The 72,089-nt window shown below is 33.1% G+C and overlaps 4 protein-coding genes, 2 non-coding genes and 1 pseudogene across 13 annotated transcripts; 3 read left to right on the top strand and 4 right to left on the bottom strand.

Annotated features, from left to right (window-relative positions):
• The first annotated feature begins 11,393 nt into the window (after positions 1-11,393).
• LOC132036047 (putative F-box protein At1g49610) lies at positions 11,394-17,286 on the top strand. Of its 5 annotated transcripts, none has more exons than XM_059426273.1 (5): positions 11,394-11,522; positions 12,178-12,451; positions 14,404-15,398; positions 16,008-16,187; positions 16,750-17,286. In XM_059426273.1, exons 3-5 carry the CDS (start codon positions 14,406-14,408, stop codon positions 17,065-17,067), a joined length of 1,491 nt encoding a protein of 496 aa, XP_059282256.1. In that variant the 5' UTR covers positions 11,394-11,522; positions 12,178-12,451; positions 14,404-14,405; the 3' UTR covers positions 17,068-17,286. The 5 variants fall into 5 exon arrangements, with proteins under 5 accessions (XP_059282256.1, XP_059282253.1, XP_059282255.1 ...); XM_059426272.1 differs by lacking the exon at positions 11,394-11,522 and adding an exon at positions 12,752-12,946 and having other exon boundaries at positions 11,541-12,451; XM_059426270.1 differs by lacking the exon at positions 12,178-12,451 and having other exon boundaries at positions 11,395-11,522.
• A 932-nt stretch (positions 17,287-18,218) lies between these two features.
• On the bottom strand, positions 18,219-19,333 carry LOC132038373 (homeobox-leucine zipper protein HAT14-like). The gene is made up of 3 exons (XM_059429048.1): positions 19,019-19,333; positions 18,576-18,655; positions 18,219-18,465 (listed from the first exon to the last, which is right to left on the bottom strand). The coding sequence occupies exons 1-3, from the start codon at positions 19,331-19,333 to the stop codon at positions 18,219-18,221; spliced, it is 642 nt and encodes a 213-aa protein (XP_059285031.1).
• A 1,119-nt stretch (positions 19,334-20,452) lies between these two features.
• On the top strand, positions 20,453-20,524 carry TRNAD-GUC (transfer RNA aspartic acid (anticodon GUC)). The gene has a single exon. It is a non-coding gene; the product is annotated as a tRNA-Asp (tRNA).
• A 2,247-nt stretch (positions 20,525-22,771) lies between these two features.
• On the top strand, positions 22,772-25,641 carry LOC132037360 (QWRF motif-containing protein 3). Its single transcript, XM_059427860.1, has 6 exons — positions 22,772-23,977; positions 24,376-24,495; positions 24,589-24,705; positions 24,962-25,051; positions 25,152-25,259; positions 25,365-25,641. The coding sequence occupies exons 1-6, from the start codon at positions 22,814-22,816 to the stop codon at positions 25,455-25,457; spliced, it is 1,692 nt and encodes a 563-aa protein (XP_059283843.1). The 5' UTR covers positions 22,772-22,813; the 3' UTR covers positions 25,458-25,641.
• A 387-nt stretch (positions 25,642-26,028) lies between these two features.
• Positions 26,029-29,707, bottom strand: LOC132037162 (uncharacterized; annotated as a pseudogene).
• Positions 29,708-32,327: 2,620 nt separating this feature from the next.
• Positions 32,328-32,420, bottom strand: TRNAY-GUA (transfer RNA tyrosine (anticodon GUA)). The gene is made up of 2 exons: positions 32,384-32,420; positions 32,328-32,363 (listed from the first exon to the last, which is right to left on the bottom strand). It is a non-coding gene; the product is annotated as a tRNA-Tyr (tRNA).
• A 5,409-nt stretch (positions 32,421-37,829) lies between these two features.
• LOC132038649 (probable LRR receptor-like serine/threonine-protein kinase At1g56140) lies at positions 37,830-55,820 on the bottom strand. Of its 4 annotated transcripts, none has more exons than XM_059429331.1 (24): positions 55,581-55,820; positions 45,846-46,038; positions 45,400-45,471; positions 45,244-45,315; positions 45,085-45,156; positions 44,907-44,978; positions 44,083-44,154; positions 43,922-43,996; positions 43,701-43,772; positions 43,535-43,606; positions 43,373-43,444; positions 43,091-43,162; positions 42,947-43,012; positions 42,349-42,414; positions 42,178-42,231; positions 42,025-42,089; positions 41,374-41,750; positions 40,470-40,668; positions 40,230-40,391; positions 39,773-39,891; positions 39,276-39,486; positions 38,933-39,164; positions 38,687-38,837; positions 37,830-38,412 (listed from the first exon to the last, which is right to left on the bottom strand). In XM_059429331.1, the coding sequence occupies exons 1-24, from the start codon at positions 55,714-55,716 to the stop codon at positions 38,065-38,067; spliced, it is 3,102 nt and encodes a 1,033-aa protein (XP_059285314.1). In that variant the 5' UTR covers positions 55,717-55,820; the 3' UTR covers positions 37,830-38,064. The 4 variants fall into 4 exon arrangements, with proteins under 4 accessions (XP_059285314.1, XP_059285313.1, XP_059285316.1 ...); XM_059429330.1 differs by having other exon boundaries at positions 45,846-46,023; positions 55,557-55,820; XM_059429333.1 differs by lacking the exon at positions 55,581-55,820 and adding an exon at positions 46,485-46,506 and having other exon boundaries at positions 45,846-46,023.
• Between the last annotated feature and the right edge of the window lie 16,269 nt (positions 55,821-72,089).

The raw sequence follows: 72,089 nt of genomic DNA on the forward strand, positions 1-72,089 counted from the left end.
CCACATGAACCAAGAAATCAATAACTCATTTAATTAAAATCTCACATGTGCCATCTCATTATTTTATTAAAGAGGGGTATTTTAAATTTGAAAATTAACGTTAAGTGTGATTGGGATCCAATAAGTGAAAGAAGGAATATTTTCACCCAAAAATTAACATTAAGAATGGAAAAACGACAAGTTTCAATCTCTTTCAATATTAGGAATAATTTTGACCATCTTTCATTTATTTTTAATGGTGGGTAAACATCACTAGAGCATACATGAAATTAACATGAATGACTTTGAACAGTTGGAAATGCATATAAAGAAAAGGGTTAAAAACTTCCTAGAACTATGAAAAATAGACCACCTTTACCCTTGTTAAGTTTTGATTTTTATTAAAATATGATACCTAGTCGATTTAAAAAAAAAAAAAAAAAAAGTTTTTGTGACCACTTTTTGGAGCGACCTACGGCAGTCGCCATAAAAATACTTTTGTGGCGGCAGATTTTTTGTTGAAATGTAAAGGTAGATGTGGTCCCAAAAATAAACGGCAGAGGCAAAAGTGATTGCAAAACTTAATGAAGGGTAAAAGTAGGGGTGTTATTTTATAAAATTTATACAGTATTAATTTTTCGGTTACTCTATTTTGTATAACCAAAATACCAATCATCTCGGTTTCTCTTTGGTATCGATACGGTTCGGTTATTTTTTAATTTTTTTAAAGACATTATATAAGGGTCGCTAGTAAAAGTTAGAACGCGATAACATGCCTACTTGCACAGGACTTTGGCAAAACTCACTGCACATTTACTTTCAAAAGTTGAAGAATCAAGGGAATATGAAAGATGTTCATAATAGAGATTCAATCCACTATTTTATAGCAACACAAAACAAATTAAGCAAAGACGAGAAACATACAAATCACACTAGTAAAAAGATATGCATTGTGCAAACATCATAGTACTTGTTATCCAGTTTTAGCAGTTTAGTAATTGGTATGTTATGAAAGTTAGATTTATCTCATTGCTCTTTGTATATCAAAAGATTAAGAATATGATCAAAGCTGAACCTTTCTCTCTTTCAGCAGTTAATAATCGGTATGTTATGAAAATTAAATTTATCTCACTACTCTTTGTAAGTCAAAAGAGTAAGAATATGTTCGAAGTTTGAATTTAGTTTCAACACGGTAGCAAAATAGACTTGGGAGTAGGAACTTTTGGTTTTAATTACTTGTTGGCTTGTAATGATTTCATAGTCTAAAGGTCCAAGGAAATAAATTTAGTGCTTTATTATTTTTAAACTTAATATATAAGATATATTTATAATATATACATTTATCGGTACAATTCAGTATTTTTGGATGCAAGATTGTCCTCTAACTATTTATGGGATGATTTACAAGGATGGCCTTAGATGTGGTTGGTCTTGAAGGTCTTGAATTTTTTACCTCGCTTATCCTCGGGAGAAACTTCAAGTCAATAGGTTTTGCCTTTTGACCTTGAAGGCCTTGCTGGGTCAAAAGTTCTAGATCATCCGTTTCCATTTCCAAGTACATTAGGTGTAATTTCCTGCTATTTATTAGTACTAGTTGTTAGGTCTAGCCGTGTAGCCTGCTCTTTTTTATTCTTTAAGTCCCTGGCTTTCAGAAGGCTTTACTTCCATCCAAATATTGATTTTGCTTTATTTTTCAAACATATCGTGTATGTATATAAATTTTAGAAACTTTTTACATGCATATATACTCACATTTAATAAACAATTTCCACGAAACTATATACTTATAGCAATAGACTATATAGATATATTTATAGCAATGTGTTTCCACCACTTGGACTATATATGACAAACCAAACAAACATTGATTAACTAGAATAACATAAAGAGCGTTAATTTCATGTTTGTTCGATTGGATTATAAGTGGTGAATGACTTACAAATTTTCGTTCTTCATCTATATTAGCATGTCATGCTTTGTTTTAACTAATGACTTTGTGGTAAATATGGGCTACTATTTGTTCTTTTAATTGACATGAACAAATGAATATTGTCTGAACTTTCTTTTTGGACAATGCATCACTAATCTCCTTTCAGCCTTGTTTCATGTTTTTCGTCAGCATAGTCACCTCTTGAAATTTTCTGGCATGATGAACACACAGCGAGTGTCCTAGCTGTGGGAAGTTGAAGATGGAATGGTGTCGTTCGTTGATCAATCTTGATTGATCTTAGCTCTTGCAGCTCTTTCTTTAGCCTATTATTTTCATTCAAACTTTGGCACCACTTCATCAAGAATTCACGAGTGTACTTCTGTTTGCTTCAGTTTAGTCCTTTATGACACACAGTCAAATTTTAGGATTAAAAAAGAAAAAGAAACAAGAACACTTCTACTTGTCGCGGCTTAAGTTTTAATTTGGCTGCAATTTCTTGTTTCTGGCCCTACATATCAATCCAAAGCTATCACTATTAACTTGCACTAGTTACAGATTTTTTCTCTCAAATCTATATATGCGTATAATCACTTGATTAATGTTCAATTATAATCAAATCAATAAGTTTATGTCTAACAATATGTTGAATCACTCGATTAATCTTCAACTATCATTAAATCTCTTAGCTAATGTTTTACTATGCACTGTATCGCTCTGTTGATATTCAATTATAATGAATTAGTTGTTATTTTATAGGTGTCCTAACAATTACTTTAAGTGCTCCTATAATTTATATAGTTGCCAAACAATGTTTTTTAATTGTACCAACAATGTTTTTTAATTGTCCCATCAACTGTTTGAGTTTTAACAATTTCTATAGTTGTCCCAACAACTATGTCAGTTGTTCCATCATTTTATGTAGTTATCCTAACAACTCTTCAATAATTCATAGAATCGTTAATATAATAACTATGTTATACTTAATAATTCATCGAATCTCTTGATTGATCATCAATTGTCATTACATTACTTACTTTATGTGTAACATTCCATAAAATCCTCAATCTTCAATTGTTATTGAATCACTATGTTTATGCCCAACATAATAATAGAATCACTTGGTTGACCTTCAATTCTTACTGAACCACTATGTTTATCCAAAATTATTCATAATGTGGCTCGAGTGTTCATCAATTTTTATTATTGCTTCGTTTATGTGCAATGCTCAATACAGTCACTCAAGCTTTCTTTAATTGTTATCGAATCACTAACTTTATCCTTAATAATTTGCATTATGGCATAATTGATCATTAATTTTCATTAAATTACTTTGTTTATGTGTAATAATTAATACAATCACTCCATCAACTTCAATTGCTGTAAAATCATTACGTCTATATATCCTTGTAACATGGAACAATTGATCATTAATTTTCGTTAAATTACTTATTTATGTGTAATAATTCATATTATTGTTCAATCGATCTTCAATTTTTATTGGATCACTACGTTCATCTTTAATTCATATAGTGGTTCAATTGATAATCAATTGTCATTATATCAGTTCGTTTATGTGCAATAACTCATAGAATGACTTGATCAAACTTCAATTGTCTTTGAATCACTACGTTTATTCTTAATAAAACATAGAATGACTCAATTGAGCATCAATTGTCATTATATCACTACGCTTATCCTTAATAAGCCATAAAATGACTCAATTGATCGTCAATTATAATTAAATCATTTAGTTATGTGTAATAACACATATATTTGCTCGATCGATCTTTAATTTTCATGGAATTACTATATTTATCCTTAATAAATCATAGAATAGCTCAATTGATCACTACTTGTCATTAGATCACTTAATTTATGTGTGATAATTCATATAAGCACTCAATCGATCTTCAATTGTTATTGGATCACTATGTTTAGCCTTAATAATTAATCGAATGACTCAATTGATTATCAATTTTTATTAAGTCACTTAGTTTGTGTGCAATAATTCATAGAATAGATCGACCGATCTTCAATTGTCATTGAATCACTACATTTATCCTTAATAAGTCATAATTTAACTTAATTGATCATCAATTTTCATTAAATCACTTAGCTTATGTGTAATAATTCATAGAATCACTTGATCCATCTTCAATTATCATTGGGTTACTACATTTATGTCCAACAACTATAGAAGTTGTTCCAACAACTGACTTTGTTGTTACAACAATTTTAGCAGTAGTTCGACAACTTTAGTAATTGATCGGGCCAATACTCTAGTTGTACAACAACTGCTAAAGTTGTTTGCTTACCCCTAATAGAATTTTTCAACAACTTTAGAAGTTGTCCGACAACTACAATAGTAATTTTGGGACAACTACTGAAGTTGTTAAAAAACCTCAATAATTTTAACATGTGGTTACTACTGTAATAAAATGACTCCATTAATGCAACATAATTCATACGACGACTTGTTACCACAGGCTCTTAAATATACATCAAGGTTATTTGTTAAACTTAGATCAGTAATAGTAGCAACATCAAATACTTATCTATAATACAAATGATTGTAGGTCCCCAACATCTATTGTAGTTGCTAGAACAAATGTTGAAGTTGTCTTAATAACTACTGCCGTTGATGGACAATTGCTGAGGTTGTCCCAACAACTAGTTAAGTTGGTCCATAACTGCAATAGTTGTTGGGACACATAGTATCAAATTTGAACTAGTGATATCTTTTTAATATAGTAAAATATTAACTTAATTATGATTGTTAAATATTGGAATAACTATTGAAGTTATGGGAATAACTATCGTAGTTGTGGGAACAACAATAGTTGTTGTTTCAAGAACTTTAATATTACTTGTTACAACAACTTTAATAGTTGCCGAACAACTAATGTAGTTGTCCAACAACTCCCGTAGTTGTTCGCGACTACAAAAGATTATTTATTGGTTCTAAAATTTATTTTGAAAAATCACCATTGAATAATCTCAAATTTGATATTTAGCTTCTCTCAGGTGTTTACAATGTTTTTCAAGAACACTAACTCAAAATAATAACCAATTTCCAGATCCGAATTTTCAACTTCAACAAACTCAACAATGGAGTTTTAATTTTTCTTACACCAAATCTCCTTCCAAATAGTGTTTTAATAACCTATTTAAGCATAGATAAATAATATCTACTTAATTATGCAACAATTCACCAATTATTTTTTAATTTTAATTACAAATTTATAACCCCAAAGCTTCACAACTCAACAATGGAAGAAAATTTGGGGCTAAGTGAATGCCTTTTGATTTTTAAAAAGAAAGAGGTTCTTTTGTATCTTTAAATTTTGAATATTACAAGTTAGCCCCAATTTTACTTAATTAGTGTTTAAATGAGTCAAAGAAAAAAGAAAAAGAAAATGGAACCCACTTGGCCCTTTTTGTTAATTAAAGACTTGGATGTCCTCTCACCTCATTCTCCCCCGACACCATGTGGATCAATTTTTATGTCTTTTTTGTTAAGTCCCCACGTGCCTACTATCAAGTGGTTTCGAACATTTTGCCAACTCAATAACGTGATGTATTAAAATGGGATAAGGTATCAATACTCCCGAACTGTACCCAAAGTTCTAGCGATACACATTTCCTTTTCGCGGGTCCTATTACCCCCTTAAACTTTTTTAAAACATATTTTCTCTGTTTCAATTTATGTAAACCTTTTCTATTCGTGAAATTTGGCAGTGATTCTTTGATCACTTTTTTTTTTAAAATTTTTTCTAAATTATTTAAACGGAAAAGGGCCAAAGTAATTTCAACTTTAAAAAATAGTTCATCCATACCCCTTCGTTATACTTTAGGGCCAATTATCCCTTACGAGGTTATACTATGGGGTCAATTATACCACTTACATCTGCTTTTTTTTTTCAATTTTTTTTTACCCTCAAATAATTTTTTAAATAACTATATCCGAATTAATTTTTTTTCAAAAAATAATACGGAATTATTTTTATATTTTTTTGGAAAAATTATCCGTATTATTCTAAAAAAAAATATAATTGAGTTTATTTTAGTTAAAAAATTATTTGAGGGTAAAATAATTGGGCTAGGATGATGCCATGGTCAAAATTAGATGTAATTGACCCCACATAAAGATAACAGAAGGGGTAATTGGCCCTAAAGTATAATTTAAGGGTATGAATGAACTATTTTTCAAAGTTCAAGGGTAATTTTGGCCCTTTTCCGTTATTTAAATTATAAATTATCATGCCTTATAGTACTTTTTGGGTATTTTCTAAATATATAAATTTATTTTTACAAACTTGAAAAATCTATGTCAAAATTTATGGTCAAAGTTGTAAAGTTTGACCTTCGTATTCCGAAAAGGTTCACATAAATTGAAACGGAGGGAGTAATAAATACCACCCTAAGCGCTGAATTGGCAAGTAGAGTGTATTTCACTCTCTTTGGGAGAGTGAGAAGCATAAAATCTGATTAACTTATACATATGTCATTGTTGCATCACATTTAATTACCCCTAATTAATTATCATTAAAGCTTAAAGTTTTTTTTTTTTTGAAAAAAAAGGTGGAAAAATTATTTTTTTTTAATTAAAAAATCTGTATTTTCTTAAAATATGGAGAACTGAACTTTTTTAAAAAAATGTAGAAAATCCGTTATTTTAGAAAATAAATCTGGAAAACTGAGTTTTCTTATTAAAAAGTCTGGACTTTTTCAAATGTGGAAAACTGATTATTTTTTTATGAAAAATGTGGAAAACTGGTTATTTTTTTCTATATATGAAAAAAAAAATCTAGTTTTCCAGATTTAGTTTAGAAAAATGGGGTTTCCATATTTTTAAAAAATAATTAGGTTTTCCGTATTTTTATAAAAATTCAATTTTTTCCCACTTAAAAAAAACAATTTTTCCAGATTTTATTTAAAAAAAAAAAGTGTAATGTAATCATGAAAATAGGAATTTTAGGACATCTTTAAAAAAATCCAGTTTTTCATATTGTAAAAAAAAAAAATCCAATTTTCCATATTTTAAAAAGAATCCATTTTCCCATATATTTTAATTAAACAATCCAATTTTCAACAAGTCCAATTTTTTTTTGAACGGGTTTTTAAAAATTCCAATTTTAAGATTTAAACAAAATTCAGTTTTTCAGATTTTGTAAAAAAATTGCCATGTAAACGAAAAGAATTTAAAAAAAAGGAAAAAAAAAGTAAATATACATGTGGCAGGGCCAGTGCATGTCACTCTCCATAAGAGTTTAGATAACTATTCCGTTTTAAAAAAGTTCAGGGGGTTAATAGGACCTCTGAAAAGGAAAATTGAGTCACTAGAACTTTGGGTATAGTTCAGGGGGGTATTGATGCCTTATCCCAATTTTAATACAAAAGGTGTCATAATTTAGGAAGTGAAAGGGAACGGTGGATAGTTGAGGTATGAAACTCGCGAAAAAGTGATAGCTTAAGCGTGTTTTGACCATTAACTCCTTGTGTTACTCACTTATCTAACTTGAACGACACATCAGGTCCACATCATAATTATTTTCATCAATTGAATACACGTATTTACCGAAAATCAATGAACCTTTAACTCACTACAAAGGATCAGCAACCTCTGAAGGATTTGCTGGTTTGCGGTCTAGTTATACAAAATTGTGCTTGCCATGCAGATATACACAAAGTGTTCATAAGTCTAAGGTCAATAAGGCCTCACGATCAAGCCTGTAACTGAATACAAATGTGAACAGGTTTAATGCTACATTATCTAATGTGTTATTATGATAAGTGGAGATAAGATTAGAGTTATCATTATTTTCCATATTAATACGAGTTTGAAGTCAGTTATAGATGCTACAATTTTTTTTTCTTTTTTGATCCCTGTGCAGATGTGCTCCATAGTCAAGAGTATATATCTAAGAGTGTTTATAAGTGAAAATCAGTACCAAGTGAAAAGAATTAAGCATTTACTAATATTATTTTCTCGTTCCAAATATTAGTCATTTAAATAAATTATTAAAATATTTAACGTTTTATGCAAAACAAGTAATATTGAATAGCTTTTGTACTATATAAATATTTTTATAAATTAAATAAAATTTACTACATGTTTTTCTTGAGAAATATGTAAAAACTAAGTATGAACAGAGAGGGTACACCATTTAACCATAAGTGTAACAATCACCAAACTCCAACAAAAAGCACCACCAGTGCTTGGAATACATTTGCAAGAAGATAGGGCAGAGTGTTATGAGGATAGGTATTGACTGAAGTTAAAACAAAAGTTAGTACCAGATTTTGTCAATTTGCTATTCTCCCCAAAACAGGATAACTTAAACTCAGTACAAGTATACAACCAACTAACAAGGTGGTGGGATACGATTCTTCTGCCCTTAATTAGGATTTTGTGTTTGAGCTTTGACTATAAGAAAAAACTTTTTAAGAAGTTCATTTTTTTTTTTAAAAAAATGAACTTTACGTGATGTGAAATCGAATTAATCGGAACTTCAATAGTACCGGACATCAGATGAAAAATAAAATAATTAAGAAGGGAGTAGGGTGCTTTAAGACGCAATACCCAAAGGTGCAATTACAATTTGAAGTTTATGGATTATGAACTTGTAATCAAACTTATAGCTCATTTTACAATTTGAACTTTACAAGTATATTCATTTTTAAAAAAAAAAAAATTATTTTCATTTATTTAGGATTATAACTATGCTGGTGTGAGTTTCATAAAATATTATCTAATCCCAAACACTCCAAAAAATAGTTAAATAGCGGCAAATATTATGGTACTCCAAATCCTAGTGGAGTCTTTGTTAAGGAGACGCGAATGATATACACCGTTTTTATCATGAGCATAAGCAGTCCAAGTTTAACGGACGTCAAATATAAAAAAAAATTATTGCATTAAGTGGCAACTTGATAATTCAAATATTGAAAAATGAAAAAAAGGCCATTAAATAATAAAAGAATCTTATAGGCAAATCAATTAAATTATTTTTTCATGAAATTAAAAGAATTTGATTTCTTGTAATTATAAAGTGAGTGATGTGTTATAAGCCAACCCGAAAACTCCTCCTTCACGTTATTTATATTTTTTTAAACAATTTATATATGGTTTAATTATATTCAATTTGGGCTTTTCAGTCTCATTTCCTTTATGGGAAAAGGACACAAATGACCATCCGGGTGAAACTATTGACATCCGATGGCCTAAGAATCTTAAAAGTCATTTTTTAACCTTTTCAAAATAATTTCACTTTCTAGTCATTTTTCAACTAATTCCAGCATGTGTATATAGACTGTATCATTGTTGTATATGCATCACTACTATATGTATATGTATCATATGTATAAATATTGTATCATTGTTGTATAGAATATGTATTACTACTGTATATGTATAGAAAATATATCATTCTTGTTTAATTTGTGTATAATAAATATATAATCAACGTATAATTAGAAAATGTATTAGTGGTGTATAATTTTTGTTTAATAAATGTATACTTACTAATTAATAATTATACACATATTATACATATTTTGGGATATTTCTTGATGGCTCAATTAACGTATACTTACTAATTATAATATGAACTTTTTTTGTCGATTTTAGTGGCGACTTTTCGATCTTTTGTGGGGCTAAATAGTCCTGTTCTTTTTTAGTGAACCATGTAGTGACGACTTTTAGATTTTTTGGAGTGCATGGGCTCTTGGGCTAGCGATTGGTAATACTTTGGGCCGAGCGACCAACTCGGAGTATTAAGCCCAAACACATTTTTGATGGCTAGTAGGGATGTTCACGGTTTGGTTAAAATCCGATCCGAACCGTAAATCGAACCAAACCGATTAAATAAGATAGTTGTTTGGGTTTGGTTTCAACTTCTACAAAACCGATAATATTTGGTTTGATTTTATTAAAAACAAACCAAAGAAAAAATCGAACCAAACCGATAAAATAATATACATCATTTTACAATTACAGATATACTTCATATTAATTTTTATAAATAATTTTAAATATTTTATTTACTTTTTAATAGAATTTTCTTCATCTATATTAGGCTAACGAACTTTACACCTTAAGTTCATTTCTTAAAAGAAATTGATGAATCTAAACTTATTTATTCAAAGAAAAAACTTTGAGATCTATCTAAAAAAAGTTGTATTTCTTATAAACTTTGTTCAATTGATTAAAGCTTATAGATCTTAAGACATTTTCTTCATAATCAAAGAAAATTATAGCTCCCACAATAAAATGGTAATAACTAATTATAAGTTAAAAAAAGGATGGAAAAGTCTTTCCTAATCATAGAAAAAAAAACCCATTAGGTTTTTATATAAACCGAAAAACAGAACCAAAAAGGACAAGAATCAAACCGATGGTTATTTATTATATTTGGTTTGATTTTAATAATTAAAAAGCCAAAAAGGACAACAACCAAACCACCTAATGATGGTTATTTATTATATATCAATTTTTTTTGGTTTGATTTTAATAATTAAAAAAAAAGTGACCCTTTTATTTTGAGATCAATTTTTTGCGCGGAGTTGGTTTGATTTTAGTTTTGATAAAAACCCTGCGCTCGAAGCAAAAATTAAAAAAAAAAAATCGCAAGACAAGGGTTGAATCGCGTGTATGCGGACCGGCATACTTTTGTTAAGGAATTACAAATTTTATGCGACCGGACTTGGCATAAGTATGCCGGGCAAACACACACTTGCACATAACACAAATTGGTTCTACACTCCGCCCGTTGTATGATCCTATAAGCGATTATCACATTGTGAAATATATTTTGGTCGAGTGGCGTGTCCATAAATTTTCGGTTGACTCTTTCTTTTATTTTTTCCGCACGATATATCAAATTTTTTTTTTGCAAATCCTAGATTGCCCTTCAAAGGCCGGCACTTTGTGAAGGAATTATCAAAGTTATACGTCTTTAATTTTTGTCCTTTAAATTGTTATGATCTTTAATTTTTCCGTTTCGTTTAAAATATTTTAGTGACCACTTTTACTTTGAATTTAGATTTTTCCGGATTCAGAAGAAGTATGCACCCCTAACCAAAATTAAAAAGAATTGGTCAAATCCTACTCTTTTGACATAGTAGGCATGGATCCACTTTATCCATAAACTTTTATCTTGACCGGTAACTTTGAAGGAATTATCAAATTTTCCGATACTTATGCTAAGTATGCTTAGGGTCGGATAACTTTGGTCATAACAAAGTTCGAGTAACTTTAATTCCTTAACAAAATATCACCGGGTCGGCATAGCGAAAAATTTTTTAAAATTTTGCACAAGACAGAGTTTTTTTTTGCAAAATTTTTTTTCCCTTTTTTTTAATTTTTTTTTTAATTGAGAATTCGAATCCGAAACTCAAATTTTTTTAAGCAGAAACAAAAATTAAAGACCACCCGAATAACGGCAATTGCCCCATATCAAGCAGGAAAACAATGACAGTGACGGAAAGGCAAATAGTTAATTTTATTTTATTTTTTAAGTGGTAGGTAAATATCATGGAGCATACATGAAATTAACACGAATGACTTTGAGGGCAGTTGTTAACTTTGGAATCGTTTGGTTAAAAAGTTCAGGTTATCTTGTGATTCTAATAAGATTATAATCAGATTATTTATCTCATTTTATATGTGATAGATAATTTCATAATTATAATATAAAATTTATTCTAATTTTAATTAGTAGGAGTACTAAACTAAACACAGTATATTGGACCAAACCTTTTTTTTTTTCTTTCTTTCTTTCAAGAATCTACCAAAGCTCAACATTGGAGAATTAACAGTAATTATTCTAATTTCAATATTTTTTTACTTTTTATGTATTTTCTTTTCTTGTTCTAGAATAATGACAAGCGGTTGTTCATGTTGTGATTATATATATGTACTTGCTTATTAATTGCAGAGTAATTCATGCATGTGTTTAATGTGTTATTTGATCTGACTTACGTGTTTGATTATGTATTTTGATTTATGGGTATCCTTTTGATGTTAAGATTGAGTTCAAAATTTTGATATTTGATGTGAAGGGTGTTCATTCTATCCTAAAAGTTTATTTGGAAGCATAGAGCTACTTATTTTAGTAATTACTCTATTTCAATGTGCTTATATGCTTTTTTAGTTTTAACAAAAAAGAAATTAACTGGTAGCTCTGGTAGACTCTTGGACCGTGTTATTGTTTGTTCTAGTTGAACCAAATTCTCCTTTTTTTTAAAAAATAATCTTTTTTTAACAGATGATGGAGGGTGGGGTTAGGAAGTACATTGCAATTTTTTTGGAATTTGCACACGGAGTAGATGTTGAACCCCTTTCGTCGTGTGTTTATTTCTTTATATTTTTGAACCCCCTTAGCAAAAATACCTGGTTCCGCCACTATATGGTGGAACTAGAATGTTTGTTCCACTTTAAGGCGAAAATGCAGTCGCTTATGGACAATGGAGTTGTCTTAGACACTTGTAATTGCTGGAATCAAGGTCAAACCAGAGGCACGTGGTTTCTGGATAGTTGAGGTAGATACCTTGATTATTCCCTTTTCATTTAAATAAGCATTTCTCAATTTGATTTTTGTTTTCATTGGTAGCTCTATATGGTAGTATCACGGTCATGCCGAGACATTAATCATTTAATAGATGAGTAGTTTTTGGTTTCCGGTTATGCTTATGCTGTATTTATTGCGATGGTTACGCTGCTTTTTATGATCGAGTATATATAACCCTTGTGTTATAAAGTTTAGATATTTTCTTTTTTGACTTGTTTATTGCAAAGTGGGGGTTGCTTGTAACCGACGGTTGAATCAAATTTACTGACAGCAAAGCGCAAACTGGAGTAAGCCCAGTGGCAAGATATTTTGCTCGAAAATGCTCGATATCTTCTATAAAAGTTTCGTAACTCTGTAACTTTAAGAAGCAGTTCATACCGTTTCTGTGCCAAATAGGCGATATCTAGCTTGTGCTAAAAGAGGGCTTGATTTCTGATCAAAGACTAGAAAATCGATCCTGAAGAAGGTATACAAAAAATGCTATGCTATTCATTCTCTTTCCTTTTAGATAGTTGTTAAGTTTTGTGGCTGGAATTACTCGTGTTTATACAGTTTCATCTTTAGTAGGGAGCATTTAGGCTTGGCAAAACTAGGTTTTTTCTTTGTGTTCCAAATGTTGAATCTTGAAATGAAAATCTTCCTTTGATTCGACCTGCATTTTCTCTTTCATTTGTCAATGCATCTTATGGTTTTCGATTTCTTTCTGTTTCAGGGTATAAAATGCCCAAGTATTCTGGTTTTAGATTCTTAAATTTTGTCTTGCTCCCTTTTCTTTTTTTTTTTTTTTTTGGTTAAAAGTTGGTTTGAATCTATTGTAAGCTCCATGATATATTTGAGATTTTGGATTGTGTTCATGTACTATTTTAAATGTTGTCAATGAAAATCTTCCTTTGATTCGACCTGCATTTTCTCTTTCATTTGTCAATGCATCTTATGGTTTTCGATTTCTTTCTGTTTCAGGGTATAAAATGCCCAAGTATTCTGGTTTTAGATTCTTAAATTTTGTCTTGCTCCCTTTTCTTTTTTTTGGTTAAAAGTTGGTTTGAATCTATTGTAAGCTCCATGATATATTTGAGATTTTGGATTGTGTTCATGTACTATTTTAAATGTTGTCTCTTTTAGAAACAACTTATCCCCTTATCGCCTATCGGTATGTGTTAGTCTGTGCAAAAATGTGCCATTTCTGTTCTAAAAGCGAAGAAAACTGTTCTGAAATTGGTGGTATAGATTTTATGCATTTATCGCATCTGTGTGCAGGTTAGCTTTTGGCGGGGCCATTAAGAATAGCAAATCTGGATTTCTGCGCTGTTTTCAAATTTTTGGATCTCAGAATGAAAATGTAGTTATGTAACTTTGTAATATGAGCTGCATCGCTACTTATTAGTTCATGAGTTCTGTTGATAGATTTTAGGTTTAGATACTAGAGACTTGTTAAGCTTTTCTTTTGGTTTATCATCTGTTTGTTTGTCTTTTAGGTCGATCGCTGGATGTGTGTGCATATGCATTTATTTTTCCCTTGAAACTTTTTTAATTGGCATCCTTTTGACGTTTTGTGCAAGAGATAGTTGAGTTTGCACTTGTTTGTTATATCAGTGGGTACTCTTTGAAAGTTGTTGAATTTAAGATTACATTGGCCTGTCTTAGAAATTTCTTAATCCAAACTTCAAAGTTATTTATTTCAAAAAGATTCCCAATATGTTTGATCTCATGTTTTATAATCAATGGAAAACTGGTCAGATTGAGGAAAGGCATGTTCCCTTCCTCTTGGTTTGTAGGAATAACATATGCCAGTTCCTCTCTATAGATTAATCCGCAATCTGGAACGGCCTGTTCTTTCCGAATATCCCAATTTAAGGCTAAAGATTTCCTTCACCTCATAGCTTTCAATTTTTCGCACCTAAAATATGTTATTTTGTTATACAGGAATGAACATGTCAACAAGGCAAAGGAGCTCTGACTTTGATGAAGACCACATCAGTAGACTACCAGATGCCGTCCTCATTCATATTCTCTCCTTATTGCCATCAACGGATGCTGTCAACACAATCTTAATTAAAAGATTTCATCAACTTTGGCCATTCATCCACACACTCACTTTTGATCAGTGCACGTTTCCAGGGCACAACTGTGTCTATTATTGGCAAACTGTTCGTCCCGAGTATGACGAAAGGTTCTTGAATTTCGTTCGTCATGTGCTTCTTCTGAATAGGAGCCCTACTCTTGATAAGTTCTGCCTTGATTTTCATTTTAGCTTATGTCATTCAATTCAGCAAAGAGTATCCAACAGAACAGATAATGATTTTCTGAGGAGTGAGACAAGGATGGCTAATGAAATTGGTACCTGGATCCAGTTCGCATTAAACAAGAATTTGAAGGTCCTTGACTTGTCTTTCTCTGCACATGGTACATATCAGCCACAGGCTTATTATGATCTGCCTAATTGTGTTCTAAGCAGTCCTCATTTGGCTGAACTCCGGTTGACACAGTGTAAGATAAAAACAAAAAAGAAGAGTGAGCTAAAGTCTCTAACAACATTGTATCTTGATAACGTTATGCTAATAGATCAATCGATGGATTATATTCTATCTGGTTGCCCAATGCTTGAGGAATTGACGCTGTGGTTTTGCTATGGCCATAGAAGAGTGGTTGTGGTCAATTCGAATTTAAAGTCATTGGTACTTGGCGTTAGATGGTTTGGAACAAGGATACATGTCTCTTGTCCGACTCTCGTATCATTATATATGTTTGGAACTGTGGAGGTACTGGATATTACAAATGTATCATCTATTGTGGAAGTGTCTGTAAATCGTAGGGAAAGATTTGACTTCACACAGTACAAGGATTACCAAGAGATGAGAGTATTACTCCAAACAATTAGCCGGGCCAAAAGTCTCCAGCTATGTTCCTGGTTTGCTCTGGTACACATTTTTTCTCTTTCTTTCAACTTCACCAGGTATAGTTATGATTTCTTACTTTATGGGGAGATAACCTTTTAGGTGGATATACTAACTATAAACTTTTCTATTCAAGAGATGGAATATCAGTACATTTGTGGACTGGAGGTATTATGTTGTTTGATTTTGTCTTTAACGTCTCAGGTTCAGTCGTCTGTCAATATATCTTGTACATTGTCCAATCAGTGTCAGCACAAGTCCTTGTTGATTAAGTCGTGATCTTGGTTTTGTGCTTCTCTATTGTTGTTAAGAAAACTTATTTTAACTTATCAAAAAAAAAAAAAAAAAAAAAAAAAAGTTCAATATCTATTGTAAGTAAAGAGTCTTATGGAGGCTAGACAGTAAAAACTCAAAAGCATAGTGAAGCTGTCACATGACTCTAGGCTACTTCTTCTAAGCAATTTAGATATATAGTGAGAACTCTTTGATTACATTCTTTTTCATGTCAATGCCTAAGGAAGAAACTCTATTTATTTAGCAACAAAGAACTTTGATCAAGGGCTTGAATAGCTCAATACAAAAATCGATTTATTTAGTTTCTTTAACTTTTGTGTTCAATTTTTGTCTGCCTAGGTATTTTCTTCGTGGCAGTTGACAAATCTACCATCTCCCACCTTCAGCTGCAAATCCCTTCATCTTCGATTGAATTTTGTGAAATGGCACCTGCCAGGAATACTGAACTTACTGAAGCACTGTCCTTGCTTGGAGAATCTCATCATTGATATAACTTATTACGATGAATCTACATCCCGAGTATGACAAAATTTAATTGTATTATTGCTCTTGTTGTTAACTGTGTTCTTTGCAATGTTTGATTCGAAACTATTATCACCGACACTAAAGATTTGGCAACATTTTGGTGTCAGACACTGGTAGGACACTAAACAAACCGGGATGTGTTGAACACTAACTCTGGCATTTCCCTATTTTAAAAAATAATTCTTTCAAATTTCATAGACATGTCCCTCCTATGAAATGTGTGTCTCTCTACTATATGCAAATAGGATAATTTTTCCTATTTCCCTCTTCTTTTTACTCATTGTTTGGGGAGTCATGAGAAACCATCAAGTAGAAACATAGGTTATCATGTTCGCTAATTCTCTTTTCTTTTTCCATAAGACAAAAAAAGTATTCAAGGTGGGAACTTAATATTCTGAACTTGTATGATTTTACACGTATTGTTTGACAGTAACTGTAGATGTGTTCTCATCTTGTGTTACCCTAGCAATTTGCATTTTTTCGTCCTTGTCAGTGTCCGTTATACTTGGGTTTGGTACAACTCTTAATGGGAGATTCACTCTTGTGCTTATTTTAGGACACACTCTCTTGGATTCACCCGTATGAGTTTGATGCGGATGAATATTGGAATACGATAGATACTCCTGTCGAGTGCTTGACTCATCACCTCAAGACGGTGGAGATAGCTGGTCATGTAATGGAGAAACAGGTGGTTCCACTTCTGGAATATTTGCTCGGGCACTGCATGGTGTTGGAGAAAATGATGATATACGCGGAAGATCAGACATGGACTTGTGGCCCAATTAATCTTTCGCCTAATAATGTTCATGAATATGAAGAGAGGCTAATGAATGCACCAATAGCCTCTGCCTCTGCTGAAGTGCTCATCTACTAAGGTGAACCCTTCAGACGTATTTGCCTTCATACTTTTAGTTCGAACATTTTGTTTCTGGGAACTCTTTTATAATAATTAGTTAGTTGTTATCGGTGTAAGTTAAACTCATGATCATAATGTGCACAATGGGTTGCGCTGTGGACACCGTTTCCTGCATTGTCTGTAATAACTGTTAAAGGGCTTTCCTGTTGGATGTTATGTAGCTTTTCCTTTCAACTTTTTTTATTTTGTTGGTGAAATTGGTTTGACATGAGGTCCTAGAAGAGGCGAAAACTAGTTTGATGGACTTTCTATTAGTTGTTCAGGTTTCTACTCCTTAAAACTCATTAAACAATGAGAACTAAGAAGTGACTTAACATTGTATGCAAGATTGTCCTCAGGACTATTTATTAGCTGTTAGGCGTTTCATAAGGCTTATTTCCATCCAGATATTTTATTTTTCATTATTTTCAAACATATGGTGTATGTATACAAATTTCAGAAATTTTATACATGTATATATATACATATATAGGCATGTATTTATTTGATAAATAAATTCCACAAAACTATTAGCCTGTTTAGCCAAGCTTCTTGGAAGTCAAAAGTGCTATTGCTTTTTTTTTTTCTTTTCTTAAAAGAAGTGCTTATTTTCGAGAGTTGAGGTGTTTGGCCAAACTTTTATTAAAAAGTTAAGTGATTTTGAGCAGTAGCAATTATTGTTTTGCAGAAGCTAAAAATATTAGCTTTTCTCTGGCTTTTGGACTTTTGGAATTGATTTGTTAAATTAGCAAAGTCTTATTGGCTAACGTAGAATATTTTTCCAAAAAGGACTTCTGACGAAAAGCCCTGTTCAAATAAGCATATTTTAAAAGTTCGGGCAAACATATTATATTAGATGACACTCCTTATAGCAATGTGTGTCCATAACTTGTACGTACATTATCAACCAAACATTGATGAACTAAAGCAAAATTAAAAATAAAAAATAAAAAAAAAGGTTAATTTCATGTTTGTTGGATTGGAATATCAGTTGTGAATCACAAATTTTGGTTCTTCATCTATATTAGCATGTCATTCTTTGTTTTAAATAATGACTTTGTGGTGAATCATATTTTTTCTTAAAATTGATATAAATATTGTCTGAATTTGCTATTTTGGACATAGCATTACTAGCCACTTTTTGGCCCTGTTTCATGTTTTTCATCAGTTTCACTTCTTGAAATTTTCTGGCATGATGAACACAGAGCCAGTGTCCTTGTCTTAGGAAGTTGAAGATGGAATGGTGTCGTCCGTTGATCAATCTTGATTGATCTTAGCTCTTGCAACTCTTTCTTTAGCCTATTATTTTCATCATTCAGACTCTGGCACCACTTCTTCAAGAACTCACAGTCTACTTCTGTTTGCTTCAGTTTAGTCCTTTATAACATATCATCAAATTTTACAATTAAAAATAAAATAAAATCAAGAAACAGTTATATATAAATAGAGAAATATGAAATTGAGATGGTAAATCGGATTTTAATTACCTTGCTCTTCTATTCTGAAACCAAACTTCTACTTGACGTGGCTTGAGTTTTAATTTGGCTGCAAGTTCTTGTTTTTGGCCCTGCATATCAATCAAAAGCCTATCATTATTATTAACTCGCACTAGTTAAAACACCCCACAATCTTTTTTGAAAAGCACATACAAAAAGATAACGTTTAACTTCAATAATCCTCAAACTAAGGCAGGTTAACTGCTATAATCAGTGGCGGATTCAGGAATTTCACTAACAGGATCCAAAATATAAAGAAGTGAACACTGGAAGAAGCCAAGGAGATTCAACATATACACATTAAAAAAAAAGATTTTAACCAATCTACATATTGCAATTTCCGACAAAAGGGTGTCAATTGAATCTTTTTAATCCTTTCAACCTATATAAGTTAAATCCAGTAAGATATATAAACTCTAAGTTATTAATGATACCATTGCTAGTGTGGCATGCCGTTTGAAACTGTCTTCAAGCAAAGTGGACTGTTCTTTGGTAAGCCTCAGTTTCTTCCTCATACCATTCTTCTTGATCACATTCTTAAAATTATTGTAATTTTCAGAAGTTTTTGAGCTGGACCCATCAATCTTGCTTGTGCCATTATCACTAGAATGAAGAGGAACAATAGATAGATCTAGACATACAATCTTGTTATGTTCTTGTTGGTTCTGTTTTGGTAATGAGTGATGATCACTTGTGGCAAGTCCAAGTGTGAGCCTGGTGTCACAAGCTTCATTATCATTATTTGCCATATTGGCACAGAGAAAAGGATGAGATGGAGTGGCCTTTGCTAGGAAGCACCCAATAGGGTTACCAGACACCGAACGGGAAACAAAAAAAAAAATAGAGAGAAGGATGAGTGAATATTATGGTATGATTTGAGAATAGTACTGAAACTGTTCCTTGAACAGGATCTTTATATGGTAAAAGTATGTTTAGTTTCAGAAAATGAATGAGATTGATTAATTGTGTATTGATTATACAAGTCATTAAAGTTTGTAGAAGAGAGGAGTGAAATAATAATTAAGCATGAGTTAATGATAATTATGGCAGGCGTTAAAACTATTGACTCCTCTAAGGAGACCAATAACTTACTTTGAACAAGACTTTGTTTGACTTGCCCCCAGTTTCCCAGAATGATTTTGATATATTCAAAGGGCTTTTCCTATTCCAATTACGTATTCTTTTATTGCGTATAGAAAATCTTAATACATTTATGATTCTCATAAATTAATGAGATAGGATTCATACATTTCGTTACGATAAGAATAATTCAGGTCAAAAAGAATTATATGTAATGAGGTACTAATTGCCTAGGTGAGGACTCGGGGTGGTGATTTAAACGTTAGAAATAAATTTTCTCCAGTAGATAGCATTAGATTAAAATAAGAATCTCATTAGTTTGGAATGAGTTTATACAACACAAATTATCATGGCCTTCATAACAATAATAAGTGAATAACAACGACAACAACAATGAGGTGTCATTGATTATGGAAAACAATTTAATAAATACGGGTAAAGCTATTTGCTATCGAATTGACCCATGTGATCTAGCACTTCCCCGGATCTCTCATATAGCAGGAACTTAGTGCACCGGGCTTCCCTAACAATGATAACATATTTTCTTCAGTATTCGATCGGATGTTAATAAAAATCTCGACAATTGCTATTTGAGGCGAAATGTTGAATGTAATTGTATTGCCCTAAATGTAGTGCGATCTAGACACACTATCAAGTCTGGAAACAGATACTTCTCTAGCCGAAAATACAGAATACATATAGAAATAAGATAGCAAGAGTGTTTATTTGGATTCTCTTCTCCGGCTTGATATAGGACAATGAAATAAAATGACCTCTAAAGTAACAAGGTCGTTGTAGTATAGTGGTAAGTATTCCCGCCTGTCACGCGGGTGACCCGGGTTCGATCCCCGGCAACGGCTTTTTTCTATTTTTCCTACATCTTTTTTTAGGTGTTCTTTTAGTTTTCTAATGAGTTTCTTTCCTTATACTCCCTCCCTCTCAAAATACTTGTCATGTTTTTCATTTACACATCTTTTAAAAAAACATTGATAAGAAAGCGTTTTGAGTATTTTACCCTCTTGAAAATATTTCACCTTGTAATATTTTTTAGTAAGGATGACAGGTATTTTGAAACAAATATTTTTAGTAAGGGCGACAAGTATTTCGAGACGGACGGAGTATCTTCACTAAATTTGATATTATGGCCACTGGGGAGTGCAAGATTATTTGTTTATGTGGCTTTCCAGTTTCTATGCTTGACGAAATGAACCAATCATAGAATTGCCCCTCAATGTGTCTTTCATAAATTAACACGACTCTTTTTCGTAAATTCAAAGAGGAAATTTTGCAAAGAATATGAATTATTAGTAGAAGTCTAATAGGCTAAACTAACCGTAATGAGATGATCAAAAATATTATGTTTTACGATTTAGCAGCTTCGATATTCCAACAGAAAAAGGATGTTGGAGTATTTTGATAACACACAAGACTCCTAATTGGTGAATAGGAAAAATTAACATACACCAGTTATTTATGTTTGCATTTAATTACTCTTAACAACAACATATTCAATGTAATTCCATAAGTGGACTTTGGAAAGAGTAGGATGTACAAAACCTTATCCCTACCTTTGTGGGGCAGAAATGATGTTTTCGGTAGACCCTCGACAATTTTAATTACTCTTTCATATTACAAATTATAGAATAAAACTACTATAAAGAATAATAGTTCAAAACTTGTTAAAGTGTTTGCATACAGTATTTCAAATTGCTTCTTCAACAATATATGCTTTTTGAGAAAAGTAATTTTGATATTTACTTTTAAAACTATTACAATCTGAAATGAGCTAGCTACATAGCGTACTTCAAAAACAATCATAAAAGACTAATAAATAAAGCATAAAGTTCGGAATAAATTAATAAAATAAAAAGGAGAAAGAATAGTAGTGCATTTGTTTTTCTTTGTTGTTGATTGTTTCACGTTTGTAGCCGTAGGGGGTGGGGGGTTAACTTTGAAGTATAGAACTAAGAATATTTAATTTTGCTTCTATGTAACTAACTTTATCCAAAACTTAGTTACAAGCAATACTTACCCCTTGGTTAAGACTTAAGAGATGTCACTGCAATTATATTAAGCTAATTTAACATTTTACAAAAATTTATAAAAGGTTTACTTATTTATTATTAGTATTATGGGAATAAACCAATTTTTAAAAATTAGTTATTGTCACAAAGATATCTCCTCTGCCAAAATATAAAGTTTTAATTTTTTTTTTTTTTTTACACCGTTAGGCCCCTATAGCTCAATGGTAGGGGAGTTTTTAAGCAACAGTGAAGTTGCCAATGTATGTATGACCTATAAATTATGAGTTCGATAGTAGAATTAGCTACCAATGACACTGTATTAAGGGTTATTTAATCTACATCACACCATCTTTGAAACTTTCGGCTCTTGTTTGGACATTTCGTGAACACTACTACCTCTTATCAGCATAGATATTGGCTAAACTCAATTCACCAAAACTTGAACAGATGAGAATAAATCACCTGGTGGTTTTGCCTCGGTCGAGATTTCAACTTGAGATCTCATGGTTCTCACTTCTCAATCCATTTCATTGACCATTAGACCATACCTTAGGTTGCAAGTGTATCCCTTTTTTTATCAGGTCACTCAAAAAAAAAAATTATAATCCACTTTAAATACACTTGATAGTGTAAAACACTTATTTTTAACATTGTATAAGTTAATCCCAAATTGAAAAGCCACCAAGTGGCACCTCTCCAGGTTCTGCTAATATATACTAAGAATGCCGGCTAAGCTAAACAAACAGAATCCTCAAACAACACTCCATTTTGATAAGATTAGTCCTTGATTTCTTCATGTCATTTGTTTCCTAACGTCTCTATCCAAGTCAACGAACTTTCAAAATTTCACTTGCACATCAAAAACCCAAATTTACCCTTTTCCCTTCTCACCAAAATCTCCCCATAAAAGACCCTTTTACGTAAATTCACACATCCATTCACCAGATACCCGGTAAACATGCCGGCTTAACATCTAATTTGCCGCCACATTTTAAGTGTTTGTTTTTAGTCTCATTCATTTTCGGTAACAAACCAAAAAACCAAACAAACAAAACCAAACAAACAAAAAACTATCTTCCCTAGTGACTTTATTGTGTGTTTGATAGTTAATATTTTGTTGTTACTATGAAGGAAAACGACTGTGAAAATATGGTTTCTGATCATTCATTGAAGCCTAAAAAACCAAAATCTAGAGAAGTAAGTTCAAGATATCTCTCTCCAACTTCAAATCATTCAATTCTTGATAATGAAAATCAGTCTCCACAAAGCATAGTGCCAAAACCAAGATCCTCTACTGATTCAAGAAAGCATAAAAGTCTTGAAAATTCAAGATTCATGGGTAAACTTTGGCCAGCTTCAACTTCAATGGTTGATACTCTTGGAAATCACTTAGGAAATGATAGGTTAAAAGACATCGAAGAGCAAAAAAACCGCGAAAATCCCAATTATCATCGTCTGTTTCTGAGTAAGCAAAAGAGCTGTACGGAGTTTAGTAGGTTTGAGAATGAAAAAGAAGAAAGGACGAAAGATAAACGTAGATCATTTTTTGGTGGATCAATGAGGAATACTGGAAAAATCAAATTTCCGGGGAGATTTTCAACTAATTCATCAAAGTCTTCAAATTTATCGGAAGATTATAGTGATCAATCTGTCCCCGGTAGACTTTCTGTTGATGCGAATTCCCTTCCACGAAGATGTAATTCTGCAAGAATTAGATCAGATTACGTATCAGATATAGTAAATGAATCTGAATCAGAATACAGTGACATCTGTTCAAACAACAGCTTTGATTCGCCTGTTATTGGTAGAAATATAGCACCATCATATATGGCACCAACATTAAGTTCAAGAAAAGCTGGTATTGAAGTTCCTTCGAAGTATATGCAAGATTCATTATCAAAATCACGAAGATGGAGTGCAGATTCCAGTGTTGCGAAACCAAATTCTCCAAATTTAGGACTCAAATCCAAGAGTAAAACTTCTAAATGGACTCTGTCACTTGGAAGGCCAAGTTCTCCTCCTGTTTTGATGGAAAATAAAGGGATTTTTACGTCGAATATGAAGCCTCCAACGAGTCCTTCAAAAGGGAAAAAAGTTGGGAATTTCCTTAGCATGGGGCTTGAATTGCTGAAAGGTAAGAAATTTTCTTCTGGTGCAGCATCTCCTCTTAGGCCAGGCATGACGGAGAGCGTTCATCATTTAAGGATACTTCATAATAAATTGTTGCAGTGGAGATATGTAAATGCCAGAGCTGATACTGTCCATCTCAATATCAGTAAACAAGCTCAGGTCAGTGGTGAAGCCTGGAAATTTTGCTATAGCGTTCAACAAATATATATATATATATATATATATATATATAGAGAGAGAGAGAGAGAGAGAGAGATAAAAAATAATATTTGATCTATATACGCAATACTATTTTATATATAAACAAATAAGTTTTCGAGACGTTTGGGTGTTCAATTGACCACCCTTCCGTCTAACTGATGCTTCATAAGAACTTCCTGCTAGTTGGCAATTCATTATGTGGCTTAAAAGATAATTACTTGTTTTGTTTGCTTACTTTCTTACTATTGAAATTTATTAGCTGCTTTTTATTAGTCTTTTTCCTTAATTTAAAATTTTGTAATGAGTACTAGGCCATAGTCCCATAATCAATTGATGAGTTTATTTGGTTTTCTCAGGCAAACTTAGTATATACTTGGGATGGTCTTATAAAATTGAGACAATCCGTGGTACAAAAGAAGCTGCAGCTACAGATGCAAAAGCTGGACATGAAATTGAGTTTTATTCATCATTCTCAAGTAAGAACTAATTACCCTTAACGAATATCAGTAAGACAGTAACAGAACCATTACAATAATTAAAGATATGATATTTGGGCATATATTGTGCAGATTAAGTTACTAGAAGCCTGGTTTTCTATGGAAAGACAACATTCTTCAGCAGTGTCAACATCCATAGATTGTTTACAGTCTGCAGTCTTTAGGGTTCCTCTCATTGAAGGAGCGACGGTAAGTCCAGTGGCGAACCAAAAAAAGTCGCCAAGGGTGTTCAAGATTTAATATATATATATATATATATATATATATATATGTCTAAAAAGTGTTTTTGATCCATATACACTATAACATTTTGTATACTTTAACATAATTTCCCACTGAAGGGTGTTCAACTAACCACCCTTCACTTTATGTAGCTACACCACACTAGTTCTATTTTCCTCTACCTTGAAAACAGAGGATTTAACTGACAACATTAAGCATGTAGGTGGAACCACAATCGGCTATTATTGCTCTTCAACATGCATCCGATGTATCTTCATCGATCAAGTTGAAATTATCCACTTTCTCATCAAGAGTAAGATTGGTTGCTTTAGATTCTTGCATTGCTTATATTGTTACGAATAGTACAGATGATATGAAGTAGAAAATAAGTTGTTGATGAAATTTTTGTTCAGGCAGAGAAAACTGCAGAAGTACTCAAGGAAATGGCAGAAGTAGTTGTACAAGAGAAATTGCTGTTAGAAGAATGCTTGGAGCTTTTCAAGAACGTTTCTGCACTAGAGGTTAATTGCTTGCATTATACAAAGTTCCTTATTTTAATTGAGATGCTATACTTGATAAGATTTGCATTTGAGTTCTCTTTTTAGATGTGTGTTTTGTATTGGCAGAGTCAAGAAAGCAATTTAAAATGCAGCATTATCCAATTAAGACTGCAACAAGAAAAGTACTGCAAAAAAGAGAAGGAAATGATATCTGCTTAATCATTTGATCTCAGCATACGGATGCTCAAAGATTTAACGCCAGAGATGGAGCCAAAATTTCAACTTTATAGGTTTTTGATTTCAATGATGACGTATAGTGTTCATAACTCAATTCTAAATTTTATATCTGTACATATTTAATGAATTTCTTAACATAAATACATTGTTTGAGCAAAAATTACGAGGTTCGACCAAATTCATATCAGGACTTCTACCTCTGCCCCAGTTTCACGTATTCTAGTAGCATTATTTTGTTGATTTTTCCACTATATGCATACAGCATATTCGTGACGTCCACAAAATTTAGTGCAAGCATGAAGATAGTACCATAGCCTTGCCTGCCATTTTTTTTTTCTTTCCCAATAAGCATTTTGTTACTCCTTTTTCTGTTAATCGATAGCAAAATGACGTTATTTTGTGCCAAGTTTTTTATAACAACTTGAAAACGAATATCAAAATTGGATTACTAATTTACTAGGTACGTATAGTTTTCTTTTCCCGATAGTCTAGAAACTCAGAATACATTCATAATTACCAATTGTGATTTTTGGGAAGAGAAATACAGTAGATGAGAACAAGTGGTATACAACTACAAGCTGGAAAAGGAATAAAGAGAAGGATACAGAAAGAAAAAACTATCATAAAGCTCAATTGAAGTGAGCAAATAGCTCAATGATTGGTTTATATACCCAAATATTTGGTCCTTAACTCCTGAATAATCAAATGCTAATCTACAACACCCTAAGGCTACAAACTTTGAAGGAATATCAAGAATTTTCTCGACTCTGTGAAGGGAGGGAATTAGCACAGGTAAGCAAGAGGTTGTAGAGGTTCTCTGCTGTGGGACGATCGTCTGGATCCTTCTCAGTACACCAACGATAAAGAGAGACGAGAAATCTCAGGATTCGAGACTCAGATTGTTTCTTGTCAAGGTCCGAGCCAGAACAAGACTTTGCTAGATCCTCTAGCTCTGCTTTGGATGCAGCCAGTACCTCTAGTTCTTCGGGCAGTTGTGGCCGTTTACCCAACTGAGGAGAATTGTGGATATCTAACTCAGATGACTCTGAGTAAGGAAGTTGCAGTGTTAACAATTCTAGAAGGACGCACCCAAAGGACCAAATATCAGCACCCAACCCATAGATTTTGCGCTTAGTCATCGCCTGAAAGACTGAAAGACCTCAGGAGCCATCCAACGAGGTGTACCAACACATACATCTGGAGGAGGACTTCCAATATGGGCAATGCAGCAAGTATGTAAGTATGAACGAAGTGGAATCGCAATATCAAAGTCACATAACTTTACTGTAGGGCTACCATCAACTCTCTTCTTATCCAAATCTATCAGGATGTTTTCACTTTTTATATCACAATATATGATATGCTTAGAATGCAACTCTATCAATGCACTTGCAACATCTCGGGCAATAAATACCGACAGCTCAACTGGAAGACGCTTCTCACCAGCATTAGATAGCTTATCTACATATTTCTTTAGAGAAACCCCTTTAATATGCTCCATCAAAATGGCAGACTGCAAACTTCGACTTGCTGAATTGCCATCTGATAAAGGAGCACATCTTGAAGATATTTGATGACCATAATATTTGACAATGCACGAACTGTTTAAGACAGACAACATCCTAACTTCTCCAATGCAGTTAAACTCAAAATTCTTAATCTCATCCGCCGAGGACTTGGATACCTCTAAAGTTCGCACCTTTGCCATGGTCTCAAGCGATCCCAATTTCCACTGGACCAGGGTTGAGGAAGGAGCTTTATGAATTTTATCAGAACCGGATAGAGAAGGAAAAGAACTAACTTGACCTGCACTACCACTATCTGGCACAACACGAACATTTATCCGGCTCAGTGGAACATACCTGCAAAAGTATTCTGGATCATTCTCTTCTCTGATATCAAGGGGACGACACGCATCAACTATCATTCGAACCCATGATTCACCCCTCTTTACCATAATCACATTCCATGCATGTGGTGAAAAATCCAAATAACCCTTAACAAGCTCACAAGATATTCGAGGTTCTATTCAGTCGCACAGGTACTTCATAAGCAAGGCCCTATGCCTACATACACCAAACTGCAAACTCCCAATTGGAACAATAACCGAATTTTGCCTTGATTTTATGGAGCGGAGTGCTTTCTCACAAAGATCAAGGAAAGGTATTGTATCTCCTAAGACACTAGAACTGTCTTTCGTGACATCATTTCCATTAGGGCATGTGCAGACAAAAGGCTTGCTATAGTTCGACCCCGATACTTCTTTTCTTGCCCTCTGTACAATATTGTATCTGTCACTTCCACCAAAATGATCCGAAACTAAAAGTGCAAGCAGCGATGCAACTTGCAAGTTGTTTACAGCAACATGTTCTCTATCTTTACAAAGACCATCTATCTTCTTAAAATGATAGATCAGTGCTTGAGCACGTAGAACAATGACATCCAGCATTTCATCTCTTTGCCTGTCAACTAAAATGACTTCCCGTGAATGAAGATGCAAATTCTGCTCATAACTCCAAAGTGGCATAAATGGACGATCTCGTCCAGCGTCATAAAAGCCATCTGGTAAATAATCATCAATACCACAGAAAGACATCATGCTGTATTTGCAGGATACCTCTGAATGATCATCCGTTGGTCTGCGGGTTTTGCATGGTTTTGGATTATCAATGACCCCATCGAGATGCCTTTTTGATTTTGGAGGACTCTAAGACACCTCAGAAGACGAGCTTTCCTCGACCATATCAGCAGCATCAGAAAGAGAAGCATCACAAGTTTTACAATTCTGAATATCTATGCATGTTTCAACGGAGTCAGGAGCAACAAATGAAGATCTTTCTACATAATGATCCTCCTTTAATCTGATATGTTCATCAACAACACTTAAAGATGTGAGGCCTTCTTCAGTAAACAGTTCTTCATCATTTGTGTCGTGATCCACTATGCTTGATGAGCCTTCTTCAGTAAACAGTTCTTCATCATTTGTGTCGTGATCCACTATGCTTGATGAGCCTTCCACCATAGAATCGTCAATTAGCTCAGAATGTTTGCAGGCAACATATCTCCTGCTGTTATTTAATCGCTCTTGACAAGCCTTCTGTTGCAAATAATACTTCCGCTTCGATCTCTTGGATTTTCTAGGCCGAAAACATTGATGATTGGGTGATGAGCCACATAAATGACCCGAAAATGTGATAGAAGCTCCATTTTGTGAATTCTCAGAAGATTCCTCCTGATCATAACCTTCAAGCACTACGTCCATTTCTGAAGACGAACTGGTGAAGTCATCCTCGGACAAATCTATGAAATTCCCCTCCAAATTGCAGCATACCCATGAAGGAATAGAACAACACCTAAGCAGTTTATTGTGCCGAAGATTGAGTCTCTGCAGATTATACATTGAAAGGAGATCAAGATTCTCCAAGGATGTTAATCTATTGTTAGAAAAGTCCAAACTCTCTAATCTTTGCAGAGAACATAACCCTGGAGGTACTTCAATCAATTTATTATTAGCAACCTTCAATAACAATAACGAGTTAAGATGAGTTATCTCAACAGGTAAATTCCTCATCTTATTGAATGAAAGATCCAGGTACTCCAAATTACTGAGACGCGCAATTTCTGGAGGCATGTATCTGATAGAAAAATGACATACTGAGAGCTTAGTCAAGCACTTAAGACCAGCAATATCTCTTAAAAGTAGTGGAAAAACTGAAGGCCTGGAAGGAACTTTACGTAGTTCCAATTCTTTCAACTTCTTTAATTTTTGCAAATCCAATCCATTCATCCCTGGCAATGACACCCTCACTTGCAAACTCTCTAGTTCAACCAAGTTACTTAACTCTTCTGTTGGAAACAAATTAACCTCATTCGCAAAGAATTTAAGTACCTTAACCTTCCCAAGTGCACCAATCGTCTTGGGAATCAAATTAAATACATTCTGGTACATGTACAAACTCTCAACCACACCACCCTCTACACCATACAACAATGGAAAATCCAAACTTTTACCAGAAATATCAAAACTTGAATCAAACATATTGCTCGAATTCTCCTCTAAACCCGTTAATTCAGAATTTTCACGTACATTCTTGGATGTAGCACTTTCAGGACCTTCTGAATCTTTGTCATCCATAGGGGTAGCTTGTATAAGAAAGAAAAATAATCAAGAACAAGAACAAGAACCCCACTTATATAGAGAGGAAATTTGTATAGCTTGTAAAAGAAAGAAACTGAAGGAAAATATTCTATTCATTGTAACGCTCTCTACAATCTCTGTACCCTGTTTATAATAGTACGAAAGCTACTTTAACTCAGGTAAACTTATTCCTAGCTAGACATGGATTAAATAAACTTGTAAATATCAAATCCTAAACAAATTTGATTTCGTACCACTTTGAGTTATTTTTTTCAAGAAACATAATCAAGAACGAGAACCCCACTAATATAGAGAGGAAATTAGAGAAGAACCGTGGAAGAGAAGAGAAACCCTGGAATCTTAAGGAAGAAAAGGGACTACGTTAAGTAGCTTGTCCAAATACTCCATGCATAAACCATTCACGAAAATTACCTAATTCATTTAACAAATTTAACAATTTATTGAGCTTTAACATATTTTCTTTAAAGTCTCAATTCTTGATTCTTCAATTTCTATACCTTCAGTTATTATTAAAATTCTAAAATTAAATTTTATATTTTCTTTTTATAAACAAACTCTTTATTGGATCAATAAATAAGGACTAAACAAAAATAATTAACTAACCTCATATTCACTTATGAAATAGTAACAAATTCAACCTAATAACCTATGAGGCTATCAGAAGAATAAATTAAGGGAAAACTACGTATATATACATGTTAGGGAGAAATATTTACGAAACGTGACGACAATTTTTCTTATTTACAAAACATAACGATATTTTACAAAACATGACTGATTTTCATATATTTTCGTTTTTTAATTTTATTTTCAGAAAATAATTTTTTTTTAAATATTTTTTTATTTTTAAAAAAAAAAATATTTTAAACTTAAAAAAAACAATTTTTTATATATATATATATATATATATTTGCTCAAAGGCTTAAAAAATTACCTCAAATTTTTATGTATGAAAAATGTATGAAATGTGTATGTATAAGCGAAATTTTTAATATAGTTTTTCATACACAAAATGTGAATGAAATTTTAAGTCTTGAGCGAGATATACACATTTTATACCATTCTCATACATAAACTTTGAGCGTAATGTTTAAGTCTTGACCAAGATATACACATTTCATACGTTTTTCATACACAAAATTTGAGTAAATTTTTTGAGCCTTGAGCAAGATATACACATTTCATACACAAAAATTTAAGCAATTATTTTAAGTCTTGAATGTTGTATCAAAGTTATATACAATGTTGTTGTAGTTGTATTAATTTTAGAGAAATCTAACATGAACTTTATACACGAAAATGTGAGCGAAATTCCAAGCGTTGAGCGAGATACAAATTTCATACCGTTTTCATACATACAATTGAGGTGATTTTTTAAGCCTTGAACGAGATATACACATTTTATACAGTTTTCATACTGTTTTCATACACTAAATTTTAAGCGAACATTTTAAGCCTTGAGTGAGATATAAACATTTCATACATAAATTTTTTAGCGAAAAAAAAATAAAAAAATTTTAAAAAAATATTTTTTTTTTTTTAAAAGTATGCTTGTTATAGGGTTTGTAATGTTATGTTTTGTAAATAGAAAACTATCGTCACGTTTCATAAATATTTCTCCTTAACATGTATATATACGTAATTTACCCATAAATTAACACTGAATGGTTACGCAAATTCATTTTTTTTGTGCGGATTACCCTTGAAAGGCACTGGTGTTTAATTTTTACCCCTCAAATTGGTGGTCTTTAATTTTTATCTTTCGTAAAAATTCCTTGGTTTCGAGTTCGAACCCTCGCTCAGTAAAAAATTTTAAAAAAAAATTGCAAGGCAGAGTTTCAAACTCTACCTTAACGTAGATTTTTTTTTTTTTTACTTAATTGAAATTTTACAAACTTCTACCTTAAGGTTTAACTTTTGCCCGAATAGGCTTAATTTTGGGTAAAAGTTTGCCTTAAGGCCTAACTTTGCTACAAACCTCTACCTTGCGAAATTACTTTTTTTTTTTAATTACTAAACTGAGGTTCGAACCCAGAACCTCGGGATATTAGGCGAAGGTCAAAAATTAAAGACCAACAATTTAAGGGACAAAAATTAAACACCAGTGCCTTTGAAGGGCAATCCGCACTAAAAAATGTATTATATTACTGGATTCATTGTATATATATGAATGAATTCACATATGTGAAGGCGGGTCTCTAATTAAATGTGCATGTAATTACTGTTACAACATAATATCTTCCATGCTATATTCTATGAAGACGAAACTATTCTATAAGAAAAATGTGAAAAAGGTTGATTATACAAATTTGTGAAAACCAAATTAGTCAAGAAAAATGTGAATAAACAGTTGCTTGTATATTTTTGTGAAAACCACACTTTTCAATAAGGAAAATGAGAGAAGTTGATTAGCTCAGTTCTATTTTTCAAAAAAAAATTATGTCACATAGTTGGTCAAATCTTGTCAATTTCTTTTATAGGACCTGTTAACAGTCAATAAAAAAAAATGAAAAAAGATTTATACACTTTTGTGAAAACCACACTATTCAAGGAAAATAAGGGAAGTTGATTTAGCTCAGATTTCTTTTGCCAAACTTTTGTTATGTTACATACTTGGTCAAATATTGTCAATTTCTTTTATAGGACCTGTTATTTCAAGTTAATCAAGTCAACAAAAAAAATGAAAAAAAAATTCCGACCTACCGGATTCGAACCAGTGACCTAAGGATTAGCTGTTAGGCATTGCCCACTACAGTCCTCCGCTCTACCAACTGAGCTAAGGTCGGTTACCAAAAGCCGACTACAACATTAAAAATTTATCAATGATTGTTGCTCCCTCTTTTTCAAAATAAGTGGTGTTTTTATCTTTCATTTTGTTTCAAAATAAATGGTATTTCACAAAATTAAGAAGGCATTAATATTTTTCTTCCAATTTTTACCTTCATTTAAAATATATGTAGTTTCACATATATTTTAAATGAAACGAGTGAACGATATTGGGATTTGTTTTTACAGCTACTGTCTATCATGTTTGGAGGGAAAGAAATGCTAGACGATTCCAACAAACAAGCAGAAGTAATATGGATAGAATGAGAGAAATAGCACCGCAACTCCATATTACGGTCACTAGTTAAAATGACAAAAATTGTAAATGGCATGAATGCTTACTTTGTTAAGTTAAATAGTTTTCCATGTTAGATGGCTCTTGATAAATAACAGCTAAATGTAACCTTTGGAAGGTGAAACTTAGCTAGTGGACGATAACTTGGTAACATAGAAATGTTTAGTCTAATAGGTTCTTCTTGAGGAAAGAATCTTTCTCTATAGTCCTATTATAGAAATATGAGCAGTGTACAAACTCTACTTGGTTGAAATAAAAAATTTTCAGTTTTGACCAAAAAAAAAAAATGTAGTTTCACATGATTCAAGAAACCATTAAAGATACAGTACTTCTTTTTCAAGATATTTTATTAAGGGTAAGTTAGCAAAAAAAACAAATTATCAGAAAAAAACACTTCTTACTTTCTAAAGGATAGTTTCCTTTTTTTTCTTATATTACAATGTCTAAAAATTTAACTTCGTTTATTATGAAATTCCGAGGTGTTTTTTATGTTTACCTCAAATAAGTTTACGGTCAAATATTTAAAAAAAAAAGGGTTAAAAATATTTTTATTCTTATTGAAAATGTGAAAAGAGATTAATGTCGTAAAAGAAAAAAAAAATAACCTATTTGATATCAAACAATCACTAACGTTTTTTTGGGCTCAGCATGCCCCTATAAATAACAGCTCAGGACTTAGATCAATTTTTTGGCACTTTAAAATACCCATGTGGCACGTTATAAGCTTGCCACGTGTATTTCTAAAAAATTATAATTAAACCCACATATTTCCTTGAATTTGGAAAGAATGTACCAGACAAAATTTCTCTCTTTTATACTATTATAGAAATATGAGTTTGGAGGAGGATCGTTGTCCGTCCGACAACTCGTGTAAAAAAAAAAAAAAAAGTAGACCCCATACTAAAAAAAATAAAAAAAAAAAAAAAAATCGGACACACACACACACACACACACACACACACACATATATATATATATATATATATAAAAATGGACCCCATATTAAAAAAACAAGCAATATATAAAAAATAAAAAAAGTGCACCCCATATTAAAAAATCAAACAACATTTATGTAATTTTCAAAGTATCCCCATTAACATATAGATAATAGTGAATTCGTCGTCCACCACTAGCGTATCAACCCATTAGTGGGAAAAATGAAATTATTATAATAGTAGAAAAAACGCAAATTTAATGAACCTCATATTATTGACAATTGCAAAAGAAAAAAAGATATTTAAGTAATCAAACCATACAATTTCCTTTCTTTTAAAGAAGAGAAATATAAAATAGCAACAAAATCTAATCATAAATATTTAAAACTTATATTTGCTATTCCGCCATGCCATTTATTTGTTATGTTTACTAAAATAAATATACTTAAAATATTTATATTTTAAAATAAGATAGAATTTAATTACTTTTTTTTTTTATTCTTACTCTAATAAATGTGAAAAGAGTTTATGCTCACAACCAAGTTTGTTCGGGGTCGTAAGAATTATTAATCAATCCAAATTCTCCATTTTTGGTACACGCCAAAGCCTTCCATTTCGACATTGAAAGAGCCATCAATCACTATGATCTCTTTCTTAGAAAAGAAATTGCATAAATTAAAAAAAAAAAGCTAACGCTAACTAAATGTTTAGTTACCATGCCCAAAAGTCCTACCACGTGGAAAGGCTCTTTAATGGAACTTTAGCCTTAAATCATGTCGTGACCAAGAAACCATCGCTTTCGCTTGGTGGGCAGGAATGCCCGACAACTCCATTTATCCCAGAAACTACATTTCCGACTCGTGGTATTGGACAAACTCGCTATATAATAATCTCTTTCTTATTTAACGTATTTCTTTCCTATGACGACTAAGAACAGAGCAAATCCAAAATTTCACTTCGAATTTCGGTTCAACATCCTGATGCTCATGGTGTTTCACGATCAGTATTGGAAATGAACGGAGAAGTGGTGGAACGTGCGGAACCACATATTGGATTACTCCAGTGCCGTAAAAGAAAAAATAATATTAAATGGATATCAAATAATAAATAAGGTAAATTAGTCAAATTATAATTCTAATTGATGTTTCCTTAAAAAGCGTGCAAAAGACAACATGATAAGTAAAATGAGCTAAACCAAGAATATTCATCAAAAATTAAAAAATAGTAGTTCTTCGTTTAAATAGAAAATCAAATTTCTACTTTGTTTCGTTTTAAACATGTGAAATTAACTTAATAATTTGAATTAGAATTATCCAAATCAAAATTTGATAAAAAATAATAAGTATTGTTTAGGTCCAATCTACATACATTAACAATAGAATATTTTACACCTTTAAATTAATCGAATTAAAAATCAAAGTATCAACCGACGTGCTTACATTTTGGTTTGTTTTGTCTCAAAGAAGAGAGGAAAATAGTTTCTTTTTAAACAAGTCTTCTCTTTTAAAAGTATTAATAAATTTTTAGGGACTTTATATTCGTAGCAAACACTAATATAATAAAGTTTTGAATACGGATTATTAGACACAAACTACAATGTTATATTAATCGTGTTTTGAAACACACACACACACACACACATACCCCCCCCCCCCCACACACACACACATATATATATATATATATATATATATATATATATATATATATATATATATATATATATATATATATATTATGCATAAACGTTTGTCGAAAACTTATGTATGTTTATTAGCAATATAAAATATATATATTATCACTACCCAAACACAACTACATACACATAGATACATTATAATCCAAAGTGTGGCGTACGCCTTCTAGTAACATATAGAAACATGATTTTCTATATGGATCGTCATCCACCACTACGGCCCACTCTTCTATAAATTAAAAAAAAATTAAGGACCCACTCTTTTATAATAGTAGCATTAAAAAAAAAAAAAAATTTAAGGTGGAGCCCAAATGAAGAATTAGGAGACAATTGCAAAAGAAAAAAAAGACATTTAAATAATGATAATAAGTTCAGAAAATCTTAAAGGTACGCTTACAGAAAATTTAAAGAAGAGAAATTCAGAAAAAAAGAAATAACGATTTAAATTGAACACAAAATCCACACGTTAAAAAAGTTATAAAACCAAAACATTTAAAACTTATACCTTTGGGTATAAGTTTAGACACATTAAATCTTCATTTTTCACAAAAATCCACAACAACATCAACCAAAATATAAAATTTGTTCATCATGCCTATAATAGTAAATTATAAAAAATAAAAAAATAAAAATTAAACACATGAAAAGGAGATTAATCCCACTCTTCTATAATAGTAGAGTTGTTTTTTAAAAAAACTACCCCATGTTAATAAGCACTCTTCCATGATAGTAAAAAAAAATCAAATTTATTTTTCTCACTTTTCATAGTAGTAGAGATAAAGAAAATTTAAGGTGGAAGATGAATATAATTCAGGCCATCTTTCCCCTAAAAAAAGGTGGGGCCCACACATGAAAAGTAGGAGAAAATTGCAACAATAAAAAAAATAGGACATTTAAGTAATGATAATAAGTTTAGAAAAAAATGGTAAGTACGCTTAGAGAAAATTTAAAGAAGAGAAAAGTCCCTAAAAAAGAAATAACGATTTAAATTGAACACATCAATCCCTGTAAAGATGTCATAAAACAAAAAGATTTAAAAACTTATACCTTTGGGTACAAGTTTAGACACATACGTCTCACACAAATAATGAGGAATAACATCAAGAAGGCGAAATATAAACGGTCAAGAAACATATACACATATTTTCTTAAAATGATGAAGTTGGTCTATACTTAAAAATTTATGACTACGGCGGATTCTTTGACGAAAAGCGCTTTTCAGTGTTGTTGAGTAGAAAGAGATGATGGCATGAAACTCGGTAGGAGAAGGTGTATTTCAAATCTTTCAATTGGAGAACCAAACCAAAAAAGTCATATATGAGAGAAGCGGACTAAATAAAATAATTTATTGATATTTTCAGTTAATTGAATTATAATACTTTTTATAATAAAAATTTCATAATTATATTACTAAAAGGTACTCTCTCTGTCCTAATTTATGTGACATAGTTTGACTAGGCACGAAGTTTAAAAAAAAAAAAAAAGGAAAGATCTTTGAAACTTGTGGTCTAAAATAAGTTATAGATATTTGTGTAGATTTAAATCATTTCATTAAAGGTTAAAGAGGAAGTTTCAAGTCAAATGATTTCTAAACATAAAAATATTTTTTTTTTAGACAGACTAAAAAAATTGTGGTATTATTTTTTATGTTGGGCCCGTGCTAGCACGGGATTTCATCATCTAGTTATACTTAGAAGAATTAGAAGAAGAAAAAACATTAAAAATAAATAAATAAATAAATAAATAACAGGCTTACAATTTTCACTCCCAAATTCCGCACCACATATAAACACATACACACACAGTGAGAGGAAAAGAGTTAACATCAATTTTAAGTTCACGAACAAATAAAAGGAAACTAGAGGAAAGGATAGCCGAAGAAGAATTATCGTTAACCAGAAGTGGAGAAGCAAAAAAAATTGTCATTTCTCTATATTTGTAATAATAGCTGACATATCTTTTACTTTGAATAAGTTTTAGGAGTGTTATATAATCAAATTTAATTACTACTAACATATATTCTAATTAAATAATTCAATTTTGTATAAATATATAATACTCTTTTCGTCCTAATTTATGTAATGAAATCTAATTAGGCATGAAATTCAAAAAAGAAAGATACCCTCTCCGGTTCAAAATAAATGTGCACTTAGCCTTTTTCACACTGCTTAAGAAAATGCTAACTCCTATAAGAAAACTCTAGCTCCTAGAAAAAAATAGGTATATTGACTTAACCATCCTTGATCAATAAGACTCTTGCCTATTTATTGCCTTGAGTAAATATGGGCAAATCTTAAAAAACAAAGTTAATTCTTTCTTGATTGTATAAGTGGAAACTTATTTTGAATCAAAACGGAAAGGCTAAGTGGACACTTATTTTGAACCTGAGGGAGTACTGAAACTTTGAAACTTGTGACTATAAGTAAGCTCATTACAGAGGAAATGAAAAATCTAAAGTTCAATTGTCTTAAAAATATAAAATGTTGATATATTTTTCAGCAGACTAAAAAATGAATATCACATCAAATGAAAAGCGATACACAAATGGTTATAATACATGCAGAAAGAAACTAAAGAAAGATGAAATCTTCAAAGCAAACAAAAGGGTAAAAAATTATCTGATGTCCTGCTTCATCTCTGACTGAAAAATAAGATTTCATCTACCCTCTCCAATGATGTCATCGGAGCATTGGTGTTTCACCACTTGATGGTGGATAATTTGTATCGACAGCTGTACTAGTACCCACTGATGGATTGTGCATTTGCGAAGAATGATCTGTCATGAAGGTCGTTGTATCTTTAAATTTCCAGTCGGTAAGATATCCGGGTTTCGAAGTTACAGTGGCAACCTCCGCATCTCCAGTAAGCATAGCTATTACACGGGACATAGAGGGTCGTAGTGTTGGGGATGTTTGAGTGCATAGTAGAGCTATCCCTATTACTTTTTTCACTTCGTTTACATCAAATTCAGATAAATTTGCATCCACCAGCTCAGTTTCGCGCTTGTTCTCATGAAGCTGCCAAGCCTAGAAAAGATTAATGTATGAATATGATTAGAACTAAATGATACATGTAGGAACCACAGTGCGAACGCGACAATAGAGATTAAAGTTTTAAAAAGGACAAATGGATTTCGTTAATTCTAAAAGGTGTTTGTTGAATCTTCCATTATTACCATTGAATTAAATGCCTGACAAGCTACAAGTCGCATAACCACTTGCAGTAGCAACCGAAGGTGTAAACACATACTATATTTCATTGTTCTAATGCTTTATTACAAGCAAAAAAGGAGGACTTTACCCACTCAAGAAGGTACATCTTGTCTTCTTCCAAGCTCGTGTCAGAGTTTGGTCTACCACTGACAATCTCTAGAGCTACAACTCCGAAGCCAAACACATCAGCCTTCTCTGTCAGATGTCCACGCATGGCATATTCTGGTGCAAGATACCCTCTACAATTAAAAAAAAAAAATATCCACTAGCTTCATTAAACAAAACTATAGAAACGAGTTAAAGAATATGACATCTTCAATTTTGAGGATCTTACATTGTGCCTGCAACACGAGTTTGTATATGAGTCTGTTTGTCATCATAAAGTTTCGCCAATCCGAAATCTGAAATTTTAGGGTTTAGGTCTGCATCAAGCAGAATATTACTAGCCTTGACATCTCTATGGACAATACGGACTCGAGATTCCTCGTGAAGATACGCTAGACCCTTTGCCACTCCCAAGCATATCTGGAAGCGTGTTGGCCAGTCAAGATATATGGATCCATTCTCTGCGCAATTGAAGTCAAAATCTCACTAATCATTCTATAAAAATGAAAAGTGTTTTTTCTTCTCTTATATGAGGAAAGACAGAAATTCCAAGATATTGTATTCATTAGTACCAAATAATGCTTGATCAAGACTCTTGTTTTCAAGATACTCATAAACAAGTAATCGTCTATCTCCCTCGATGCAGCAACCATAGAGTTTCACAAGATTACGCTGTTGTACAGCAGATATAGTGGCAATCTCTGCCACAAACTGACTCTTTCCTTGATGTGATGCCACAGACAGTTGTTTAACAGCAACAACCCTCCCATCCTCAAGTGTTCCCTATGGACCACAAAAATTTGTTCAATGTTCAGAATGCACAAGTATTTAGTCACAAAACATTTCTTGATGGCAGAGATGCAGATTATTTGTTTGTTGTTCATGTGTTTTCGGGATATAAGTTAATCGAGGCCACAATGTCTACAAATGGAAATAACGAAATCACTCAAGAGAAAGGCTTTGAAAAGAACAAGGTCTATTTGAGAAACATGTGAGCTATAGGTGCAACAAACATTGTAATATTGGGAACACTAGTTACTTCAGCAATTCATGTGGAAGAATGGATTACCTTGTAAACTGGTCCAAAACCTCCTTCTCCAAGCTTATTTGAAGAACAGAAGTCACCAGTCGCAGCTCGAAGTTCTGAATAGCTGAAAGTGTAGGGTCTGGTATCTATCCCCAGGAACTCTGCAAATTTGAAGAGAAACATGTCTTTAATAAGCCAAATGAATCAATTTCTGGGACTTACATAATACATTATTTCATAAGCTGAATAAAAACGCAGGAATGCATGAGGTGACTCCTTGCATTAATAACTCTTGCCAAATTGTCGAAATCAAGAAATAAACCACAAACATTTCCAGAAAACTTTTACAGAAAGAACCTTGAAATGGAAGTGTTGGTAAACCGACTTTCCTGTAAGATCCGGTCTTAAACAACTTGCAAGCAGTTAAATTTAAAGAAAGATGAATCACTTAAAAGTCAAAAAATGGAAGAACCATTCTGGATCAGTTTGCATTTCTCACCTTCATCCTCCAAAGCCTGCTGTTTTCTTTTCTGAATTAGGTAATAGACAGCAAATACTGAAATGAAGCTCATGACTCCAACTCCAACAACAATACCCACAATCAGACCAGTCCGGTTCTTTTTTGTAGTAGGAGGCTGGTTGCTAACAGTGGGAATAAAATCTGTAAAAATCTTAGCAGTCTCAATACAATGCCTACTTTTCAGAATCTAATTTACTTTGCACTGTAATTCATGGATACCTGGGGTGGCACTAATTGCTGATATGGAAGGTCCATATGTACCTTGTCTAGGTACACAGCAGGTCCCTTTTCCAGCCCAGAAAAGATGTATCTCGAGATGATTTTCAGAAACCTGAACTTTAAATTGCTTTTGAACAGCTCTGAGGGAGCGTCCCCCAGCCTCCTTCCGAATGTCAAAATCTTTCAACTCCCGAATTCCCTGGAAAAAGTTGATCATAAAATTAATAAGTCAATTATGCTTTAAAGGCAGGAAAGGAGAAAAATATTATTTCTACTAAACATGCATTTTTGTTGTGAGCAGTATTAAATGGCTCAACACAGTGAACTAAGTAAATGTATTTGAAAAAAACGAAAAAATATATCTCTCTCTATCCTTTTCTCTAACAGCTTAAGCTTTCCATAAAATAAAAAAAAAGGAATCAGGCCCGTACGTGAGGGGGCGTATTTTCTTTTCTTCCCCTCGTTCCTAGTTAGCATTCAAGCATCAAAATCTTCATTCATATTTCTTCGTGAATAAAATGACTTCAAGGCAAATAAGCAATGAAAATAAGACAAGAAAGACAACCTAAAGATTCTGGAGCTGATTGTTCTGTTCTGAGGAGAAAATATATCAAAAATATATTTTTATTTTTTCTTCCCCGTGTTCAAGGTCCTCCATACATGGTTAGCTGGGGCGGTGAAGGGGCGCTGGACGCTGAGCATAGCTCTCTTAACACACCTCGGGATCTTATCTAATTAATAAATAAGAAATTATTGATCCATAGCCAAAACAGAAAATCTTTGCTTTTCCCAGAAATAAAACCTGATTAGCATTGAGACATCAAAATCAATTTTAAACCGGACAAGATGATGGTTATCTAAAAATCTAGAAGTAGATAAAAAACATTTTAAAACTACTGCATACCTGTACATATACGTCAAATACACGTCTTCCAACACTACGCCAAGTTGGGGGATTTAAGATTTCTGACTCGGCAAACTGGAGGTTCACAGTATAATTACCATTCTCAAGGCCCAAACCATAGTATCTAAGTGATCCAGCGGAAATTCGTGCAGTTTGGAAGAGCTCTGAGTCCAAGGTGTTTGTAAACTGAGATGAGGAGAAGCTTGTGAAGCTCTGATTTGGACGGTCAGAATGCAGACCAACATTACTAACAGCCCATCTCCCTGTATTAGTCATGAAATATGTTGCTGGGCCCAGAGTTTCATTGTCCCTCTCATACAATATCTGATTAGTAGATGTTATTTGAGGTCCTCCACATTTAATTGCAAAGTTGGAATCTGTTTATGAAAATACATGCGTGAGAAGTTAACATACCAGTAAAACAGTTTTGTATTAGAACACTAGTAACGACATATCATAAGAACAGAAAATGTTGGAAAATATTACAGATTTAGGTATATTCGACGAATTAAATAAACTAAATATTGACCATTCTTATATTGTTTTTATAGACACAAAATGTAGGACAATAAATTTCAAACTTATTCATACATTGGAACCAGAAACTTGGAGTAGGATTTTTGTCGTCAAGGAATTGTATGAAGCACTTACATCTCGGAGATCCTCGATTGCAAGGGAAGTTCCGTTGAAGACAATTTAACCCCGAAGGCAGAGAACTGAAGACAAAAGTATTCACCCGTTTAATTTGTTCGAATAAAGAGACAATTATAATTGCAAAGTTGTTCAAACTAAATTCTTGATTACCTGCTGCCGGCTTGTTCTATTTGTTCTGTTGTGAAGTTGTTGCCAACTAAATTTCTGCAAGTTGTCAAGCATCAGTTAGCATGCTGATCACAGTCGAAACTGGGACCAAAAGGGGGGGAGAAAAAAGAGTAAGCGAAGCATTATATAAATTTCAGCTATTCTCATACGTACAATTGCAGATTTTGCTCATTGATCCAAGAAGGGAAGCTTCCAAATAATCCATTGTATGATAAATCTCTACATGAAAAGATGGGATGTTAAGCAACAATTACTAAACATTTCAGATATTTTAGTGCGCAAAATATAGAAAATGTCAATATGGGGATGGGATTAAGTTAGAGAGATAGTGGGATTTAGAAATAGAGACAAAAAGGTGTTGAGCAATAACAATTTAGACTTTGCTCCAGTCACATGAAATTGCAGCATCAGTTCAAGAAGGCTTTTCTATGGTACATCTTGAAAATTCCAGGCTGCACACAAACTGAAGGCTTATCCTATCATATATATGACAATTTAAACTGATGATCAAACTTTAATTATACACACAATTACATGCATTATGAACCAATCTAGTAAAGCCTCTGGTATTATCCTATCATGCAATGCCCAGTAAGGCTTCAAAGTCCAGTAAGGAAGATGCTGAAATAAATTATAACAGAAATAGTCCTTCATTCTGCTTAAGAAGATAGTGAAAATGTCTGAAAAGCATATTCGTTCCAACAGAATGGATATTTGATGGTGAAACCATATAAAAACAAGAGTTACTCACATAGTCTGGAGAGACCGGGTCTTCTGAGCTGGAAGGGCGCCTGTTAACTTGTTATCACCAAGAAACCTGATGATTAAAAAGGGCATTAGCATATGAAGACTCGTTAATCTGGTTTCAAAAGATCGGCAAATATTAAATCATTACAGATGAGTCAGCGAACTCAGATTGAAAACTGCATCTGGAATACGCCCAGTCAAATTGTTGAAGCTCAAATCCCTGAGAAAAAGATAAATAAAAGTTAGACCAAAGGATTAGTAAATGATCAATGACGGGTTCTATGTCTTCCACTTGAATTCGAGTTGAATATAGTAGCACAGAACTTGTTAGAAGTGTTTATGCATTGGTCATCTAAGTGAGATAATTTGATCCACACTAATGAGGGCTTAAAAAGTTGATAGTAAGAATGTTGTCATGCTCAGAACTCACAGTAGTGACAGGCTCTCATATTCTCCAATGTTAGTTGGGATGGAACCTGAAATATTGTTATTTCGTAAAACCCTGGAAATACCATATTTAGTTGGTGAGAGAAGAAGAAAAGAAATAAAATGTCAAGCTTTGCAGCATGCGGTGCTATGTCATGTTCCTTACAGCTTGCTTAGAGACTTCATATTCTTGAGGAAGTCAAATGAAGAGCTCCCATTGGATAGATCACTTATTCTCCTGTTAGTTATGTAGAAGAGGAAATATCAGATTCTGTAAATGTAAAAGTGAATTCTAAACTAGAAATAAAATGATAAAAGTCATTAAAACTCACAGGTCGGTCAAAGAGGTTAAGTTGGAAAAGGAAGCTGGTATTGGACCCTCAAAAGCATTTCCTTGGAGCCTCCTGTGGCAATAAAAAGATCAGTCACAGACTATGCTAGAGAGGAGATGCAGGAATGGCATTATAGTAGTGCTGCATGGAAAAAGTAAGACACCATTCTCAAAAGAATTAAAATAACAAACTGGACATAGTTCAAGTAACTGTGGTCTTACAGTACGGTAAGCTTTGACCAATTATTTCCAATGAAATCAGGAATCCTCCCTGTAAAAGCATTATCTGAAGTCCACCTGAAAACCCGACTAGTTAATTTTCCAGTGAGGTTTATTTACACAAATTTGTCCAAGTAAAAGAACATGTGACAGAGAGCTCTTACACTTGTTCCAAGTTCTGCAGTTTTGCGAACGTCAATGGTATTGGTCCACTAACACCAGCACTATTAAAATAACTACACAACAATATAGTATTTTTTTCAGAAAAAGAAAATAAAGCTACAGAAATGACAGAACAAGTAAAGTTAAGGAAATATAAAAGATGTTACATATATTATGTTACAAGAAAAAGAATTTCATACTTCGCAAAAATCCTACATACATATGAGATTTCAACAATCACAGAAGGCTCTATTCAGGAGAAAATAACTTCCATTCCCTATGTTTGATGGAAACTCTCATGTATTTTTTATGTTTTATAGTTTGGCATCTGTTATGTCTCAAATGTGTGCTATATTATACTATTTTTCTTTCCTTTCTGTTTCTGTATGTTGCAAGTTCAAATTAGAATTTTAAAGCTTCAAACATGTAGAATGGAACGAGAAACAAAAAGAAAAAGGGGCAAGGAAGATCAATACTAACGTACGTAAAATGAGAGTTATATGTCTTGGCCAAGTTGTTTCTGCATCTTTTTGTAATTCATGTGACAAATATTAACAACCTAAGCATAGCTTATCCTACTATTCAGATAAGGAATGATTACTTTATACAGAAAATCAGAGAAGGACTTAATTACTATACTCCTCCACTAGCATGAAAATAGAGCAAGCAGAACATAGATTGTGTTTAATGTGTAAATTAAAACAACGCAACACCATCGAGATTCAATATGAGGTTCATGAACAGATAACATATTTCCCATGCAAACTGCAAATATCTAACAATTAAGATCAGTTTTTAAGATGTAAAACACTGCATTGTAACTTACATTTGTGTCAGTTTTGTTAAGTTTCCAAGCTCTGAAGGCAGAGGTCCAGAGAAGTTGTTTGTGCCAAGACTTCTGCAGATTGATGAAGAAGAAACGATGAAGATCGATGCACTTCATACAACGATCAATGATATATCATTAAACAAAGGGTCTAAAGGACATAATTATGAGAACATACAATGATTGTAAGTCAGTCAACAACCCAAGTTCCTTTGGAATCTCCCCTGACAAAGCATTAATGCCAAAGGTCCTGGAGAAACCAAACCATTAAATCATTGCAAACACGTCAACATCAAAATTATCACGCGTACAAACAACTGAAATAGAGTAGACTTACAGCCATTTCATCCTAGTCAGATTGCCAATGGATGGAGACAGTGTGCCTGTTAAGTAATTTTGGGCCAAATTGCTGCAATTTGTAACTAAAATATCAGTAGTTGGGAGATAAAACATGAACTGTATAATGAAACTTCAATTAGGAGGAAGCAAGTACAGATCATTGAGGAAGGTAAGGCTCCATAATTCATCTGGAATTTCACCCACGACGTCCAATGCATAAACTTTCCTGTGAAGAACCATTGAAAAGAGAAGTCAGAGTTACATGGTAAGTAAATACCTGTCTCTAGCTATATATATTAAAAGGAGCATCTATTATCTCTAGATTTTGGATTCGTCTCTTAGACAAATGTCATTAAAGTGAATAACGCGGACTAAAAGAGCTAAGGGATGACAAAAGGCATAAATGTCTCTCTCTAAGACTATATACGATTGAGAAGGAGCACCTCTAGGAGGCACAATTATATGTCTCTCATGTATATATAGTAGAACGTTGAATCCAAAAAACTTAACTTCTTAATGTGTTTGCATCTTTATATTTTGAATCCTTTAATGAAAATATATGGCCGTTGTTGAATTGAGTAGGGGAAAAGAGTGACTTACAAGCCAGTAATATGACATAGAGTTCCGTTGTTGTCAGAACAGTCGCATTTGATGACGCGATTTAACTCTTGCATCGAAGTTGAATCAATGGCGACTCCACTGCATAACTCGCCACTTATATTCCACTGATTTGTTGCAGAAATTCCCCATTTTTGGAAGATGGAGTTCAAAATACGGGCTGCAGTATTAATAACTCACAACTATGAGAATCTAATTAATGATGCCAAGATAAACAGTTCACAAACGTGATGATCTTCTAGTCACAATTGACAAATGGTCCTTATGAGGCTTAGCAGTGGCAAGCCAAGATTTATTCAAAATATAAAAAAGTGAACACACATAGAAGATCACAAAAGAATTCAATATCTATCATATAAATATATATATATTGACCTTGTATATACAGTGTAATTTTCCGATAAAAGAGATTTGGATGAATCCTGCCCCTAGCTCTTTCTGGTGCTTAGTCACATTATAAAATAAATTTAAGGTTGGTGAAAAGAGGCCACATAAAAAAGTAAATGCAATACGAAGAAGTACTCCCAATATTCAAATAATGAGTATTGTCTTGAAAATAAAGTAATTTATAGTATGATACTTTAAGGTTTAAAAGACAACCGGTGCAATGCAAGCTAGTACTTCCAATTCAATTGAATGTCCTCATCTTTAAACAAGTCGTCAAATATTATTAAAAATTAATTTGTTATACACATCATATTTAATATATAAAATAAAATCAGATGAGACTACCTTTACAGATTCACATGCATCTTTTTTCTGAGTATTATGATCCCAAAAAATGAAAATTCACATGTGGATACCGTGTGTGTATACTGTTGGGGAAATTAAAGTATCAAGCTAATATGAGAGAAAAATACTTCTATTACTTTCAAGAATAGAAATAAGAGACATACAAGCTCTAACAAAAACTCAAAAAAAAAAACCTCACAAATCTCTCAAGGATATTACACAACTCTTCTTGGTTGTCTTTGTGATGATCTAATATTGCTTATAGAAAGCTTTACAAGCTTCTCTATTTATAGACCAAAACTAGGTAGGAGGAAGGTAGGAGGAAGGTGTGAGGAAGCTTGGAGGAAACGATGGTTGGTGAGGTCAGGAAAGGTGACTCCTAGGTGTGAGGAAGCATCCCTTGTCATTCATAGGTTTAGGAAGCTTCGTAGAAATTTCTAGGAATTGAATTCTTGATTTGCTTGTCGGATATGTCCCTGAAATTGAATTCTTGATTCTCACTTCCAGCATATTCGAACAAGCATCCCGACTATGTCTCGCGCTAGTTCTAGCTTATCTCGTGTCACCTTTGTCGGCATGTCCGATGGATTCTCCGTGTTGATCTTCAACTAGTCTCGAACAGTTGTTGATCAATCGTCTCGCGTATCCGGTGATACCGAACATCGATATGTTTTGTACGGGAATGATACATGGAGTTCTTGCTCAAGTCACTCCCGACGTCACAATGTATCTTGTACTCTTTCTGGGATCCCAGTTCTTGGAGATGCGCTTTAGCCCACAACATTTCTTTACGGCTTCGTGGCGGCAATGTATTCGCTTGTTGTAGATAAAGCGACACATACGCAATCTTGATTGCCGAAATAGCTCTCCACGCAAAAACAGATATATCCCGAAGTAGATTTTCTACTATCGATATCTCCGGCCGTATCAAAGATTCTGTATAGCCTTCCAAGACCCTGGATCACTCCGCCGTAGCAAAGACATAACTTCGTGGTACCCTTCAAGTATCGAGAATCCATTTGAGCAGCTTTCCCAATGCTCCTTCCCGGGTTAGAGAGAAACCGACTCACCGTACCAGCTGCGTGAGCGATATCGGCCGTGTGCATACCATGGCGTACATCGAGACTTCCAACCGGCCGAAGAATAGGGCACCGCCGACATCTCCCCGATCTCTTCCTTGGATGTGGGACATGTTCTTTTGCTCAACTTTGAAGTGATTCGCAAGTGGAACACTGAATCGGTTTGGTATTATTCATGTTGAATCTCTAAGGCACCCGTTCATGTGCTTTCGAGATAGCCATAACTGCACGATTCTTCCCCGTCTCGAGTGATTTGCATCCCAAGAATTTGTTGAGCGGTCCTAAGTCTTTCATATCAAAAGACTTGATAGTTCTTTTCTTTAGTTGGTTTATCTTCGTTGTCTTTCCCAACGATCGACATGTCATCTACATAGTAGAAAATGATGAAGATGGTACCGTACGGGAAGTCTCTTGATGTATACACACTCATCCGTAGTCTTCTTCAAACGTAGCCTTGACTCTTCATGCATGGTCAAACTTCATTCCACCGCCTTGTGCCTCGTCGCTTCAAACCATACGAACCTTTAGATAGCTTGCGCACGAGATTATCACTTGAAACCTCAAAACCTTCTGGCGCCGCATATAGATTTCTTTCTTTTCAAATCTCGGTGAAGAAATCTTGTCTTCACATCCATCCGTTCAAGCTCCAAGTTCATACTGCCCTGCCAAGCCAAGTATAACTCGGATTGAGGTCATCTTGACAACTGGTGCAAAGATCTCGTCAAAGTCAATTCCTTTCTTCTGGAACCTTTCGACAACCAACCGAGCTTGTGTTTCACCACTTGTCCGCTTGCATCCTTCTTTTTAACTTGAACACCCATTTGTTTCTCGGTTCTTAAAACTTTCGGAAGTTCTACGATCTCGTAAGTTTGATTTTTTAAGATTCTAACTCATCACCATTCTTGCTCCCGACCCATTTTGCTTTATCCTGGCGAGACATCGCTTCTTGAAAACTCTCGGGTTCTCCATCTTCGGTAGCAAAAAGGTATTCGGATGATGAGTACCTTTTTGATGGTATATATGGCCTCGTTCGGATCTACGGCAGGTTGGAGCCGTACGAGAAGAAGCTACCATCCGTGTCGTGTGATACGTTCGGTGAGGTGGGTTGTGGCTCCCCTTGCTCGGCCTCTCTCCGTCTCCTCATCTTCTCGCTTCTCGAGTTTTCTTCCCACTTCGTCATTATTTCTCAAGAACAATTCGTGCTTCATTTGAAACTTCGAGCACCCTCGTTTGACTTCGAGACATCGTGGATTTTTCAATGTCTTCTATTGCCGATTTTCGTGAAACACAACGTCCGTTTCCTCGATCACTTTTTTCTCCTTAGGGATCCCATAACTTTGTATCCAAACTCTTCATTTCCGTAGCCAATGAAAATGCATGGGATAGTTCTCGCATCAAGCTTCGTGCGAGCTCTTTGGATACGTATGCATATGATGAACACCCAAATACTCTAAGATGTGAGTATGTAGATCCTTACCGTCCATGCCTCTCCGGAACTTCAAAGTTGAGTGGTCGAAGGTGATCGGTTGATGAGATAACATGTGGTATTATTTGCTTCTCCCAAAATGGCTTTGGAAGTTTAGCCATATTCGGCATGCTCCGACACGGCTCCATGATAGTCCTGGTTCATTCTTTCAAAGAACGCCGTTGTCTTTGAGGGTGCGTGGTCGACTTCTCATGTCGAATGCCATATGCTACGCAATATGCATTGAACGCCCTTGGAAGTATACCGCCTCCATTATCGGATCGGAGACATTTCGAACTTTTCTTTCTGTTTCACGTTCCACCAAGACGGAAATGACTTGAAGCACTCGAACACACGGTCTTTCGTCTTCGAAATACACCCACACTTTCCGAGAAGCATCATCGATAAAAGTCAGAAAATATACTCCTTCCACCGAGTGATTCAACCTCCATAGACCACGGACATCGAGTGTACCAAACTTAACAACTCCGATCTTTTTGTTGAAGTGAAATTAAATGATACTCGTGTCGCTTACCAACAGACAATGATTGCAAGGAAATAGTGCGGCGTTCTTGTCAACATTGATAAGATTCTTCTTCATCAAGGTAGTCAACCCTTTCTCGCTCATGTGGCCGAGTCTGCGGTGCCATAAATCTCGAGAAGCCTCCTCTGTAACAAGCCGAGGCCGTTCGTACAAATTCTCAAATACGTTTTGTACAATGTGGCCACAAACATGTCCTCGAGCAATTGTCAAAACGCCTGACATTTTCCATGTGCCTCTGCTAAAATGGTTTTCATACCCTTGTTTGTCAAGAGATACCACCGACAGAGATTGAAGAAGATCGGCACGTATCCGACATCCTTAAGTGATTGTGCTCCGGTACCTATCTTTATTTGTATATCGCCGATTCCGGCTATTCCGGAAGGCTTGGAATTACCCGTATCTTCACCGCTCCAAAGTCTCGACTTTGTATGTCGTGAAGTAGTACTGTGGGAGTTACGTGGTAGGATGCGCGGTATCTACCACCCGTTCCGTGTCTTATAACGAGACGTGAAGGCATGTCTCGTCATGGGTAGTGCGCAAGTATGCTACACCACGAGATTGTGATGAGCGCTTCTCACCCTTGTTCTTCGGTTGAGAAGCTACTGCCTTGCTCCTCTAGCCATTTGTAACGATTCTTCTTCATGTGACCCTACATACCGCAATGGTGGCGGGTATAAGAAGGTTTGCGACCATCGATGATCTCTCCCCCCGACTTTTGCCTCTACTTTGCCATTTTCCTCTACTCGTTTTTTGTTGTTTTCCTTGTGATCTTCCTCGATTCTCCGTCACGAACGGCATGAGTCCGATCACAGTAACATGTCTTTCCTTCTTGCCTCTTCATTGAACAATGCATCCTTGACCACGGACATGGTAAGTTTGCCATCCTGGGCCGAGTCGCGAGTAACAACTAGTGTTTCCCAACCATCGAAGGAACTAAGAAGTAGTAGATTGCATTTCGTCTCCAGTGGCATTTACACAAGATAATTGATTTACCGTACTGCAGAACTGTTTGGTATGTTCGGCAAGAAGTTCCACTTTTGAGGCTTCGTATTGACAAGGCGTCTCGCCGAAGGGCCTTGTTCCGAGCGGTCTTGGCACGGTACATGTCTTCTCCAACTTCTTCCAAAGGCGTAGGCGTCGATTTGCAACGTACAACGTGGTGGAAGACACTATGGTCAATCCATGTCGGATTTGACTAATAGTTTTTCTATTAATTTTCTTCATTTCTATTGACTTGGGCGGGTCGGGATTAATACCCTTCGGCTGTTGGATCGAAAAGGTCTTTACAATGAGGAAATTCTTCCATCGAGGTTTCCACGGCGGTAGTTGGTAGCCGTGAGCATAATCATAGCTCCGAAGATGAAGTTGACTCGTCGATGGTCATTTTTCACCTTCGAATAATTTTCAAAAAAAATTGAGGGACAACCGCACAATTTTTTCAAAATTACAAAAAGCCGACCGGTAAAATGGCGGTGATGCGAGCACCGAGGTAATTCTTTTTACGATGTGGAAGTTCGGTACTATGCTTGCAACCACGGAGCATACTCGAACGGAACCTTGGCTCGATACGGCTTGTTGGGGAAATTAAAGATGTCAAGCTAATATGAGAGAAAAATACTTCTATTACTTTCAAGAATAGAAATAAGAGACATACAAGCTCTAACAAAAACTCAAAAAAAAAAACCTCACAAATCTCTCAAGGATATTCACAACTTTCTTGGTTGTCTTTGTGATGATCTAATATTTGCTTATAGAAAGCTTCCTGACTTCTATTTATAGAATGACCAAAACTAGGTAGGAGGAAGGTAGGAGGAAGGTGTGAGGAAGCTTGGAGGAAGCTTCAATGGTTGGTGAGAGGAAGGTGACTCTGGTGTGAGGAAGATCCTTGTCATTCGTAGGTTTAGAGGAAGGCTTCGCCCAAATTTACAGGAATTGAATTCTTCAACTTGCTTGTAACTTGACAAATGGTCCTTATGAGGCTTAGCAGTGGCAAGCCAAGATTTATTCAAAATATAAAAAAGTGAACACACATAGAAGATCACAAAAGAATTCAATATCTATCATATAAATATATATATATTGACCTTGTATATTCAGTGCAATTTTCCGATAAAAGAGATTCGGATGAATCCTGCCCCTAGCTCTTTCTGGTGCTTAGTAACATTATAAAATAAATTTAAGGTTGGTGAAAAGAGGCCACATAAAAAAGTAAATGCAATACGAAGAAGTACTCCCAATATTCAAATAATGAGTATTGTCTTGAAAATAAAGTAATTTGCTATACACATCATACTTTAATACTTTAAAAGACAACTCGGTGCACTAAGCTCGTGCTATGCGCAGGGTCCGGGAGGTCGGACCACAAGGGTTTATTTTATCGCAGCCTACCCTGCATACTTTAATACTTTATAAAATAAAATCAGATGAGACTACCTTTACAGATTCACATGCATCTTTTTTCTGAGTATTATGATCCCAAAAAATGAAAATTCACATGTGGATACCGTGTGTGTATACAGTGTGTAGAGTCAACAGGAAGTTTAAAGATTCTTATTAATTTGACTTAAGAAATATATTTGTAATAGTAAAAGATTGTGCAAACTTATATAAAAATAGATTTAAACTTGAGAGTAGAAATTGTGACTATAAGTTTCTACTGGAAAAGAATTATTGTATTACAGCATTTTAGTACTCCATATTTTGTCATGCTTAACTAGGTGAGGAACTTTGTATTTATTATCCAAAGTATTGAGGTTTTGATAGGCCATATACAAATGACGGTGATTAGCGAGAGACTGGTTTGTATTTCCAAATAGGATTAAAAGTGAAACTGTTTGTGTATTTCTGATAATCTGGACATAGAATTAAGTAGTGGGGGCTAGCTAGCGCCAGAAGGTTGTTGAAAATATAATTTTGAATATTTCAAGTTCATGCACTTTGATGTTACCTGGGTGGCTTTTAGGATATCTATGTGATTAGATGCATAGAAATTTAAATGTTATTAGGTGCATGGTTTTGTGTTTATGAGATGACCAAGTTCATAGTGAAAGTGTGAAAGCATTTAGTGGTTTTATATCTAGAATTATCCTTTAGCACCTATATATACCCTCTTTGCAATGTTATTATGTAAGAGTGGAGTATTTTATAACTATATGAAGTGAGCATAATGTTTGTCTCCCTCTTCCATCCTCTTTGTACCCTATGATATTATCAAGGGCCTGCCTTATATTTCCAACAAAGGTGAAGGGGAATGACGAAGAAAGAAAAAAGAATTTACTGGTGGAGTTGATGGAGCTGCTTCTCTATTAACCAGAGGTATGGGCCTGGATATGAAAAAGAAAATTGGAAGGGGTGCGCTTCCCCGAATGTAGCCCTATGTGGCGCGAATCTGGATATAGTCGGGCTTCAATATGCATCTGGAACACCGGGTTGGAAATCAAAAAAAAAAAAAAAAATTGAAAATAAAAACGAAAAACATATTCCTCCATTTCATAATTAATGATTAAATGACGTTTTTAGTTTGGTCACACTACTTGAGAAAACTACTAGTTTCTAGAAAGTAAGAAATATTTTTACTAATTTACCGTTAATTAAATGTCTTGAAAAAATAACTCTTTAATAGCTTGTTGGCTATGTAAAACTCTACTTATTTAAATAAGGATAAAATTGGAAGAAAAAAAATAATGTCTTCTTAATTTTGTGAAGCACTTACTTTGAAACAAAATAAAATGATAAAAACACCACTTATTTTAAAACGGAGAGAGTATATTTAACTGATTCACGCAGCTCACCGCCGAATAAAACTACTAATTGTACCAAGTTGGAGCTTTCAATATAGATAGTGATCATAGTTAAAGTGTCAAAATAAAAATTCAAAGTCAAGTTTAAGGGGTTGTTTATGTGTTTGGCCTATAAAATGATGTTGCTAGTGAAATAACGATAACATTATATAAATTATTATACTAAAATGATTAAAAAAAATAGTCATAGAAATTTTATATTAAGGAACATTCACATAATCAGAAGGAAGCACATGTCACAAACAAGAGTTTAAGTGACAGTGCGTAAATATCATCATGTAAAATTGACCCATAAAAATAAGTAACTTTCTAAATAAAACAGTAATTTATTAATCAGGAATTAGAGGAAAAGCCTGTTTCAATCATTTAAATTGGATTGACAGTGTATATACTATATAATCAGTTAAATTGCATTGATACAGTAAAAATTAAGTACTTATGTATTTTGTTTTTTTTATATAACTTAAAAGTTGATTAGCTTCGGTCTTCGCCATGGAACCGCTGGTTCATCAGCCGCCAGCTAACAGAGCTGTCGTTATCCACTCCAGTCCGAATTACTTCGTACAATAATTTTCCTAATACTGCTAAATTTTCGCTGTCCTCTCATCCAGGCAAAACAAACTGTCATTTTCATATCTGACATATTTTTAGTCGAACAATCATATTTAATTACTAACATATATGCTTATTTTAATATTAAATAATTCAATTTTGTACAAATATATAATACTCTTCGTTCTAATTGACGTTCTTTGTTTAATTGGTATAAATCAATTTATTAAAGAGAAAATGAGAAATTTATAATTTAATTGGTTTTAAATATAGAAAGTCGTCACACATTTTGGAACAAACTAACAAAAAGAGAAGATAATATTTTAGATAGTCATTCAACTATGGCTAGTTCACGCAGAAAGTGTCTCAACTTTATTTTCTAACAATAAAGTTACTCAACTATTGGTGTTTCACCTACAAAGTCACCCAACCTATTTAAGTGATTTTTTATTAAATTTTATTGACATGAAATTTTTATTTAAGGCCAAAATTGTAAGAAATAAAAAGATATCCATTTTAACCATTTTATTGACCTAGCCCACTAAAAATATATTAACCGAGGTTTTTTTATTTTACCCTCATGCCCTCCTAAATTAAGAAATACTCCCCCATGATTTAAAGTATAAAGGTTAACTCATCTAAATTTCATCGGAAGTTCGTCCGTAAAGATTTCAAATCTTACTACACATTTTTTAAACTACATAAAATGCTGCAAATCATTATAATAATCAAAGAAAACATTTTGACTCCTCTAATAATAATAGTTTCAAACAATTGCATCGAGGGACTGATATAGTTTGTTTACATTAGCGGGTCGAGTTAATAAAATAGTTAAAATGAGTATCTTTTTATTTCTTAAAAATTGGTTTTTAATAAAAATTTCATATCAACAAAATTTAATGGAAAAATTACTTAAATAAGTTGAGTGACTTTCTAAAGGAAATACCAATAGTTGACTGACTTTTGGGTAAGAAAACAAAGTTGAGTAACTTTCTGAGTGGACTATCTTAGTTGAGTGACTTTTTGGTTAGAAAACAAAATTGAATGACTTCTTGGGTGAACTATCCGTAGTTGAGTGATCATTTGAGCTATTATCTCACAAAAAAAGTATCACAACAAATGAATCTGAGGGCAGAGGGATAAAGTTGAGTGTACGAACATAGTATCACATTGATACCTGAAGAAATTTATATAAGTTAAATATAATGTGCATAGATACTCTTAATGGAGCGATTTTTTTTGAGAAAAACGGTGAGAGCTTGGTCTAAAGTGAATAGTGATAGAATATCATATAATGTTAAAAGTATATCTGGTTTAATTTAGCCAACACAATTATAATATATATTTCAACCTATAACAGCACATGATTAACTATAATTTCAACTTGGTATATGTAAATAGATGATTATCAGTGAATCACGAATCTTTCAATGGTAATTAAGAACTTGAGGCGAAAACAGAGAAATTTCGAGAGGACTAATAAGCAGTGATAGTAAAACAGGGAAAATGGAACGAACGCACCTTCAGAAGGATCAGTGGTGGCACTGGTTGTGTTTCTTTGAGCTACCCCTGTCTCCACCAGTAGACTAAACATGATGATGTTGGACAAGAAGTATAAGCTTATGCCAAATAGACCATATGATCTTCCGGTTGCCCACTGCCAGGGCAGCATATTCTTCATCTCTGCCTTGTTTAATTTCTTCTTCCAGAGATAATTAAGAAAAAGAATTAGTAGGACGAAAGAGGAAGAAACAGATCTAGACAGTTCCACTATACCACCTACCAACGTGAAACTAAAATAACAATATAATCCGCTTTTATATAAAACTAATACAGCGGCTGCTGAATGTTTGAATAAGGTGTTGGCTACCTGGCTTAATGCAAAACGAAAAGCTAGTTGCAAATGCTTTATTGAATAAATAGGCTGGCTGGTGACGGTGTATATATGCGTATGTTATGTTATCGTCATATTACGATTGCTCTCTGATTTAGACAAACATGCAACTATGCCATGCGCCTTTCCTAGAACGTTGCCTTCTGTTTGGGGTCAATATGGCGTACTAAATACAGCCCCGTTAATACTAATAATGAAAATACTGGTTTAGCCGGGGCCCGAGGGTCAACATATTAATAAACCCTGCTTGGCAACTTGACAATTGGTGAAAAATAATTACTCCTATCACACAAGATTTTGATTGAAGTGGCACATTAGTCGGACCTTCCCATGTGAGAGCACCTTCGTATGATTACATTAATTATCTCCCCACTACTGATTATAGTATATGATGATCTCTAACATGGAGTATTGTATTTGTATTAATAACCAACTTGAGCAAGAAATTTACTAAATGCATTATATTAGGTATGATATATATATATATATATATATATGTAAAATGGTTTAAATAACCAACTTGAGCAAGAAATTTACTAAATGCATTATATTAGGTATGATATATATATGTAAAATGGTTTACTTAACTATTTTCTTTGATAAGATTATTTGAAGTGTTTCAAACATTTTCCTGCATGAAATATTCGAGAAATAACTTAATGAACATAAGTTACTTTTTTCACAATTATCCTTACTCTTATTCGACTTCACATGTTTAAATCAATACGTCGATCTTTACTACTCAAATGTTTTGCCAAAAGACTGCCTCCATGTCCATCTTGACATGGAGTTTCATATATATTTGTATTAAAAAAACAACTAATACTAGGAAAATGATGTGACAAATACTAACGTATGGTATGTTTTACAAGACAAGTTTTCTACGAAAAATGTTTACATCATACAAAATATACGCAAAATCGTTGCTTCTGACAGTGCGAGATATTTCTTGAGGAAGCTATTCTCTTATTTTCTGTCTTTATTTCCTGAATACGTGTAATAGTAAATAAACTACAGTATCTTCTACTATTACTCCGTAATATTTTGTCCACGTCAATATTGAGTACGCTGCACTTCAGTAAAAAAAAAAAAATGTCTAATGAAATAACTTATCCATACATTTTGATATTGATGTTTGTGGTTCTGACGCCTAATCTGATCGAGACATGTGGTAGTTTTGACTTTTAATTTGTTATAAGAGTCGTTTCACTACAATCCAAATAATCAAACAATAATTAGTACTCCATATTGCAGCAGTTTATATATTATAACTAAAATCAAACTAACAAAGGTCGCATTAGTTGGTGATTCCAAGGTGGAAAATGAAGAATCAAGGAGAAATTAACACGTGGGAACTCAAAGGCTGAATTGAATAATATAAAGTCAAAAGATATATAGCATTGATACTAATAGGAAATAATAAAGATAGCCATTGAATTAACTAAAACACAAAGTCAAAAGATAGCGCTGAGAATATTTCAGAATTCAGAGGTAGCCATCAAGGTACGTCAATTTCAGCTGATGTTTCAACATCAACATTCAAATCAGCAAAACTCAGAGTTGCTGTGCAGGAAAGCGTAGAAGAACTTATAGGAGCAGTTGAAGAATATTATAAAGTTGAAGACTATTATAAATCTAAATTAGGAAATAGTCGGCATACGTAGGATCTTTGTTCACATTATAAAGAAGATAAGTTCAAACTTCTACTTAGATTGTCTGGCAGAGGTAAGGGTGGCAAAACTTAGCCTATGAGATATGATCAATCTAACACATTAACATGTAGCCAAAATTAAGTGATAAAAAACTGTCAAAAAAAAATTCAATTTTTTTTATATGTTATGTACTGGCATAAAAAAGTAAAAATAAGTTTTATTAATTTTTTTGGTAATTAAACGAATTAAATTAAAATTTTGTAAAACTTGACAGGTTGGGCTCTAACAGATTGTTTAGCTCATGTTGATCGAATCCATGTCACTCAAGTAAACTTTGACCTAGCTAACGACCCGTCCATTCATCTCTTTTTTTTTTTTTGGCCCGGATTGCCCTTCTTTTGGGGGTGGTCTTTAATTTTTAGCCCTCAAATTGCTAGTCTTTAATTTTTGATCTTCGCTTAAAAAAGTGGCCAAAAATACCTCGAGATTTTGGGTTTAAACCTCCGCTCAGTCAAAAACATTATAATTTCGCAAGGCAAGGCTTTTGCAAAATTCTGCCTTATACGACATACTTTGCCTTAATGTATAACTAAAAGTCTGTGCATAAAGCAGAGTCTGCCGGAGATAGTTATGCCTTAAGGCAAAGTCTGCCATCTCCGGCATAGGTTCTACGTAACTTCGCTCGACTAGGCATAGGTTTCTATTCTTGCGATTTTTATTTTATTTTTGTACACTGCTGGGTTTCGAACCCAGAACTTCGGGGTATTTTCAGCCACCTTTTTAAGCGAAAGGATAAAAATTAAAGACAAGTGAATTGAGGGACAAAAATTAAAGACCAGTCCGCATGAAGGACAATCGTGCAAATGATGGAGGGAAATTTGCACGATTGTCCTTCAAAGGCACTGGTCTTTAATTTTACCCTGTAATTAGTGGTCTTTACATTTTTGTCGCTTTCTTTAAAAATCTCTTGATTTCGGGTTCGAACCCCCGTTCAGTCAAAAATAAAAATAAAAAATCGCAAGGCAGAGTTTTGCATGACCTCTGCCTTGCGAAATTCCTTCCTTTTTTTACCTGAGCTGGGACTCGAATCCAAAACTTTGGGATATTAGGCGAAGGATAAAAACTAAAGACCACCAATTTGAGGGACAAAAATTAAAGAGCAGTGCCTTTGAAGGACAATCCGCACAAAAAAATGTTATTACTCAGCTCATTTTGCCATAAAATTTTGGGCCAATTCATGGGCTCCATGTTTCGTTTGATTGCATATCACTCAGAGTCTGCCGTTTGTAGCTTCTTATAATTGGGCCTTTCAGATGCCACCTTGCTTTGGACCTGAAATGATCCATTTGCCAAACAATAAAATACGGAACAACATGCAAAAAGAATTGCATTATCAATATTCGTGGAGTCATATAGTTTATTATCAATTAAAAAAAAAAAAATCAAGCATCTTAACATACTTAATTAGTTGGTCATAATACCTTTGTAATGTGGCCATATTTTTGGGTTAATTAAAAATGTATATGTTGGACCTTTGTAATAGGCACATGCCTAATACAAATCTCTTGGCAGAGAAATTTCGTTAGAGCCAAAGTTTGGCTCATGTGGAGGAGATTATTTGATTTTGGTCATATCTCTTTTCTTTTTTACCCAACTTGGAGGCCAAGTTTTGCCCCCTATATAAGGAGGGCACTTCTTCTGATTTGAAACACATCAATTTGAGAAGAACTTAGTTGAGTTTGTGTTCTTCTATAGAGAGTATGTTGTAAGAGAGTTGTGTTGGTAAACACTTGTGTGAACCCTTTTTTGGAGTGATCTTGTGAGGTCTTTTTACGCAATCTTTACACTTGCAGAGCCAATCTATAACCTCAAATTATGCATAGGACAACACAGAAAAACTCAATGACTCCCTTAGTTCAAGATATGCCCAATAGTCTTTTAGGGGTGTACATAGGCCGAGTTGGTTCGGGTTTTTAAATACTAAACTAATATAAGTCGGGTTTTTCAACCTCAGGTTTTCTCTTAAACTAGGCCTTGAAAACAATGTATTGGTCCTTAACTAACGGGACAACTACGTATATATACATCTTAAGGAAAAATATTTACGAAACGTGACGATAGTTTTATATTTACAAAACATAACATTACAAACCCTATACAAAACATGATTTTTAAAAATAAATTAATTTTTTTTTTTATTTTTAAAATATTTTTTTATTTTAACAAAATATTTTTTAAAATATTTTTTTATTTTAAAAAAATATATTTTTTTAAAATATTTTTTTATTTTTTTAATATATTTTTTATGCTTTATGTATGAAAGTTGTATGAAATGTGTATATCTCGCTCAAGGCTTAAAAAGTTCGCTCAAAATTTAGTGTAATGAAAACGGTATGAAAAATGTATGAAATGTGTATATCTCATTCAAGACTTTAAAAATGCGCTCAAAATTGTGTGTATGAAATTTGTATCTCGCTCAAGTCTTAAAATTTCGCTCACATTTTTATATATAAAGTTCATGTTAGATTTCTGTAAAATTAATACAACTACAACAACATTGTATACAAGTTTGATACAACATTCACGACTTAAAATAATCGCTCAAATTTTTGTGTATGAAATGTGTATATCTTACTCAAGGCTTAAAAAGTTCGCTCATGAAGAATGTATGAAGTGTGTATATCTCGATCAAGGGTTAAATATTACACTCAAAATTTTATGCTTGAGAATGGTATAAAATGTGTATATCTCGCTCAAGACTTAGAATTTCATTCACATTTTTCGTATATAATGTTCATATTAGGTTTCTGGAAAATTAATACAACTACAACATTGTAACAACTTTCATACAATATTTAAGGCTTAAAGTTTTCGCTCACAATTTTGTATATGAAAATTATATTAAAAATTTCTCTCATACATACACATTTCATACATTTTTCATACAGCTTTCATACACAAAAATTTGAGGTAATTTTTTAAGCCTTTGAGCAAAAAAACAAAAATAAAATTTTTAAAAAAATATAAAATTATTTTCTTTTTAAAAAATATAAAAATTATTTTTAAATATTTTTTTTAAAAAAAAATATATATTTTCTGAAAAAAAAAAACTAAAAATATATTAAAATCCGTCATGTTTCGTAATATATCGTTATGTTTTGTAAATAAGGAAAACTATCGTCACGTTTCGTAAATATTTCTCCTTAACATGTATATATATGTAGTTTTCCCTTAACTATATTATGCAAGGGGCAATTTGCAGGATTGCCCTTCGGTGGGGGTGGTCTTTAATTTTTGTCCCTCAAATCGGTGGTCTTTAACTTTTATCCTTAAGGCCAAAATTCTGCCTTGCGATTTTTTTTTTTGTTTTTACTGAGCTGGGGTTCGAACCCACAACCTCGAAATATTAGGCGAAGGGCAAAACTTAAAGACTACTAATTTGAAGGGAAAAAATTAAAGACCAACCCAAATGAAGGACAATCCGCGGCAAAAAAAAGTTATGCAAGAGATGAGAAGTTCATATTGGGCCTAAATACGTCGTAGGAATTTTTACGCGTTATAGCTACTTCTAATACATAATTAGTAGTAATAACTACCTTTTATTTTAATTACTAATAATAACTAATTATTTTTCTAATTTAACTATTATAGCTACACAGTAACTTTCAATTACCATTTCACAAATACACCTAAAAATTAGCACCCCAATTCCATATCCCTTTTTAATGGTAACAATATTAATCACTTAATATACATTACCATTCTCTCTCCTTTTTCATAAATTCTTATCTTTTTAAAAAGGAAAGAATCTGTGAATGCCCAGTGAAATAGTCGTCTTCCTCTCTTCCCCCTTCTGCAAAAATTTCAATTCCATTCTCACCAATCAACAAGTTTTTTTAGGGATTTGAGAAAACGAAAAATATATGTATTTGTGTATGTTCTATGATATAACTACCAATTGTTGTGGTTGGTGGCGTATTTTTGTAAGTTTTTCTGTATATTTGTATATTTTGTTCAAATTAATTCCATCAGTTCATCTAGTTTCAAATACACGGGTGACGCAAATACATGGTAAGTTTTCTATATATTTATGCATTTTGTTCAAATTAATCACATCAAATACATGGGTGATGCAAATTGTTACTCACACAAATACATGAGATTTAATATAAAATACATGGGGTTTGATTGGAAACTTCAAATACATTAGTTATGCTATCAAACACATGGGTAAATAAAAAACAAAATCAATATTGAAAACTTCAAATACATTACCACTAAATACATGGGTGATGCAAATTGTTACTCACACAAATACATGATATTTAATATAAAATACATGGAGTTTGATTGGAAACTTTAAATACATTAGTTATGCTATCAAATACATGGGTAAATAAAAAACGAAATCAATATTGAAAACTTCAAATACATTGGCTGTTGAATGTTTTCAAATTTTGAATTTTTGATTTTTCACGTTTGAATGTTGAAGATTTGATGAAGGAATAGAAAACGGTTGTGGAAAAAGAAATCTAAAATACGATTTTGTGGAAGAGTATGGTAAAAAATACCAATTAATAACTCATTAAATGATCCCACCGTTATGGCCTAAAATCAAGGGATATGTTTTCTTTTTCTTTGTGTTTCTATGAATTTACAAGCATCAAATACATCCGAAAAAATACCTTAATTTGGGAAAACATAGCTATAAATGGTAATATTTAAAAGGATAGCTATAAATGATAGTAAACTACCATAGGATAGTCATTTGAGTAATTTTACCGTTGTCATAACTCCAACGCTTCACAAAAAGCCCAAAAGATATGTTCTTGGGCTTAACCTTGTAATGCCCAAGTCATCAAAAAGAAACCTAGTGGATTTAGAAGAAAAAAAAAGAAAAGGAAACTCGATGAGGTTACAAGATTAAAGAGAGGTCTTCTACTCTTCTTTATTGAGTAATTGTATTAAGTGTTTTTTTCACATAAGAAAAGTTATAGTGCCCTGGAATGTGCACATTGGATTTAGCTCCAAATTATTATTTAATAGAAATAAGGTCAAAATTTTCCCTAGTCGTTAAAAGTTTGGTTCGACCGTGACCTCGTCATTGGTAACAAAGGACAATTTCAAGCCAAAACTGTAATGGCGAGGATGTGAATAATGAGAAACTCTTAATGAGGACAAATTTAGACCTTTTAGCAAATTAAAGTGCAATGGCTAATCTGGACATTTTCCCTTTAAATAAAGATATTGATGGAATTCTTCCGCCCTTTAAGATGTATCGTATTTGAACCGTGAGAATGAAGAAAATCCTATGCTTCGCGTTTAATGAGCCATATGCGGCGTAATTTCGGTTTAATCACCAGTGAGTTCTAGACAACAAATGGTTATAATTTTTTTTAAAAAAAATAAAAATAAAATACTCACAATAATGCGCTTGTAGAATAAATCTTGACTCATACTGTTTGAACTTTGAAATAGCGAGTTAACATATAATAATCACAGCAATCCATGTTGATAAGTAATAAGGACCATATGATGTAATTATAATTATAATTATTATTGCTATGTTTGTTATTGTTCTTTAACCCTAATAATGAAAAAAGCCAAGCCAAATTATGATAAAAATAATAATTATGGAAGCCGATAAGTAACAGGGACCATGCATGTGATGCAATTATATTCTTCCTTAACCCCAAAAAGAGAAAACTGTATTCAAAATGTTTTGGTCGTTTTAAGGCCAAATATATAACGGTACAGGTCGTGATTAAGTGATGACCTATTTGCAGCTATATGATTTATGAGTTGGACACACGTTAAAGAAAACAAAAATTAAAAAAAAAAAAAGGAATAAAATGATTCAATTAGCAAAAAGGGATTTGAATGAGTAGTCAACATAATTTTAGTTTAAGTGGCGTTCACATCTTCTTGTGACTATTTTCTTATCTGTAAAGGCACTATAATCTCTGTCATTACCATTGTTTTTAGCTTAATTCTTCTTCTTATGATGTCATTCTTGATTTTCTCTTCTACTATGTCATGTGTGAACCAAAATTAAATAGTGATCTCCTAAACCTTTTGCAATAATATATCGTCCTTATAGCTAGCTAGTTCTTCTATGTACTTGTGTACGTATCAATATGGAACAATGATAATCATAACCTAATTACTCTCTTATTTTTATCACCGTTGCCTCATATTATAAGCCTACGTGTTGCAGTACGGTGATTATAATTTATATATATTTACTTGATATTCAGGGATTAATCAACGTTACTTCTAAGTCGGGTGAACTAAGATTCTGTTTTAGTTTATTTTCATTTAATTTCCAGTTTGACTTGTTCAAGTCGGTAATTTATGGAAATTTAATAGTAACAATTTGTTTCATTTGGTTAGGAAACATTAAAAAAGAAGAAAATTCAATTAGTATCATGGAATTATGCTCGAATAACTTAAGTTGAAGGGTGTAAGTCAAACATATATACTTCTTCAATATAATAATATCCCGAATAAACTATTGTAAGTTAACTTTGAAAGTCATAGTTACGAAATTTGACCATTAAAAGTTCTATGAACATCTATCTAGTCGTTTGCAACCTAATGTAATTAGAGTATTTAATAACCTATTGATCGCTAGTTAAGCATTAAAAGGAAGCATATAAAATAAAAAGTAAAATCATCTAGGAGTGTGACAGAATGGATAAGATTTCTTTCCTCTTAACAATAAATTATGGAAATAATTTTTTTTTTGGTAGGATTCATTTTTCTTTTTAGTGGATATACACAACGCAATACAATTTAGTCGGTCCGGAAAATTTCACATATCGAGTTAAAGCCAAGAAAAAAAACAAAAGAAGCAGCAGTTATAAAATGGATAGGATTCCTCGACTCTTAAGAAGGTTTCTTGGTTCTAACCCTAAAAACAAAACAAAAAACTCTTGATAGAAAATATTTTCTTCTTTTTAAGGCATACAAACACCATCCGAATTAGTCTGAGTTAGAAAATTTTAGATACTGAATTCATCATAAAGCCACAAAAAAGCAGGTCATGGGAGGGGAGCTGTAACGTTGTTTTCAAAAGATAACCCCACCTTTTTTGTTATTTATTAGTCAGCATTCCACTGATGAAGGCGAAATTGATTAAAAATATACTCTTATCGTCAATGCTGATGACTCCCTCACATCCCTAAAGGACACACTGCCAACAAACTACTTGCTTAAAAAGGGCCCATCTTACATATTCTCTACTTGTTAGTTTTACCACAAAATCAAGAACCTAATTTACTACTGCCAACCAAATAGCAAGACCTTTATTGTCACTAAGTTCTTGACTTCATTGATTATGACAAAGTTATGTTACAATTAATTAGATATGCCTTAAAGATTGAAACTTTAGCTTATAATTTTGACCTTCAGTCATTATTAAAATGAGATGAATTTATTCGCTATACAACAAAACTTATAGTGATAATAACTTTAGGTAGAACATCATCTAGTTTTTAACTCATACCCTCCAAAATAGAGTCCAGTACAGCTGTTTTCTGGTCCGAAATTCTCCCGTAAATTGCGAAGCAAATATGACAGTGTATATTTACTGAGCGGACCCAGTCTTTCACCTAATTTGCATCGTTAGCATTCAACACAAAAATTGGACCTCCCATGTCCCTTTCCCAACATAGTGACCCAAGTTAACTGACCATTGGTTACGTTTGGTTACTCCTCAACTAATTGTCCATTCAGAAATAAATATATAGGAGCATCCAACAAATGACTATTCACTTCCTGTTCCTGTCTTTTAAGAAACATTCAGCAATATATATAGAAGACTCTAGATTATGTATAATCCAATGTTTCCATAGATAAAAGACCTTTCTAGTGATTGAGTTCAATCAAATATCATCTCACTCCTCCCCTAATTATTACTGCGATAAAACAACCCAAAAATACTCACATTATACTGTAATATTGTCTGCTTAGGTTCAAACCGTATGATTTTCAACAAAATGCCTCCGTACACCATTAAGAATATTACTACATCGTATGTGGCTAGATCTTTTTTATTTTTCAACTACCAATGAGAGATTTTGTTTACACATAAATCTTCCTCTCGAACTAATTTCCGCACCCTATCACGAACTAAATTCTACGGGACCCATCACCTTATGAGTTTATCAGGAGATTAACTATGTACCGCACACATTATTCGGATATTTATGGACACCGAAAGCTCATTGGCTTCTTTTATATGTATTTGTCTGCAAAGCAACTGCCAAAGACAGTAAACTGGCCTGTTGAAGGTTAAAGATAAGTTCTTACACACATCATAGGGGACGATTCGTAATAATCATCGACTATCGATATCGGTTATTAAAAACAACTCAAAAATACTTTTATTATGATGTGATATTATTTGTTTTGGGTCAAGACTACTGATTCGTCTCATTTTAACAGGCTCAAGACTCAATTTTAGTTAATTGATCGGGCGTGTCATGCTTGCAAGTTAATAATTAGTTCATCACGAGAGATGTAGCTACTCAAGTCAAGAATATTAACCATTTAACTAAGATCTAGACAAAAACCAAAGCAGGAAAGATTTGACACTAACGGCGGCTGATATGTTTGTTTAATTCAATCCAAACGATAAAGTTGTTAGTATAGAATTTGAAGCTCATTGCTAATTACAAATATTTGTCTTGTCTCTAATTAAGTGAAACAGATCACATGAAAAACCTTATCTTTATGTGGCTTTACTTAAAAGTTCATTCGATCGCCAGTACCCCTTAGAGGACTAGAGTGGACAACAATGTAATCAAAAGTGGTTTGGTGAGTCATTAATACATAGATCTACTATCTCTGAACGTTGCATGATCTCAAAGAGAAAAGACGTAAAGGGAATGGCAGTGTTAATTTCACGTGCAAGGTCGATTACGGGTCAAGCAGGCTAGCTTAGAAGATTGTAATATATATTATTCCCAATATTATATGGTAGTAGTACTTAAATAGGATGGACACAGCAACAATAGTAGGGAAGGGAAATTGATTTTCCGTTGATTATAACACTCACCTTTGATTAATGGTGAATGAACTTTAGCAGTAGAAACGAGAGCATACTAGTATAGAGCGGAGTGTCAAAATATAAAGAAGTACATATACACACATAATCAAAAGATTCAACATGTAGTGCATATTTATAATATATAAAACGAAAATTTTGATTTACTTACACAGTATTTTGTGTGTCGATTGACTCTTCCCTTGAACAATAATAATTCCAAAGTAGTGTATTACATATTATACGTATATATTTGATATGCATGGCCATGGACCATAATCTATTGCCATTGCATAAGCCAAAAGTCGTTTGTAGGGCCTAACTGTAAGGAACTAGAGAACATTATCAAGTTTTTGCTCCTCAAATTAAATACGTTATCACTATATTTATTCAAGTGCAAGGCTTTTTATCCTTTGCGGTTTATCTCATAGCCTTTAATTTATTTCTACTTTAATCTCTTCAATAAAGTAGCTCAGACTTTGGCTAATTCCAAGATACTCTCTCTATTCACTTTTACTTGTCAACTTTAAACTTTTCATGCTGTTTAAAAAATAATAAATAAAGTGCATAATTTACCAATGTACCCATATTAATTGGTACATATTTTTATTGAATTTGAAAAATGATTTGAAGTGAGTAATTAATACTATAGGTAAAACAAAAAATAAATAAATTGTCTTTTCTTGATATACTACCATTCCTGGAGAATGAATTTTATGACATTATAATCTCGTAATTGTTTTAGTCAAATACAAGGATCCTATAAAAATTAGATCAATCCAATCGTTCAAGATTTTCCTGAAGTATTATCTATAATATTATTTCCTTGATTTTCACAGGTTTGAATTGACAAAAACTTCAATCAGCACTCTTCCATTGTCTTCACATAGATGTCTTATTAGTTTTTTTGTCCATAACTATTATGTGAGCACTATTTTCTTTTATCATCAATTACTATAAAAGTCAAGTTCTCTGTACAAATTTCAGCAAACGTGGGGTCCAGTTTGAATAATATGAACCTTTTTTAAGGACAATGTGAATCGCTTCCTACTTTTTGAAACGTTAGTAGTAAAATTCATTAATAGTACTTATTAGATATAACTCATATGTTTACACAATCTTTTAACAACTTGAGAGTTAAAAATGAAAAGCAAAATAAAAAGGACATATACTCTTTCTTAACAGAAAAAGAAGAAAAATTAAAAGATCAGATATAAATATAAATATGAAAAGGAGAAAAGAGAATTTTTAAGGGGACAGAAACGGTGGCATCTTTGCGTGGGACGTAAAAAGCAGCGTAACTGACGCAAAAGCAAGGCCCAAAGGGCTGGATAATGGGCCCATTTCGTGGATATCCACGTCACGTCTAATTGTCTCTTTCTCTTTTTCTTTTTAATTATTCAAGGGAGAGGGGTCGGTGCTTTCCGTGTACGACTTGACTGTACGGCAACTACGAAAAAATCACGCCACCCCCTTTCTGTCCACTTCCTAACTGCTGTGTTTTTTTAATGGAAAATTATTAGAGAATCCGAAGAACAAGAAATTCACTTTCCTAATTAAGGCGTCATGTGGATCCCACATCAACCTTTCCGTACTGAGGAATCTTGTCTAATATTAAATTAAAAAAGGCAAGAAAATTAAGTAGAGGTTAAAAAAAGAACCAACCCACTGCATAAAGCATCCCCAAATTAATATAGGGTTTGCCTGATATAAGGTTTAGTATATACAGTTTTAATCGGGTGAGACTTTTTTATGAAAATTATGCGTGTTAAGCACAAAACACAAAAGATAACACCAAGTTAAGACAATTTTTTAAATATCATATATACCTCAGGAAGACGATTATGGAAATGACAGGGTGATGGCGTAGGGGCTCGACTTAAAGCCTTTGCTTGTCAACGAACTGGTTTGTTACCTTTACCTATGAATTTTAATACGCATAAAGAAAAAAGAAGCCAGTGTGCTTTGATGGCCATAAATACACCATCTTAATAATATCTTTGAATTGTGTTAGCCCAATACTTTCAAGTTATCTTATTACCTATTATAATACTCCATCCGTCTCAAATTATTTGTCGTGACTACTAAAAACAGTTGTCTCCTACTATCGTTTTTGAAGTTCTAAGCATAATTATTTCATCACCATTCTACCCTAAATAGATTTTCGTCATTGATGGAAATAACAAATAAATAGAGTAAACATTCAATGGAGAGAAACTATAATTTAGACATAAATAAGGGTAAAAGTAGTCAAATACTCTTTCTAATTAATATTTCTTAAGGAACGTGTAAAACAAAAAAGCGACAAATTATTTGCGACGGAGGGTGTATGTGACGGGACTTAAAGATTACAAATCACCTTGTTTATAAAGTTACTTATATATATTTTTTTTGGATGATCTAACAATATTAACAAAATCTTTATAGTGTCATAATAAAATAAGTTAAACTCGTCCATGTAACACCTCCCTTATCACAAAATGACTCATCATTTAATGAATCTAATATTTTTTTTTTTTACTACTGCAATTTATAATCAACAATTTATGCTCGCATATGCGGCAGGAAAACATTCACAATAGGGGTTACATGCAACTTATCTTACTTAAACAAGTCAATTTCAAATTTGGTAATAGTCCAATCGCTCAGAAGGACAACCCTTTTAAAGTCCTGGCGTGACATTCGTGTGAAATGGAACTGTCAAGGTAGTTTTGAAAAAACATCCACATGCTGGGATAAGAGTATAAGACAGATAACAAATTAAAAGGGGGGCAAATATATATATGTACAAAATTAGTATGCTTGCTCAATCGAATGAATTGTATAAATGTTAGAAGGTTAGCCTGGAGTATTAATTTGTATTCAGTAGTTGTCGCATTCACTAATTTCAACTATCAGCGTGTGGGCATGTTAGTTTCTTCAATCAACAACTACCAACGAATTCAAACTACTACTCTGCTTGCGTTGCATATACTTTTTGGACCATATTATTAGTATAGCTTTTCTTCTGATCTGGCAAAAAATTAAATAAAATGTTATAGCTAATTATCCTTAGTCGTTGGATGTATCTATTTTCCAGATGATCAATTGCGATGATTTTGAACAAGTGCAGCACTGCTGTACGTAGTTATCCAGCTGGAGAAGATCTTTTATCCTTTTATCCCAATAGGGATGGTGAAATATTTGGTTATGGCCGGAAGTTCAATGTATCTGCTATATCTTCTGAATTATGATAGTATTGAAGAATGGCAGGTGATCATCTGAGGTTTTTGGAGTTGGACACGTGCTGTCACTCTGCTGCAGGCCTGCAAAGCATGGAGGGTATTACCTCCAAAACTACTACTGCAGTAACTTTTGTAACAAAAAAGAAATTTTCACATATATAGTCCCTCTGTTCAATTTATGTCAACCTCTTACTATTCTAGTCTACGAGATACTTCTTTGACCACGTTTTTCTAACATTTTTTCTTAATTATTTAAACTATAAATTATCATGACTTATAGTAGTACTTTTTGTGTGAACCTATTGTTTAAACTATTCTTGTGAAGCCTTTTGAAGAAAATCCTATGGATTTGGCCTAAAGCTTACAATAGTATCTTTCATTTAGCCCAACACATTGCCATTGAGTGCATTATGAAAATTTTAATTAGTATGTAAAATGTTACGTTGAAGACTTGAAAGGGAAAAAAAAGTATGTGTTCATTGTAGTTGCAAATGTAAGAAAGAGTTTCCGAAATCGAATGAGGAAATATTATCGTACGTAGAAGCTAGTCAAGACTTACACAACTTATAAAAATATGTATCGACTCAAAACGAGTCAAATAATGTATAAAGTGTAGTGGGACATGTATTGGGTGTAAGGATTGGTCAATAGTACTCAATACAGTTTTCATATACTATATAGTTGCAACGATTAATTTCATTGATAGTATAGGTTTGGATTTGGATGTCAGTTGACTTCTTGTTGTGTGATCTCTGAGGAGTGGGGGTTGCATAACTCTCTGTCTGCAGATAAGAATCTCTTCCCATTTCTCCACTTATACACTTTAACTTTCATTTCAATTCCCTACCGGACCCATAAACAAAAATTCAACCTTTTCTTTCTGTTTCCTGTTGGGAAAAAAATAAAGAATTCAAAAAAATCACTAAAAGTTGCATAGATATTGTCATCAAATATTAGTAGAAATCCATCAAAGTTACGCATAAATAATTGAACAAGATGTATTTGTCCTTATAACATTCTATAAATATATTTATCAATTTTGTTCGTGCTACCCAAATTTTACGGCATTGAACACACTGATATTAAATATTTGAATAAGTAAAGCTAGACGAGTCCCGCACTTTTCTAACCCAAAAAAAAAAAAATTCACTACAAGAAACATGGAATTAGCGAACAAAATTTCGTAAAAAAAAATCTCATGCTAATCTCATTTAGCTACGAATTAGCGACGGATTATAAGAAAATCTAATTAGCGAGGAGCTATTTAGCGACGGATTAGCTAGGGATTACCAACAAATGCCGTAGCTAATTCCATGTTCTCTTGTAGTGATTTTTGGAACCAACTAACCCATTAAAAATAAAAAAAAAACACCAAACTAGCTTCCGCACAGAATGAAAAGGACAAACCGTAACTTTTTTAGTTTGTTTTCACGCACATAATATGTGCGTGAAAGGGGTATTTTTTTTCTTTCTTTTTTTAAGCTATCAAAAATCACGTTTTTTTCATACTTTGGGCAAAGATTAGGTATGTTTCAAAACCCCGAAATATCAATATTTTATATAGAACTTATTATATTTTTTTGCGTACAATAACGTCGGCTCATTACATCAAGTATACCTAAACGTTTGGATCGTCGTTTTAGGGGTTGTAGAGTGCCCCGAAGTAAGTTTTGTTTGCTTGGAAACAAGTTTTGTTTGCTTGGAAACTTTGTTCTTTGGAAATCAAACTCAAAATTAAGCTTTTTTCAGTACTTTAATCGAAGATTAGTCACGTTTCAAAATACCGAATATAAATATTTTATATAAAACTTCATATTTTTTTAGCGTAAAATAATGTCGGCTCATACATCAAGATACATATATGTTTGGATCGTCGTTTTAGGGTTGTAAAGTGCCTCAAGTAAGTTTGGAAACTTGTTATCTTTAAGTTTTTTTTCATACTTTGATCAAGATTAGTCACGTTTCAAAACGTTGGAATATAAATATTTTATATAGAACTTAATATTTTTTTAGTGTACAATAATATCGGCTCATTACATCAAGTATACATATGCCTCTTCACTCACTTAAATAAAAAATAAGGATCGAGCATAGGTGGAAAACTAGTTGTAAACTTTAAATGGTCATAACTTTGCGCTTCGGATGTCCGATTTACGCGATTTTTTTTTGATTCGAGGTATTTTTTCGAGATCTACGCGACAAATGGCCGTATGGCAGATTTTGGGGCGAGTCGAT

This window comes from Lycium ferocissimum, chromosome 11, assembly GCF_029784015.1.
Source record: "Lycium ferocissimum isolate CSIRO_LF1 chromosome 11, AGI_CSIRO_Lferr_CH_V1, whole genome shotgun sequence".
NCBI classification, from domain to species: Eukaryota; Viridiplantae; Streptophyta; class Magnoliopsida; order Solanales; family Solanaceae; genus Lycium; species Lycium ferocissimum.

Coding starts and splice junctions, on each gene's coding strand:
- LOC132038649 (XM_059429330.1), bottom strand. CDS start 55,716: ATGAAGAATATGCTGCCCTGGCAGTGGGCAACCGGAAGATCATATGGT. Junction 46,024..55,556: donor CACCACTGATCCTTCTGAAG/GTGCGTTCGTTC, acceptor TTAATACTGCAG/CCCGTATTTTGAACTCCATC. Junction 42,232..42,348: donor AATGAGCAAAATCTGCAATT/GTACGTATGAGA, acceptor GACAACTTGCAG/AAATTTAGTTGGCAACAACT.
- LOC132037360 (XM_059427860.1), top strand. CDS start 22,814: ATGAAGGAAAACGACTGTGAAAATATGGTTTCTGATCATTCATTGAAG. Junction 24,706..24,961: donor CTCTCATTGAAGGAGCGACG/GTAAGTCCAGTG, acceptor TTAAGCATGTAG/GTGGAACCACAATCGGCTAT. Junction 25,052..25,151: donor TATCCACTTTCTCATCAAGA/GTAAGATTGGTT, acceptor ATTTTTGTTCAG/GCAGAGAAAACTGCAGAAGT.
- LOC132036047 (XM_059426270.1), top strand. CDS start 11,456: ATGAAATTAACACGAATGACTTTGAGGGCAGTTGTTAACTTTGGAATC. Junction 11,523..14,403: donor CGTTTGGTTAAAAAGTTCAG/GTTATCTTGTGA, acceptor TTTGTTATACAG/GAATGAACATGTCAACAAGG. Junction 15,399..16,007: donor TATGTTCCTGGTTTGCTCTG/GTACACATTTTT, acceptor TTGTCTGCCTAG/GTATTTTCTTCGTGGCAGTT.
- LOC132038373 (XM_059429048.1), bottom strand. CDS start 19,333: ATGGCAAATAATGATAATGAAGCTTGTGACACCAGGCTCACACTTGGA. Junction 18,656..19,018: donor GGCATGCCACACTAGCAATG/GTATCATTAATA, acceptor ATTGATATGCAG/GGCCAAAAACAAGAACTTGC. Junction 18,466..18,575: donor TTTCAGAATAGAAGAGCAAG/GTAATTAAAATC, acceptor TATGTTATAAAG/GACTAAACTGAAGCAAACAG.